Raw genomic sequence first — 72089 nt, forward strand, 5'->3', positions numbered from 1 at the left:
GAACTTTAACTTTCCAGATAGAAACAGTTGATGAAAAAAATCTAGTTATGCTAACATGACTTTATTGATTTAAAACATTTGTTGCCAATATTTTGGGCCAAAAATTGTATATCACAGTTTTAAATGGCATTTACTTGATTACAAATAAAGCTGAGCAACTTACGTATTTATTTTCCAACATTACTTCTTTTTCAAATTGCATTATTTTATTCATATTCTAAAATTAATTTGTAAACTCTCTCTACAGCAAAGAAATCTGTATTCTGAGATGTGCCACATATCTTTTCCCATAATCTGTTATTTGTCTTTTAACTTTGCTTATGATGTATTTTGTCAATGAATAATTTAAAATTTATGAGATTTATAATATCAATTGTTTATTTTTTGGATTCCAATTTTACTATTTTAAGAATAAATGACAATGTAATGCAAATGTTCTTTTATTTATTATTAAATTGAAATATTTACTCATATGATAGTGATATAGTATTTTACCTAATCTCTAGCTAATTTTAAGTTTTTAAATAAACTATCCTGTTCCAATAAAATAAAAATTTATTTTAAAATTATGACCTTAGTTTCCTTATATCAAAGGATATATTCCCATATACTTCCCACTATTTCTGGTTGCTAGTCTGTTCTAGCTACTTCCCTATTCTAGTAGTCATAAGCAGTGTGAGTGCACACACGCATGGATTCATGTAGTATAGTGAAGAAAGAGATCTTATAATAATATTCATTTCATTAGAGGAATTTGCAGCTATAAATCCCTCAAAAACATTGCTTTATCTGTTTTGGTATTTTGTATTTTCATTATAATTTGGTTTCAGATATTAAAAAATTTCCTTTGTGGTTTCTAATTTGACCCAGGGATTCTTTATAAGTGTGTTTTAATTTCTTTATAAATCATTTTAATTTGGTCTGTTTGGTGGGAGAAATCGAATTCTGGGTGATTTTTAATTCTTTTAAATATATTGGAGCTTGGATTATGGCTTAGCATAACTCTGTCTAGATGAATTTTATGCATACTTAAAAGTATGCATATTCTGCAGATGCTATCTATAATCTATCAATATTAATTAGTCCAAGCTGATGGATAGTGTCCATTTTATCTATATTGATTTTCTATATTTTTCTAGTCATTCTATCAGTTGCTGTGAGAAGCATGCTAAAATCCACTATTTTGCAGATTTATCTATTTCATTCATTTAGTCTGCAAACTTTTGTTTTTAGGAGTTTTGAAGATTTGTTATTAGATACATAAACATATATGATTTTCATGTCCTTGAATTAAACTTTTACCACAAAATATTTAATTTTGGTATGTTCTTTGTCTTGAAACCTATTTTATCTGGTATTAATATAACCACTCCAGTGCTCTTATGCATTCTTTTTACATGTATAGTTTTTTTCTATCAATTTCCTTCTACCTTTGTCCTTATATTTAATTTCTTACAGACAACACAAAGTTGAACCCTGCTATTTTTTTATTTCTGATAATCACTGCTTTTCAAGTTGGAATAATTAGATAATATAAAATTTAACTGTTGTTATGTTCTGACTTCAGTCTACCATTTTATTGTTTATTGTTTGTCCCTCTATTTTTTGTTTCTCTGATCCTATTTCTGCCTTCTTTTGAGCTAGACAAATATTTTGAGACTTTTCTTTAATCTATTGAATTTTCAGATAAATCTCTTTGAATTATATTCTTAGTGTTTGATATACATCCTTAATTTTTCTCCAACCTACTTGGAATTATTGTAATATTGTATCACTTCTCATAAAGTATATACTTGCAACCATATTTCCCCATCCCCTTTTTCTATTATTTTTAACATGTATATTGCATCTACAGACATTATAAGCCCCACGCTATGATGCCATAATTTTGGCTTTCAAAACTTGTATACATATTAAAGATATTGAGTAAATTTTTAAATATTTGTTTTCAAACTTACAATATCTGGTTATATTTATTTCTTCCCTCAAATGCATATTCCCATCTGATATAAATTCACTTCACACTGAAAATTCATTTTGCATTTCTTGTGAAGCTTACTTGCTGGTGACAAATATCTTCATTTTTTTCTTATCTTTTTTTCATATTTTACTTTTATTTCACCATCATTTTTGGACAGTTCTTCCATTATTTTTAATGTGTCATCAACTATCTGTCATCTTCCTCTTTAGATAATGTGCTGTTTTTCTCTAGCTGATTTCAAGATTTCTCTTTTTATATTTGGTTTTCAGCAATTTGACTATAATATGTCTAGGTGTCCTTTACTTTGTCTTTGCATTTTATCATAATTGAAGTTTACTGAACTTGTTGAGTTGTATTTTTATGTCTCTCACAAAATTCAGGTTTTATTAGACATTGTTTCTTCAAAAGAAAAAAAATTTCTACTCCTTTCTCTCTTCTCTTTCTGGAATTCCAGTTACATTGGTGTTAAACCTGTTGATAGAGTCCTACTGCCCCTTCAGTTCAGTTCGGTTCAGTTCAGTCGCTCAGTCGTGTCTGACTCTTTGCGACCCCATGAATGGCAGCACGCCAGGCCTCCCTGTCCATCACTAACTCCCAGTGTTTACCCAGACTCATGCCTATCCAGTCGGTGATGCCATTCAGCCATCTCATCCTCTGTCATCCCCTTCTCCTCCTGCCCCCAACCCCTCCCAACATCAGGGTCTTTTCCAATGAGTCAACTCTTCGCATGAGGTGGTCAAAGTATTGGAGTTTCAGTTTCAGCATCAGTCCTTCCAATGAACACCCAGGACTTATCTCCTTCAGGATGGACTGGTTGGATCTCCCTGCAGTCCAAGGGACTCTCAAGAGTTGTCTCCAACACCACAGTTCAAAAGCATCAATTTTTCAGCACTCAGCTTTGTTCACAGTCCAACTGTTACATCCATACACGACCAGTGGAAAAACCATAGCCTTGACCAGACAGACCTTTGTTGGCAAAGTAATGTCTCTGCTTTTTAATATGCTGTCTAGGCTGGTCATAACTTTACCTTTTTATTTTAGAACAATGTATTTTCCCTACCTCACAGTTTCTATTGATTAATGTGCCAGTTTGCATACCTTAAAAAAAAAAAAAAATCTCCACTCTGTTATTGTGATCATTCTCTGAATTTTGCAAATTGACATTATGTATTTGTTTCATAATTTCATGTGGCTCATTTTCATAATTTCTGTTTCTCAGCTGAGATTTCCTGTGTGTTCATTATGATCATATATCGCTCTAGTTTTTGAACACAGTTATGGTATGTGCCTATTTTAACATCTTGGTCTTCTCAGAGTCAGCCCTTTTTCTATCTGAGCCTAGAGACCTGATCTGTCTCCTGAACATTTTGATATATTGGGAAAATCAGGATTCTGTTTCTGAAGAGTAGTGGTATTTGCTTTATTAAACAATGATTGTAGTTGAACTTGTGCTTTTCCTGCATTTGGTGGCAGAAGAAACCTCTGTTTAGTTCATTTAATTTTAGCTGGACTGCCTGGTTTCTGCCTCATACATGTGAAATCAGGGGCTACTCAAGAAATTTGGGTAGAGTTACACATACAATTATGGACTTCCACTTGGAGTGTCGTTTCTAAGACGTCCTTCCTGTATTTCTGTTGCTGTATTCCTTGAACTCTATCCATTGTTCTAAATCATCTAGCTTGACATGGACATGGATTTAATCCTAGTTGAAATGCTTTAACAACTTTACTCCTCCAGTGTCTTGTAATAACTTTTAATAGATGGTAGGTGTAGTAACTAGAGTATTTCCAAAAATTTTGACAATTTTCCACATTTTTATTTTGTAACATTTTCAATCATTGTAATCCGATTTTAACATATTAGAGTCAGATAAAAATTGTCTTAAATGAGTATTATTTGAAAAAAAAGTGATATTTATGTGTTTCATATTAGAACATGTTATCTCTTTTCATTTATTTAGTTTTTATGGGTTCAGTATATTTATGTTAATTTCTTTTTCTTTTTTCTTTATATAAGTTTTATAGCTTGTGTTAAATTTATTTTTAGATATTTTTATATTTCTAGGTTTTATTGCAAATGGATTATTTTTCCAATACCATTTACAACTGGCTTATGCTGAAAAACAGCTTAAATTTGCATATTTAGTTTGTATACAAACACGTTACCAAGTTAATTATTAATTCAGATGTTTTTAATAGAATCTCTTGGGGTTACTAGATATACAAAATGATACAATATAGTTAAATATTGAAGAGTAGTTTTAAATATTTTGCCATTGTTTACAAATTTTTGCTGTCAATTTTCCTATCTTGTTATATTAGCTAAAGTCTACCTAATATGTTAAATAATAATTGAATAACAATTATATATTATTATCAGTAATATATGAATGTGTACAAGCTTTTGGAAAATATTTGAAAATATTTAACAACAATTTTTGGAACATGTATATCTTTGGCCCAGTCATTTCACCCTTTGAAAATCTTTCTTAGAGATTTAAATAAGTATATTAGCATGTAGGGACATATATTTGGAAGTGTTTGTTTCTATATTACTTTTAACATGAAAAGACCCACTGTGAATAACTTCAATGTCATAAATATGGAAGCAGTTGAATAAGTTATGATATAGCCATAATAAGAAATACCATATAGCCATTAAAAGCTGATTAGATCTGTTCTTGTTCACTTAATAGATGTGCATTTTACATGATGAAGCAGTAAGTGTGGCAGAACTTTGTGTATATTTTTACCAGTGTTTGTAAGCTACTAAAAGTATAAACATATATTTTCAAATGTTTGTCTGTATGTAAAGAAATATATGGAATGATATATGATAAATTTAGTGATAAGAGTTACATTTGAGAGAATAAAAAATTGAAGCAGAGAAGAGAATTGTTTCTTTATATGCCACTACATTATTTTACCTAAATGCATTATTTTGGTAGTTCCAGTGTCAATAAAGCAAATGTAAGCTTAACCTCATTATAAACATAAAAATTCAATAAGTAAAAGCAACCTTATAATTAGATTGTGAAAGTGAAGTTGCTTAGTCATGTCCAACTCGTTGCAACCCCATGGACTAATGTAGCCCACCAGGCTCCTCTGTCCATGGGATTCTCCAGGCAAGAATACTGGAGTGGGTTGTCATTTTCTTCTCCAGGGGATCTTCCCGACCCAGGGATCGAACCCAGGATCTCCCACATTGCAGGTAGACCCTTTAACCTCTGAGCCACCAGGGAAGCATTTCACAGTTCCCTTTCTTTTATATTATAAATATGAGTTTCTAAGTTAGTTCCTTGTAAACCCCAAATTGGCCAATTTATATAATGATTTATATGAGTAGTATGAATTGTTAAGAATATCTGAATCTACAGAACCATGTTACTGAAAATAGAATGTGCTGGGATTATTGAAAATTCAAATAGCCATGCTTAAAAGTAAACAACATTTTTTTAAAACTTTCATTTCTTTTTTTAAATTTATTTTTTATTGAAGGATAATTGCTTTACAGAATTTTGCTGTTTTCTGTCAAACCTCAGGATGAATCAGCCATAGGTATACATATATCCCCTCCCTTCTGAACCTCCCTCCCATCTCCCGCCCCATCCCACCCCTCTAGGTTGACACAGAGCCCCTGTTTGAGTTTCCTGAACCATACAGCAAATTCCCGTTGGCTATCTATATTACATTTATTTTTTAAACTTTTAAATAGCTTCTAGTAACTTCCTAGATATCATTTTAGTATTTGGTCAAAGCATTTATATGAAATATTTACAATATTTTGATTCAATGCAAGATTGGTTTTGAAACATTTCTTTCAAATGCACAAATGTTCATTATACTTGACAGTTAATATTGAATATTGCACAGAGAACACTGGCCTTCTGGTTGCTTTTGCAATTAACCTCTAGCCTATTGACAATAACACTTTTAATTATTATGCCCCATATTTATGAAATAGACTGTGTCCTCTGAAATAATAGGTTATTGATTTGAATAGTCATTTTGAATGCAATTGAAAATCCAATCATTTTTTTAAAGCTAGTGAATATTCACTTATTATTCTTTATGTTCCATCAATACAGCCTTTGCTTCACTCTAGAAGAATTTGACAGCATTTTATTCAGTATCCATTAGACAGCAAACACTTGGGCCCATTATTTTGTTATTTCAACAGAAGTTGAGTATATTTCATGGAATATTTTATGCAAATAGTTTATGTTCTTCTTTGTATAATTCATCAAATTATATTTGAGAGTGACATTTAGAGGCAGAAAATATGTCTGCTTAATAGCCTGAACTCTCCATACTCAGTTTGATTAAATAGTTAGAGGACTAGACATTGGGTTATTAGAATTATTTCATGTTTTGTGCTAAAGGTATTATATTTGGGTAATTTATGGAGTGTTTATTAGAAGATAAATGCTTTCTTTTGTATTTCCTCTATTTGTTCTAGATGATCACATATTACTTAAAAAGAAACATGTTTGAGTTCAGTTACTACTTTATAAAAGTAAAGTTTCCATTGTATACTTTTAGATAACTGATATCACTCAATTACAGTTTTTTGAGAACTTAACATATATTCTTATGAGCTAGAATGTGTTAAATGTACAGATTGCTTCATTTAATCATAATTTGAATATGTTAATTATAGCAATTCAAACTAAAATACCTAGTTTTTTTTTTCACCTCAGTAAATTTAAGGAATATATAGTAAAATTAAAATAAAACTCTCATTGCTAAAGGCTAAGTATTACTTTAAGGAGTAGGAAGCAAAATGCATTTATAGTTACTTATGACAGGGGAGCTGACATAGATTCAATTTCTTCCTGCCTGTATATTGAAGTCTAGAACAAATGACACCTTTCATTCATGCATACATCCATTTATTTATTTATTCAGTAAATATTTATTGTATGCCTATTATGGCATTCATGGGCACTGCTTAAATGAAGAATTTCAGTCCAAGATCTGAAGGAACTTATATCCAGTAATGTAAACAAAAATATCGCTATAATTAATTTTGAGAAATGACATGACCATAATATGTACAATGGTCACAAACAAAGAAATAACAATATAGAATGACTGTGTGCATTATGGCTACTTTAAGGAACGAATTCCAAGGTAAAGACAAGGACAAACAGAATTTAGATGTATGCAGTGATGTGTGTGGGACACTGAAATATGAGAAAACATGGGGAAATTCGAGCAATCAAATGTGACAGAAGAATCAGGTTCAAGAGCCAGAGTGGCATGCAAGGGATTTTGCTAAATGTTTAGGAAGAGTGAGGTCCAGAAATGCTGTTTGTCAAACTTAGGAATTTACATTTATCTTATAAGTGTTAAGGGATTTGTTTCATAGTAGGTAAATGGATGGAATTTGAGTTTGAGATAACTCTGAATCTTTAATATGTTTTAAAGAGGACAGAGAAGAGAAGCAAATGAAAAAAAAAAATAGGACAAATTTTAGCCACCCAAGTGAGATATAATGAAGACTTCTATGAAAGCAGTTTTAATTCACAGAAAGAGATGGGATAAGGAGATTTTAGGAGGCAGTAACTATTAGCAGAGTTTGGTCATGAATTGAATAGAAAAAAATGGAATACAAGCATGAACTAGAGAGCAAAGTCTAAGTAAAATGATGCTACATTTCTAGACAGGATATAATTGAGCCATACTAGAATGGCAAGTGTTAGTATCTCATAAATGATGTAGGAAATTCAGGAGACAGTGACGGGGATGAAAAGAGTTCAGACTTGGATATACTTAATTTGACAGGTTGATGTGAAATAAAATGGATGTGTAGTACGACAGGAAATTAATCTTGTAACTGAAGGTATATGTGAATGTGAGTATATAGATTTGGAGATCACTGAAATATAGATGATTATTGGTAGATGTATGTGTGATCAATTTGTTAAGATATAAATCAGATAAATAAAAAAATTTAATTGTAGCTTTTAATTGACAGGCATACAAAGTGGTACCAGTGGTTAGGAATTTGCTTCATAAAGGAATGATGATATCCATGAGCAAAGCTTGCCAAGAGAGTAAGTGGGAAAAGAAACAAACACATGAAAAGATGCTCAACATCACTCATTATCAGAGAAATTCAAATCAAAACCACAATGAGGTACCATTACACACCAGTCAGGATGGCTGCTATCCAGAAGTCTACAAACAATAAATGCTGGAGAGGGTGTGGAGAAAAGGGAACCCTCTTACACTGTTGGTGGGAATGCAAACTAGTACAGCCACTATGGAGAACAGTGTGGAGATTCCTTTAAAAACTGGAAATAGAACTGCCATATGACCCAGCAATCCCACTTCTGGGCATACACACCAAGGAAACCAGATCTGAAAGAGACGTGCACCCCAATGTTCATCGCAGCACTGTTTATAATAGCCAGGACATGGAAGCAGCCTAGATGCCCATCCGCAGATGAATGGATAAGGAAGGTGTGGTACATATACACCATGGAATATTACTCAGCTGTTAAAAGGAATTCATTTGAATCAGTTCTAATGAGATGGATGAAACTGGAGCCCATTATACAGAGTGAAGTAAGCCAGAAAGATAAAGAACATTACAGCATACTAACACATATATATGGAATTTAGAAAGATGGTAACGATGGCCCTATATGCAAAACAGAAAAAGAGACACAGAAGTACAGAACAGACTTTTGAACTCAGTGGGAGAAGGTGAGGGTGGGATGTTTCAAAAGAACAGCATGTATATTATCTAGGGTGAAACAGATCACCAGCCCAGGTGGGATGCATGAGACGAGTGCTCCGGCCTGGTGCACTGGGAGGACCCAGAGGAGTCGGGTGGAGAGGGAGGTGGGAGCGGGGATCGGGATGGGGAATACGTGTAACTCTATGGCTGATTCGTGTCAATGTATGACAAAACCCACTGAAATGTTGTGAAGTAATTAGCCTCCAACTAATAAAAAAAAATTAATTAAAAAAAAAAGAAAAGAAAGTTTAAAATGAGAGGCAGGGGAGTGGAACTGATGACAACATGAACTCTAGAGACAAACTGCTTGGATTCAAGACTTGGTTCTAATTCCAGTCCACTAATAGTGTGAGCTTGTGCACAGTGTCATAGAAAGTGATTTTATCTGAATCTTATTTCCCTCAACTATGAAACTAGAATACTAAGAGATTGGTACCTCTATAGTTTCTTTAAGAATTGGTAAACCACAATCCCTGATACATGAGAAGCAGTCAATAAATGTTTTCAATATTATTATAGAAATAGCTACCTGATCAATTATTCCAGTATTTGATGCAAGCAAAAGAGGCATTCATCTGATTTTGTGTGAAAGTGGAGATAGGTGGTTATTTATTATACTTTTATCTCACTGATATAACTCAAATTTAAGAATTGCAATATAGAAATCTAATATTTTACTTATGTATTTGTTTACTTATTTGTTTTGGAGGCATAGAGGCTAATTCAGCTCATCCTAGCTAGTCAAGAAGAAACAAAAAACCTCTTGTAGGCACTGAGGGAGAAAACACTAGTGTCAGAATACAGAAAATTGTCTCTGAATAAGTATCTCAAACCTTGTAAGGACCAGGATAAATATGTTGGTCTAGTTTCATGTGATATCAGTTGGCAGTGCGTTTCATGATGCTCTGAAGAGAATATAAGGCAATGTCTAGATAAGTCTTATATTTCTACTGTAGTTGTTTAGTTGCTAAGTCATGTCCGACTCTTTGTGACCCTATGGACTGCAGCACACCAGGCTTCCCTGTGCTGCACTATCTCCAGAGTCTGTTTAAGATAATGCCCATTGAATCAGTGATGCTATCCAACCATCTCATCCTCTGTCACCTCCTTCTCTTTTCACCTTCAATCTTTTCCAGAATCAGGGTCTTCTCCAATGAGTCAGCTCTTTGCATCAGGTGGCTAAAGTATTGGAGCTTTAGTTTCAGCAGCAATCCTTCCAACATTCAGGTTTGACTTCCTTAAAGATTGACTGGTTTGATTTCCTTGCAGTCCCTTGGACTGCAAGACTCTCAAGAGTCTTCTCCAGCACCACAACTCAAAACTCAATTCTTTGGCCTTCAGCCTTCTTTGTGATCCAACTCTCACATCCAGACATGACTACTGGAAAACCATAGCTTAACTATATGGACATTTGTTGGCAAAGTGATGTCTCTACTTTTAAATATACTGTCTAGGTTTGTCATAGCTTTTTTTCCAAGGAGCAAGAATCTTTGAATTGTGTGGCTGCAGTATTCTTGCCTGGAGAATTCCATGGACAGAGGAGCCTGGAGGGATAGAGTCCATGGTATCTCAAAGAGTGAGACATGACTGAGCAAATAAGCACAGCATAGTCATTGTCCACAGTGATTTTGGAGCCTAAAGAAATAAAATCTGTCATTGCTTCCACTTTTCCCCTATGCTATTTGCCATGAAGTGATGGGACCAGATGCCACAATCTTAGTTTTGAATTTTGAGTTTAAAGTCAGCTTTTTCTCTTCTTTTTCACTCTCATCAAGAGATTCTTTAGTTTCTCTTCACTTTCTGCCATAAGGGTGATATCATCCTCATATCTGAGGTTGTTATTTTGCCCAGCTATCTTGATTCTAGTTTGTGATTCTTCCAGGCTGGCATTTCACATGATGTTCTCCGTATAGAAGTTAGATAAGCAGGGTGACAATATACAGCCTTGATATGCTCTTTTCCCAGTTTTGAACCAATCCATTGTTCCATCTCCAGTTCTAAGTGTTGCTTCTTGACTTGCATGTGGGTGTCTTAGGAGGCAACTAATATGGTCTGATATTCCCATCTCTTTAAAAATTTTCCAGTTTGTTGTGATTCACATAGTCAAAGGCTTTAGCATAGTCAATGAATCAGAAGTAATTTTTCTGGAATTCCCTTGCTTTCTCTTCAACCCAACAAATGTTAGCAATTTGATCTCTAATTTGGCTGTAGTTTCCTGTTACTTCTTTGGCTACTTTCCTCTGAAATTTAAATTGTACAAGGCTCTGAGAAAAAAGCTTGTTTTATTGCTTGACTGCCTTGTAAAGGTGATTCCTACTACAAGCACTGTCCACAGCTTATTTTCTTTTGTCAAAATTTAAGGAAAGGGAAAGTAGAGGGGGCAGTTATACTATTAAGTCCCAGATGAAAGATGGAGAAGTGGCCTTAGTATGGCTAGACAGCATTTAATATCTTTGAGGAAGATTCTTCCAATCAGTTCAGTTCAGTTGCTCAGTTGTGTCAGACTCTTTGCAACCCCATGAACCACAGCACACCAGGCTTCCCTGTCCATCACCAACTGCCAAAGTCCTCACAAACTCATGTCCATTGAGTCGGTGATGCCATCCAGCCATCTCATCCTCTGTTGTCCTCTTCTCCTCCTGCCCTCAATCTCTCCCAGCATCAGGGTATTTTCAAATGAGCCAGCTCTTTGCATCAGGTGGCCAAAGTATTGGACTTTTAGCTTCAACACCAGTCCTTCCAATGAATACTCAGGGCTCATCTCCTTTAGGATGGACTGGTTGGTTCTCCTTGCAGTTCAAGGGACTCTCAAGAGTCTTCTCCAACACCACAGTTCAAAAGCATCAACTCTTCTGCATTCAGCTTTCTTTATAGTCCAACTCTCACATCCATACATGACCACTGGAAAAAACATAGTCTTGACTAGACGGAACTTTGTTGACAAAGTAATGTCTATGCTGTCTTGGTTGGTCATAATTTTCTTTCCAAGGAATAAACATCTTTTAATTTCATGGCTGCAATCACCATCTGCAGTGATTTTGGAGCCCCCCAAAATAAAGTCAGCCACTGTTTCCACTGTTTCCCCATCTATTTGCTGTGAAGTGATGGTACTGGATGCCATGATCTTAGTTTTCTGAATGTTGAGCTTTAAGCCAACTTTTCCACTCTCCTCTTTCACTTTCAAATGCACATAGATTATCCTGAAGAAGTTAAAATTTAATAAAATTTTAAAAATATAAAATATATTCTCTAATGGTAATGAATTATAAGCATCTTTTACAAAAAAGGGAAGTCCCAAATTTGATAATGCATCATTCAAAATCACTAACACTTATCTGTCCACTCTATGTATCAGAATTTTGTAGGTTAGAACAAATTGGTATTCTTCAGGTCAGATAGCTACATAAAATTATACCTTTAATTTAAAACATTTTGAATTAACCAAAGGATTAATGAAATGACTAAATCAACTGAATGGAATGAGAGTAGTGCACCATCCCATGTAATATAATTATCTGTCTGAAAAATTGTAAGTATTATATATGACATTTTTCTGTTTGTTTTTAATGTCTTCATATTTTATATAAGCTGAAATACCTAATAGCTGGTATGGGTGAAACTGGGGTCTTTGTTCTCATCTTGTCAATATCCATTTTCCTCATCTTGGAGGTTTTGGGTGATGCATTTTTTGTAGCCCATGGTACTCTCTAGTAAAACTCTTGTCTTTTTTGCTTAGTGATTTAAGAGCACTGGTTTTGGTGTCCATTTTTCTAGTACTGACTCTGTCACTTACTGGTTTGGTGATCTTGGACAAATCACCACCTATTGTAAGCCTTGGTTTTTGCAAGAGTGGACAATAGATTTAGCTTGAATGTTCAAGAACTGAATAAAGTAAAATTTATGAATTGTCTACCCCATGCCTAATATATTTAAAGGTTTTATCATTAGGAGTATCATTACCAACTCCATCATATCTCAACTCCACAACACTTAGTCTTTGTGCAAACATAAGCTCAGAGTTTAGATTTTTATATAACAAAATCTTAGTTCTGTTTATGTTTAGGGTTACTTCTAATAATGCTTTCTCTAAATGCCTAATACAACTTACCTCTTATTTATCTATGAATTCTTTCCAAATCAAGGCCCAGGCCTTTAGCTATTTGTGTCTTTTTTTTCTGATCCTTTTTTGAGTATTTCCTCTTTGCTAATTTCATCAGTGCTATGTTCCCTCTGCAGTGGTTCCCTGTAGGCTTTTCTTTGGGGCAGAAGGAGTAACTTAGCCAGTTCCTGTTCCTAAAATCAGTTTTCTCATGTTGAAGAACCCTGGTTGTCTTTGTATTCCCTATATTTCAACAACACAACATTTCACTGTTTAATCATTTAATATTTATAATGAAATATCTGCATATGCAGATCATGTAAAAATACTTTTTCAATGATGTTTTCTTCATTTAAAGATTTTAATGTTTCTTATTTTTCAGAAACAAAGCAGGAGAAGAAAGAGGCATAGACCAAGAGAGGAGCTCACAGTGAGTAGAAAGCATTATTTTCTCTCTTTGTCCTCTATAAGCAGCAATATTACTCTAGTGAAAGAGTGGATTTTTTTTTTTTTATTCTTAATTTTCTGGCAATGATACTGCTTTAGATTCCCAGGGAATAGAGGGCCATTTTATAAGGATGATGCTTTAGCTATAGCAAAGGAATAACTAGAGACTCACTTGAGACATAATTAATGATGGTCTTTCAGGAGGGAGCTCAAATTATCATGAGAAAGACAAAAAGTGTATTTTTTCTATTGCTTTTGTAGCTGGATCAGAAAATTACTTGAGAGGATGCATCATTATAAATTATTGATTCTCATGCAAAAAAAAAAAAAAATTAAGAATTCTGGTAGCTGCACATAAAGTAAGTAAATGGACCGTTGAAAATTTATGAAGTTAAACAGAATTTCTTTTTTTTAATTGGGAAATTGAGGTTAAGTTGAAGGTTGAGTGATCAGCTTGTTCAATGTTAACAAACTGATTGTATTTCCCTAGTGGATATAGGTTGGGTTTTAACTGATACTAGTCGGCACTTAGATCACTGTTTTAATAACATCATGGCATTTCTTTTATTGTCCTTGGACAGTACTTAATATAATCACTGAAAAAAATTGTAATCAAATACATTTTTATAGATTCTTTTAAAAATACACTTTCCTCCAAAGTTTTCTCAGTGGTTCTTAATTATGAAAATGGATTAGTGCAGTTAGAAGTAATATACCTCAATAATTTATAGAAACAATATGCTTCATTTATGAACTTATATATTTAATGATTTTTTTTCTATTGACACTGTAGTACTATGTATCAGCAATCCAAGGCCTGCTAGTAATAAATTCATTTACATGTTTATGAAACAGTAATCACTTGGACTTGTCTTCTATTAATTGTTAATTAATATAAGTACACTTTCATTCTTTGCCCTTTTCATAGTCAATGAGTAACATTTTTGCAGAGGAGATAATGTTTTGAGCAAATTACATTGTCTCAACAGAAGTTACTTAGAAAAAATTGTAATATTAACCAATAAAAGTAATGCTATATGTAAAATCTTTATATACACTCAGGCCTTCCTTAATTTTATGTATAGTTTTTTAGCTGTAAGAATTTGCTTACACACATTGCCTTAAAACTATAATTGAAATATCTATAGTGCATATATTTGTTAATGAACATTTTCAAGATTCCTACTATTTTATAGATACTATCCTTTATACATCTTTAAAAATATTTGTTAAAATACAAATATTAACTCTTTTAATCAAAATAGTAGCCATAAGAGGCAGTGAGTCTTAATTTGCAGTTGAGGAAACTGAAGCACGCAGAAGGCAAATAATTACCTAAGGTAAGTAGTAGATCCAGAAATCAAAGCACGTTGGTTTGGCTACAGACTCTTTGTTCTTAACCTCTATGCCGCATTAATACCATATTAAAATAGGCTGACACAAAGTTTTGGAAAACAGACTTAAAACTGGTACATCAGAGTTGCATTCAGGTGCTTCTTTGTTGAGATACTTGCTGTCAGTTCTCTGAATTGATGGTAAAAGCAGGGTTTAATTCTCTCAAGCATCAAGCATTGGAGGTTTATGTCCCACAGAAAAAGAAAGACTGAATTTGTGATTTGTGTATTCCTGTATTAACCAGAAGGTCACTTTCATCAACTTCAGTCATGCATGATTCTGAATTTCTGAAGTGAAATGATTTTTCCTGCGTTGTGTTGGACCATTCTGAACTCATATTAGGGCCTTGGAAAGGAAAGAATTCCAGATCTGAAGCTGTGTTTTACACACTGTTTCACACATTGATTCACTGTACACTTGATCATTCCTAACTAAGGGTATGTAACTTTTTGTTGTTGTGTTCAGTGATATCCACTGATGGTCCTCTTAGCTTCAGAAACTACACAGCACCCCTCCAACCTCTTCAGTGACCTCCTTCTCAGAATTTGTGCGACACAGATCAAATCGAATCTTTCCAATGACCTTGTATCCAGATTTTTGCAAGATGATTGAAAATGCCTTTAAATACAAATTATTAATTGAGGGTAATGGCTCTTTTTAAAAAATATTTATATGTGATAATTTCTTACATGAAAAGAGCAAATGATGCCGCAGTGTTAGGGAGCAAGATAGCTGCAAAAATGTAGAATAGTGACTATCAACATTTTCAGTGAATCAGAATCACTAGGACGGTTTGTGAAAATACAGATTGTTTGTTCCCTACATGAATTTTTATCAATTTGCCAGGTCATGCTTATACTAATGATTTGGGGAAGTGCACACAGAGAGTTCTTGATCTAGAGCTTTATACATCATCAGGTCTCAAAATAGCGCCTTCTCCTCCCTCTTACTCTTTTCTTGTAATTCACGAGGGTTAAACATTGTGTAACATCTCATTTGTATTTTGTGTAGCAAAAACAAAATTCAAACTTTTCTTACTGAGTTCTTATCTACTTATCTATCATTTTCAGCCACAGAGGTTTACTGGGAAGAAAAGAAATTGAGCTTTAAGGTGTGGGCAGACGTGAGTCAGAGGTGAAATGGTGGATAATGATATGTCTTAGGGTTCTTTAGAAGTTCACTGAATTAAAATGTATTCAATAAGTGGGAAGTTTGCAAGAAGCAGAAAAGATAACTTCTTGAGATTATTTTATCAGTGTAATTTTCTATAAGATATGGTATAGTAAAAGCTGGGAAATGTGTATTGGAACCAAAATGAAATTTTGAGAAAAATAAAATAGGGATGAACATAATATTTGGATTAAAAAAATTGGAATGCTTTTTCTGCTCATAAAAGGATTTTGCCGTATTTTCTATATTGAACAGCAGCACAGAGAGTGAAGCATCCGTTTATGACCGTTACTGGTTTCAAGAGTCTACTGTTGTCAAATTTTTCAAATTTTAATTTGAATTCATATCATTCAGTTAATACCTTTGACCCACCACTCTGTCAGGAATTATGATACTATCTGAGCCAATGTTCTCAAAATATCTGAAATCAAACTTGTAATATCCAGCACTTGGAAGCGTGTCTGGGTCATGGTAACTGCTTAGTAAATATTTTTGAATGAAGTAAAGAATAAAGAGTGGAGCCAAGCATTTAAAGGAATACCCAGTCAATTCTTTAAAGGCAGCATATTAAAAAGAAATATTCCTAAAACTGTTGTTTCGTCTTGAGTACAGACATACTGGAGCAGGATTCTGCTATACCATCTGGCAGGATAAATAGCCCTCATCACCAGCACATTTTACAGTTAGGCCATTCCCAAGAGATGTCACGCAGATAACTCACTTCCAGTTTCTACATGAATCCGCAAAATTCTGATGACAGATTCCTAAGCAGGAACTACATTTCTGCTTCTGTGTCAAGGCAGTTGCTTATGTACCATTTCAAAATTGGAAGCTAACCTTTTCAAAATGTCAGTGCACTTATTTCACCATCTTTATAATTACCAGCAATTTACATTTATTCAGTAGCTTCACAGTTTGAGTACTCTGCAAAATTCTGTTATTCTTTGAGAACCTATGTTCCAAGGAAGATTCATCTATCCTGTGTTGAAGGTAGTTACAGACAACTGGCAAATATACCTGGACAAACATTATAGTCTGTTTTTCAACATGCTTCTCACCTGGGGGTAGAAAAATTCTGTTATTTTTGTTGATAAGTGAGTCTTTCAAAATGACTGTCTACCCATGAGTTAATTGCAAACATATGGAGAGTTGACTTTGATTGAAGCTGGTGTGTATGTCTTCCTAAGTCTGTACTCTTACGATGGAAGCCCCCCCCCCAAGATTATTGGAAGATATTTAGAGGAAAATATCTATAAAACTTTATAACACATGGTCAGGTAATTCAATGTCTCCTGAATTATGCTAGCTTGGACATTTGACTCATAGTTGTATAAATGTTGGAAAGTTAAATTACCTCAGGTTGTTCAGGCAAACAGTCATTAAATAGGATGTTAGCAGCTTAAAAAAGAAATCTCTGCTTCCCAAAGTGTTCAGTTTTATAGAAACTAAGTACCATAAGTCTTTATATCACTAAAAGTCCTAAAATAAATAATATAAAGGTCATCCTTAACATATGTTCAAAAATTTTAGCATATTTTCTAAGAAAGGAATTTCAGTTATATTCTTTTTTTATGTCCATTGAGAACAAGCCTAGAATTTTTTGTTATCTTGACTTGAGGATCAAGTTCCTTGGGCAGTGTGGGAAGGGCCACGTACTTCTGCCTCGACTTAAAACTCTGTTAGATCAGATCCAGAATAAACAGATCTCATAGCCAAATTGGTTTACTTTTATGCTCTACATTTGCTCACCCCCAAAATACTTTTTTTTTGGTCCTAAGGGAAGTGCAAATTGGAGCTAAAAAGCAAAGCAATATGTCTGCCAGTGTTGTGTCCTCTTATTTCCAAAATCAGTGATAGCACAACCCCTGGCTTTATCAGACTGGTTACTCTAGCTTCAACAGAGGAAAAACAGTCATGGTAGCAAAGTAATTATGCCATGAGAGAGTCTTTTCTATAACCTGCCATATACACTTTAAAGATAGTGAAGGCATCAGTTTTACTGAACTTTTATAAAACTGACATAGTTATTTAGTAGAGAGAGCTTATTTCTTATCTCTTTCCCCCCTGGATTTCGATGTGCCAATTAAAACAGGAAAAAGTAACTACTTAGGTCGATCATACATTTTATAAGGAAGTCTAAAAAATGTATAATCATTTTCACTTTTTCAGGAAGAATAACATACAGAAGATGCCCTTTAACCATTTTGAAAACTAATTAAGAAAAGAAGAATAATTCAGTTATTTGCACATTTTGCATAATCTAAAAAAAGAAAATTGATATCATTATACTCTGCCTAGGAGGATATCAGTCTGGTTCCTAACAGCAGATTTTGCTATAAGTTTAATCATGCCACACACATGGGATCACAAAGAGTTGGATGCAACTGAGTGACTGAACTGAAGCTACCTTTAAAACATGGTTTTCTTATATATTTAAAAACTGACATAAGATTGGAACCTACTTTTAGTTTTAGATCTATTCACTTTATAAATTGATAAAGTGGCATACAAGGAAAAAACTATTTCAGCTCATAGAGAAAATTGCAACATATATCAATTTTTGTCTGATTGTCAGAAGGTAACTGCATTCCTGTCCCCTCTGTTAAATGTAGAAAAATTTGGCATGTTGGCTGATGACTCTTTTCCAATCACAACTCCTTAAAAAGGTACAGAGCAAGACTTGGATTTTACTCAATTCGTTTTTGCTGTTTCAAAAGTAAATACGTGAATAGTAATACTTCTCTGTAAAAGTAATATAAGGTTGCTTAAAAGCCAGTGCGTTTGAGTTAGAGAGCCCCGTGGGCGATTTCCTACAATATATACATCTGTATATCTCTCTGTGAAATAAATGGCATTTTCTAGCAACTACCAACTTCAGTTTAGGCTCACCACAAAAATCTGAAACTTGAAGAAAAACACAAGGTCACTTTTCAGTTGATCTTCACTAAGATATTCTGTTTTCATTTTAATCTATATCAAGAAATATCATATAAATGATTTTTAACATAAAAATTCCTCCTTCCGAAGAGACATAAAGAAATGAGTTGGGAAGTTTGCCATTCTTGTTGTCACCTGATCACCAGATGTCCCACCGAGGTGGTGTTTGAGGACATGATGTGTTCCTCTCGTGTGCACTAAAAATGCTCTGTCAGCTTGACTTTCACCTGAGTGGGGACAATGGGGGCCATGCCCTTTAACAGTTAGTGTATCATTAATGTTCAATGATAACAGCATGCCCAGAGCTGAAAAATCACTGGAAAAATACAAATATCAAAAATTGTTTTACCTATAATAGGACATTGTTTCAAAAGAAATCCATACCAGTAAACATTTATATCATTCTCTCATTAGGCTTCAAGTCTATGTTATGACTAGATTCATTGTCTCATAAATGACATTATTGGCTAATAGTCAAATAAAATGCTTGAAAACTTTTAAGAAATTCAGAAAAGAAACTCCAATAATTATATGGTAATAAATTTATTATAAGAAGAGTGTCAAGAAGGAGCAGAGCCTAATTTTCAATTGGAAAATTATTCTTACTTACAGTTTGAACTTTGGGCTCAAATTTTAAAATGACTCTTATTTCAGGTTACCTCATACATGCCCAGCTGAGTAAAGAATGTAGATACCCAAAACACAGCACCCTACAACACTGAGGGTCTCTCAGGCAGAGGGGAATGAATGATTGCGGGTACATTGTGCCACAAAACTCTATTGACTGTATTTCCTCACACAGGGAATTAAATTTGAAAGAGGTGAAGAGTAATGGTGAAAGCTGTAGAAAGCTGTGAGAAATTGTTCTGTGTTTTCAATTTCATCTCGTTCTCCATTCTTGGACTTTAAAGTGATTTATCCACGTGTTAAAAAAAAAAAAATCTTCAGATTCACATTTCCTGATGCCCAGCTGAATTTTAGGGACTGCTTTTCCAAATTCCAACCATCAAAGACAGATCAGACCATTAGACTTTACCAAAATCAAATAAATATTTGTTATTAAAAGTGCATAAGATAAAAATTACATATTTTGGTAATCTTAGAATCTCTAGATTATAAAATATAGTATTTTATTATTTTTAAAACTTCATATTATTTTTACCTGTTTTTTAAGCAGCTTTCAAATAAGCAACACGGTATTGTTAATTATAGTCAGCACTCTAGTTAAATACCTAAATAGTGCGGAAACTTAAAAGATATTGTGATAGGGACACATCTTTTATATGATCATGATATGTTCCTCTTGCTTTGCTTCTGCCATAGTTATGCAACAGGAAATCAAACAGGAGGCTTCATACTGTCTTCACAATTTGCTTTAATTGTGATGACATTGCTTGACATTGGTGTTTAAGTCATTGTTTATCAGTGAAGACACAAGGTGTAGTCTGGTATGGTAAACACTGATTGCTCTCAGGGGAAAAAAATAACTGTCAGTGAAGTTGAATGGAGCAGTGGGAACTCAGAAAGGACAAAGATTCTCTGGCAATAATGCAGAATAAAATAGAGAATAACCAAAGCAAAGCCAAAATGAGCAGCTGTTACATCTATGTGAATATAGAAACATTTATAATTGTACATACTACCCCATTAGGGGAATAGTTTTATTTACGTCTGTGAAATCTAGCTATAAAATGACACTCTTATGAAAAGACATTTCATAAGAGAATGCAAAAGTTTTTTTTTTTTTCTGATAATCTTATCAGTTGCATTCTTTTTGAACAACATTCCATATACCAAATACCACTGTGTTGTTTCAGTGACGGCATACAATTATATTTAAGCCTCAAGGCACAATGAAAGTGCTGGATGGTTTTAATCAAGTAGACAGTATTAGAGCATATTTCTAAGCAACGTGTCCCTTTAAAATTTCTTGTTCTTGCACAGATCCCTACTGTGGTGTTGATCTGATTCTTATCTATCTCTGAAAAACCCAGTGATTTTCCCAGAATGATCTTATTTAGACTGACACTCTTTGGAGGCTGATTCTGTTCTCAGCATGATGTTGTCAGGAATGTCTACACAAGCGAGTCTACTATGACCTTCTCTGTCAGGTTTTTTTTTTTTTTTTTTTTAACATTAACTTTACCTGTTTGATCAAAATAAAAATTAATTTATGCTTTCAATGCCTAAGCTTCTGTTAATTAGTAGCCTACTTAGCTCGAGAAATGACGGCCATACACTCTTATTTCAAAGTCTCACATAAGCCTAAGGAACTGCAAAAGAAGAAACCATTACTATTTGATGATAATCATTTTTAACCTGAGTGGTATATTTGTGATATTCTTCCCATTAAAGGAAAATTGTTTTTGAAGGTTTAAATACTTTTAGGATTGATATAGTAAATCAGAGTATATTGGTATACTTCTAAAATATGTAAAGATTTTATGAAAAACATATATTGGAACTAATTTTATGGAACTGAATTGGAACTAAAACACGTCGATGGTCATATACCGGCTAAGTCTAGTTTGAGCATTACTCAGCATTTGATTGAAATGAGATTTGATGAGATGAGGGGATTTGATGGGGAATACATGTAACTCCATGGCTGATTCATGTCAATGTATGACAAAACCCACTGCAATGTTGTGAAGTAATTAGCCTCCAACTAATAAAAATACAATTAAAAAAAAAAGAAGTACAGTATTTTCTATTTACTAAACTTTCAGTGATATTTGCAAGATTTTATAATGTATACATCATAATAGAATTAATGAGGAGGATGAAAAATAGAAGAGTTTTTTAAAAAGGCAATATTTGAAATTATATGGTTATTCTAACACTTTATTCCATGCAGTATTTTATGGGTATCAGCATGAAGCTTGTAATTACATATCCTTAAAATCAAGTGTGACAAGAAATGATTGCCACACAAGGTGATTTCTTGTCATAAAGAAAGCTGAAAAAAGAACATATTACCCATGAAGTCTACAGAGAGTAGTCCCAAAACAGGATCCAAATAGGTATAGACAGTACAATGAATTCATTAGTTGTCAAAAAGTGGTGTGAGTTTTATTCAAATTCATTTTTCTTTGTTTCATAATGAAGTATTATCAAGCAATTAATCAAAAAACAAGCTGCTTTTAGTAATTGCTATTAGGGCTTCCCTGGTAACTCAGACAGTAAAGCGTCTGCCTACAATGCGGGAGACCTGGATTCGATCTCTAGGTCGGGAAGATCCCCTGGAGAAGGAAATGGCAACCCACTCCAGTATTCTTGCCTGGAAAATTCCATGGACTGAGGATCCTGGCGGGCTACAGTCCATGGGGTCGCAAAGAGTTGGACACGACTGAGCACTTCACTCACTCACTCACCATGTTAATTTCAGTTTATGCTGGAGTGTCAGTTAATTTTGGGTCTTAGTAGTTTTAGCAATGGATGATGGTACTTTACAGTTACTTCATTTACTCAAGACTGTAAATGGTTGATTTAGTATAATAAAATGACTGTGCACTAAGAATCAAGGTAAAGGCATTGGCTTGTACTGTTGTTACCTGGAATATTCACTAATACCCAGCATAGTAAAAATATCCATATCTTCTTGTCTTAAAAACATTTGACTTTTGCAGAAAAGTGATATTAGAAGACAAAGACAATTTCTAGAACTCAATTTCAACCTTTTTTTGGCCAGAATTGCATTTTATTTTAAAAGCAAAAGGAAAAAAAGTATTATAGGAAGGTGTGAGAATGCAATGGATTAACATGAGAATAGCTTTTCAAATTTCTGTTTCACTTTGACTGGGAGATCAGTGCTGTTCTGGCTTGACTACAGGTTCCAGTTTTCCCTCTGAGTTGTATTAGGTGACTCGTTCATTAGGTGGCTTGTATTTGTTGAATAATAATATAAAAATAAAGAATATTTTAAAAGCAGAATAACTTGTTAAAGAATCTGCATCCTTAATATGTTATCTCTGTGCTAATTCCTTGGCGAATCTTAAAATTTCCAAACACCGTATTATGATACAATTCTTTTTATCTAAAGACCTCACAATATAAAATACGAGATTTTTTATCTTTACAAATAAATGAATTAATACAGCTACTGCCTTCACTATACTACCCCAATCTAACCATTTTCTCCTGGCTAGACAGCCACAAGTTTTGTCCTAACCCTTGTTACCACCAATATATCAATGACATTACAGATTTTTGGTTTTGGTCACCCTGTTATAAATATATATAAGTTGGCTATAATAGCTTTCTCTGTAGCTTTGTTCCCTCTCTTCAAAAGTGTGAGCTAATTCCTAAAATGGTTGCAACTAATTAAAACTTTGATTACTTTCAAGTTTGCCTTTAGTCTCAAGGTTTATATTTGTGTTGTTCCTGCAGACAACTAATTGCATTAGAATCAGATTACATACGAATACCTTACTAGGCCCAAGTGATCTTTCAAGTCATTAGGAACAGAACTGTTTGCAAAATAGAACTCTTTCCTGGTCAAAAGCATTATTTATCCATTAGGTCCTTTCTACCACCTGTAGGTTATTATTCATTATTTTTCTAAATACAAATCCATTGCAATCTGCCCAAACTTCATCTACAACCTTATATTTTCTCTCATATAAATTTTTACTTATAGTCCTTTGTTCTCTAAGTAGTACCCAAACACTTTCGCCTTTGAAGCATAGTGAAATCAGCCATCCTCTGTAAATGACAAGTTCTTTTTCAACCTAGTTCTAATACTACTTAAGTTATGTTTCCTAGTTTTCACTCACATGTATCTGCATATTAAATGATATTTTAATGTCCCTGAAAGCAGAAGGAGGGAAATGAGCCAATGAAAAGTGACTTACACGTTTATAGTATTGTAAAGATATTGTGATTCATAATATTGTATCATTTGATCTTAGTTCCAGTTTCTGGTATAGCGCTCCTAAAGTCATTGAAATATCCAGTGAGGAGAGTAATGAATATACCTTTTCTATGTTAATTAGGGGATTTTGGAACCAGTCTAAGCATGGGGGCTGCTTGCCAGCAGAAGGAACCCCATGATCAGAGAGTATGAGCTTTCAGTCTTGCCCCTAGCCCTCCAGGGAGGGGAGAGGGGCTGGTTGAGTTCAGTTACCAATGGACATGACTTAGTCAATCATTCCTATATAATGAAGCCCCTATAGCAAGTCGAGGAAGGCAGGGTTTGGGGAGCTTCTGGATTGTTGCACATGTGGAGATTCTGGGAGTGTAGCCTGTTCTTGAAGAAAGCATGGAAGCTCCACTTTCCTTCCCCATATTGCCCTCTGAATCTCTTCCATCTGGGTAATACTAATTAGAGCCTTTTATAATAAACCAGTACTCTGGTAAGTAAACCATTTCTGAGTTCTCTGAGTCACTCTAGGAAAGTAATCAAATCTAATTTGGAAACTCCAATCTATAGGTAATTGTTCAGAGGAGGGGAGACAACCTGGACTTATCTGAAGTGAGACAGTTTTATGGCACTGAGCTATTTTCAAGTAGATAGTGTCAGAATTAGTGTGAGAAGCCGCCTTCCCCCACACCTACTCACATACACCCTGGAGTTGGTTGTAAGAATCATTAATTGTAATTAGTTAATTGGAATTGAAATTGATTCTCAGAACCGTTAGTTGGTGGTCAGAAGTGGAATCAGGGTCAGAATCAGTAATATTTATGTCCTAACTCCCTAGATCTTGAAGCCAAGTATCTACTTTCATTCTTTGGGTTTAACAGTAAGCCAGGGTGTCTTAAACATTTATTCTACACAAAAATCCAGTCCTCCAAATAAGAGGCCTTGTTTAAAATGTAGACTCTGTTCCATCTTCAGAGATTACTGTCTGGGAATCTGTATATTTAATGTCACTTCAGGTACTCTAGCTTGAGAGGTACACTCAAGGTTGCTTGATATCTATTGGAAGAATTGCGACTCAAAAACAAAAGAGGCAACTTAAAGTTTAATGTACACGAAATGTTCAAAGGAACATGAATATATTATTTGTATATGTGTGCATGTATACATTTTGCTTGCTCATTTTGGTGCATGCTGAAAATGGTAAACTCATTTTGCCTTATAAATTATATTTTCCTTAGAGGATATTACCTAAACTCTAAAAAAGTATCTCATAATGTCATGAAATGTGTTATGTACACAGTGGGCTTTGAGTCCTGTGATTATACTAATGACTTTTGTGTTTTACTGAGCAATTCTTATGTATCAGACTTATTCAATGTACCTAAATATTTTCTCTAATTGACACAAAAGCTATGTGAGATAAGTAATATAAATTCACTCCATTTTATAAAGATATTGGAGTCCTTAGAAGTTCATGAACGTATCTCAAGTAAGCATATTTAGTAAGTGACTGAGCCATAATTCAAATCTGACTCCTAATTTTCTCCATACAATCATTAGTTGCTTTTGTTCATTACTTCCCCTTTAGTGTGAGTGGCACGTGTAACTGTAACCAGTGGCGTGCACCGATTATGGATAGATGATTACATAAGATTGTGGTACCTGTATTACTGGAGTTTTTCTCTGTTGTTGGTTTTGTAAAAGCTACTTTCTGCACAACTGCACAGAAATGAGTTCTGCCAAGAATCTGCAGAAATTTTAAAGTAGATTTCTCCCCAGTCCAGCCTCTGATGACAACCAGCCCTGGAAATCTCCTTAACTGTATGTAGCCTTGTAAACCTTAAACAGAGACCCATTTAAGCCATGCCTGATCTCTTGACCCACAGATACTGAGAGATATGAATGTGTGTTTGTTTAAATCCATTAAGTTTGCAGTAGTTTGTAGCAGCTGTGGAAAATGAATACAGTATTTTTTTTTTAATTGTTTGAATCTGATGATGGATTATCTAACAAGATATGCAGGTTTTCTGTTGTATATATACTGAGAAAGAAGTTTTTTCCTAAGCCCTAGAATAATTATCTGAATTAATATTTCTGTGTTTTATTTGGCTACCACTGAGTATTGTAAGGAATTAATTTTTTTTTGGTAATTTTGCTCCTTTGACTCCCTATAAATCCCTTATTAATTAAATGGACTAAGCATAGCTCTATGCCTCAGTGAGCCTATTTTACATTAGAATGTTATTATATGTTTCTCTGAAGTGATTTTTTAAAATGATTTTTTTAATATCTAGTAAAGGTGTTCATATTACATTTTTTTCTATTACCTAAGCTGAAAAACATTTCCTCATGTTCATTTAACTAGAGCTCAGGAGAGCTCTTGTTTATATGGCACTCAGTTTAATGATTTTACTTTTCAAATGACTGAGAGGGAAAAGGCTGCCACTAGTGATGCTCCTGAGCTTTTTCAACCTTTCTCATGACCTCAAACATCTCTCCCAATGCATTCTCCCAAACAGTCTCCCAGTAGAATATGGTATTTAATAACCCAATAAATTGTAGGTAGAACATGCATGCATTTGCTATACGTAAGCACTACGAGCTCTCACATACTCAATTTTGAGGAAAATCTGGCTGGCTGGTTTAGTTCCTCAGTCACGTCCGACTCTTTGCAACCCCATGGATTGTAGCCATTCTGGCTCCTCTGTCCATGGGGATTCTCCAGGCAAGAATACTGGAGTGGGTTGCCATGCCCTTCTCCAGGGGACATTCCCAACCTGGGGACAGAACCCAGGTCTCTCATGTTGCAGGTGGATTCTTTACCATCTGAGCCACCAGGGAAGCCCTTGAGGAAAAGCCTGCTGACTAAATTTAAGAAAAAATTAAACTGCCTAGCACAGTAAGATAAACATACTGATCCTTTAGTGTGGTTTTCTTTCCCCATCATCAATCATTTTTTGTTTCTGTTTTTGTTTTTATATGCCCTCTTATATAACCTCTAAGTCCTAGACTTCACAATTATAAAATGACTACGACATTTATCCCCTACCACCCTCATGGGCAAAATGGAATACTGATATACTAAGGATTTTAATAAAAAAACTGCAAGATATTACAGTCAAAGAAAACAAATGAGAGTGTTTTGTCACTTTAAGAGTGATAAGATCTTCTTAAGAATGTATGCTATGAAAACGTACAAGAGATTTACTTGTTTGACTACTTATTTAAAAAAGGCAGAGGATTGACAAAATCTGTAGATAAAGGGAAGCCATATGGCAAAAGATTAATGTCTTTTAAAACAAAGAAGTTCTATAAATTTGTTATTATCTATGAACATAGAAATGAAATGTAAATAGATAATTCACAGAAGAGAAAAAGCATGTTAGCAATAAATATATAAAAACATGATCAACCTCAGTGGTCGGGAAAATGCAAATAAAAGCAAAAATGGAATATCATTATTTTATCTGTAAGATTAGAAAACTTAAAATATTTGAAAATATAAATGCTGAGATACTCATTGGTCAGAATAAATTGCTCTAACCTTTTGGGAAGACAACCTGGTAATATTTATTACTATTTAAATTTCTTATTCTTTGGCCAACATTTGAGAAATTGCATCTTTTGATTTATTAGTATATAAAGTTGTATGTATATGGCTGTATTTACTATTGTCTTGATGCCTGCTGATTCTTTCCAGCTAAAAATAGGCATTCAACCTTTGGTTGTGATGATCTATTGGTAGTGTGAGAAAATGGTTGGATCTTGGGATGCAGATGGAGAGTCCAAGCAGGGATTTATTTGGCTCTAAAGTTTTATAGTTGTATAAGACATCTCTTTCAAGTCACACATGTAGCTATTTTGTTTGTTTATTTGTTTTGTCTTCAGGGAGTGGAGATATATTCTACTATGAGCTCTCTGTTTTACCTAGCATAGCCCTAAGTTTTTAGAGACATGTCCAGCTTGGGTAAAGAATCCCAGTAGTTGCCTTTGTAAATAGTAGAGTTATTTTCAAATGGCTGGTTCTTTCTTTCTGTCTGTCTGTCATCTACATTACATCTTTAGTCTTGCAGGAGAGATCTTATAGGCTGTAATCTCTGATTATAATTCCAATAAAACCATAAATTTATATTAAAACTATGAATAAAAATGTAGTTCTTTAAGAAAAATCTTATTAATGATGACCATTAACATTTCTTCCATCCAGTCCTGTCCTAGGGTTCCCATTCAGTAAAATGAGAAATGACAAAGAAATAAAGAAATTTATAATTTGAAGAAAATAATGCAAAACTGTCATTATCTGCATGTGACATAATTGTATATGGAAAAGTTTTTAAGACTCTACAGCAAAACTATAGAAATTATTAAGTCAATACATCAATGTTGCTGGATACAGAGATGTATAGAACTCAATTATATTCTTATAAAGACCTAATAAAATATAGAAAGTGAGAAAAATGTATGTCCTTGTCATAGCATCAGAATATTTAACATACCTAAAATAAAGCCTTAAATTGAAGAAAGTAGGGAAAATCAATAGACCATTCAGGTATGACCAAAATCAAATCCCTTATGACTATACAGTGGAAGTGAGAAATAGGTTTAAGGGACTAGATCTGACAGAGTGCCTGATGAACTATGGACGGAGGTTCATGACATTGTACAGGAGACAGGGAGCAAGACCATCCCCATGGAAAAGAAATGCAAAAAGGCAAAATGGTTGTCTGAGGAGGCCTTACAAATAGCTGTGAAAAGAAGAGAAGCAAAAAGCAAAGGAGAAAAGGAAAGATATAAGCGTCTGAATGCAGAGTTCCAAAGAATAGCAAGGAGAGATAAGAAAGCCTTCCAAAGCGATCAGTGCAAAGAAATAGAGGAAAACAACAGAATGGGAAAGACTAGATATTTCTTCAAGAAAATTAGAGATAGCAAGGAAATATTTCATGCAAAAATGGGCTCAATAAAGGACAGAAATGATATGGACCTAACTGAAGCAGAAGATATTATGAAGAGGTGGCAAGAATATACAGAAGAACTGTCCAAAAAATCTTCATGACCCAGATAATCACGATTGTGTGGTCACTCACCTAGAGCCAGACATCCTGAATGTGAAGTTAAGTGGGCCTTAGAAAACATCACTATGAACAAAGCTAGTGGAGGTGATGGAATTCCAGTTGAGCTATTTCAAACCCTGAAACATGATGCTGTGAAAGTGCTGCACTCAATATGCCAGCAAATTTGGAAAACTCAGCAGTGGCCACAGAACTGGAAAAGGTCAGTTTTCATTCCAATCCCAAAGTAAGACAACCCCAAAGAATGCTCAAACTACCACACAATTGCAGTCATCTCACATGCTAGTAAAGTAATGCTCAAAATTCTCCAAGCCAGGCTTCAGCAATACGTGAACTGTGAACTTCCAGATATTCAAGCTGGTTTTAGAAAAGGCAGCGGAACCAGAGATCAAATTTCCAACATGTGCTGGATCATCGAAAAAGCAAGAGAGTTCCAGAAAAACATTTATTTCTGCTTTACTAACTATGCCAAAGCCTTTGACTATGTGGATCACAATAAACTGTGGAAAGAGATGGAATACCAGACCACCTGACCCACCTCTTGAGAAACCTGTATGCAGGTCAGGAAGCAACAGTTAGAACTGGACATGGAAAAATAGACTGGTTCAAAATAGGAAAAGGATTACGTCAAGGCTGTATATTGTCAACCCGCTTATTTAATTTATATGCAGAGTACATCATGAGAAACTCTGAGTTGGAAGAAGCACAAGCTGGAATCAAGATTGCCGGGAGAAATATCAATAACCTCAGATATGCAGATGATACCAACCTTATGGCAGAAAGTGTAGAGGAACTAAAACGCTTCTTGATGAAAGTGAAAGAGGAGAGTGAAAAAGTTGGCTTAAAGATCAACATTCAGAAAACTAAGATCATGGCATCTGGCCCCATTACTTCATGGGAAATAGATGGGGAAACAGTGGAAGCAGTGTCAGACTTTATTTTTGGGGGCTCCAAAATTACTGCAGATGGTGATTGCAGCCATGAAATTAAAAGACGCTTACTCCTTGGAAGGAAAGTTATGACCAACCTAGACAGCATATTAAAAAGCAGAGACATTACTTTGCCAACAAAGGTCCATCTAGTCAAGGCTATGATTTTTCCATTAGTCATGTATGGATGTGAAAGTTGGACTGTGAAGAAAGCTGAGCATCAAAAAATTGATGCTTTTGAGCTATGGTGTTGGAAAAGACACTTGAGAGTCCCTTGGACTGCAAGGAGATCCAACCAGTCCATCCTAGAGGAGATCAGTCCTGGGTGTTCACTGGAAGGACTGATGCTGAAGCTAAAACTTCAATACTTTGGCCACCTCATGCGAAGAGTTGACTCATTGGAAAAGACCCTGATGCTGGGAGGGATTGGGGGCAGAAGGAGAGGGGGCCGACAGAGGATGAGATGGCTGGATGGCATCACCGACTCGATGGGCATGAGTTTGGGTGAACTCTGGGAGTTAGTGATGGACAGGGAGGCCTGGAGTGCTGCGATTCATGGGGTCGCAAAGAGTCAGACACAACTGAGCAACTGAACTGAACTGAAAAGAAAGCCACTTAAACATATATAAAACCCCTACACTGAAAATTAGAAAACATTTTTGAGAAGTAAACATAGGAAAATATCCTTATGAACTTGGGATAGAAAGAGATTTCTTAAATGAGACAGAAAATCAGTAACCGTGGAAGAAAAAAAATCATAAACTACCTGAAAATTCAAAACTTAAGCTTATTAGAAGATACTGTTTAAAGAGTGGAAAAGCAAGTCATGTAGTAAAAGAAGATATTTGCAATATATAGATTCAGTGAAGAAAGTTTTCGTATCCAATGAAGAGAAGACAAATTACTCATACATATCATTAAAGAAAAGGAAGATAACCTAATAGAAAAAAGATTTAAATAGTGTATAAGATGAAATAGGAAGTATGCATGAGGCATACACTTAAGTATGATGGTTATTTCAAGGAAATACCATGGTGTGATTCAGTTCTGAACTGAATTAGCCAATTTTTCTTTTTTTCCATGAAACATCAGTTTCATTTCAGAAATGGCTAACAGAGAAAGTACAGTTATTCTAATTTAGATATTTGGTATAAATTTTCTTAAATAAAATATTTGTTTTAATAAAAAATATAAATTTTCAAAGAAAAATAAGAATTTTGGAAAATTTGCATCTTCCACTGTAAGCTTGGAAAATTGCAATGCTGAGATTTTCTGATGTGATATTATTAAATATGTGTTTTTTAAAATATATAGTATTTGTGCCCAAATTTGAAATATCTGCCTAACTCAATGAATAGATATTTTACAAATGACCAACGCAAGAAGTAACAAAATCTTGCAAGGGCAAAGCTCATTAAATGAAAGATAAATTAAGAGATTTTAATGTGACTGCAAAAGGGGCAATGATATGTTTTCAGATTGCACATCACAACAAAGTTTGTGAAACCACTTACTGAGTTTGGACATATTATTATGAAAGATTATGCACTATTATATGAAAGGATTTTACATTTTCTAGCAATATGCATGTGTGTGAGGACATTATCTTCATGAACTTCAACCAAACAATCTGTTGCAGCTGACTGAATGCAGATGAAAGAATCTGCTCATCAAGCAAGACGTTAAGGAAACTTGTAAAACTATAAAAGCACTCCTGGGAATTCCCTGCCAGTTCAGTGATTAGAACCCCAGCTCTCACTGCTGAGGGTCTGGGTGTGCAGCCAAAAAAAAAAACAAAACACACACACACTAAAAATAAATAAATAAAATAAAACATCCTGTCTAGTTAGTTGCATTGGCATTATTATTGGTATTTTTAAATAGACTAATAAGCAAATACTTTAAAATTTCTGTTTTATTTTCAGATATAGCTAACCCATACAGACAAAAGTTCTTCAGAGTACTTACTGAATTTTAAAATCTTAAAATCCTGAGACCAAAAGTTTTGAGAACCATTGCTGCAGAGCTGTGAAATTAAGATAAAGATGCTGAGAGGTGTGCCATGAAATTCTGATAGAGTAGAAGGCAACAGAGAAAAACTCTAGTTCTAAAATTGTAAAGACCAGAGTTCTGGTGGGCCTCCAGACCTGGTTTGCTTTTTGAATGATGGCACAGACTTCCATGAATGACTCTTCAGTGCAGAGATGTTTTCCTGTGTTTCACAAAAAGTGAAAAAAATAATGATCACTTATTGAAAGCAATCATTAACTGCTATGAACATTAAATCATCTTATTTTCTTCCTTGACTCTCTTCAATGCCTCCCTGTTTGGTATTTAATCGTGACACAACAGCTCTGTGATCTCATCTCTCTATCTGTTCATTTGCATCTTCCTGCAATGCCCTTTTCCATATTGTTTTTCATCCATTTGTTTCTATTACTCAAATACTTTTTTTTTTTTACTTTAACATGTCTTTTTATACACCTTTCTTCTGCTTGAAATTCTGTTTACTGCATTAAAAAAAAAATTCATCACCCTTTCTTTACACTGAAGTATCTTTACCTAAAGTATCTCTTCTTTTTGAAGTCTCCTTATGTGAAGTTTGACTTTCCTTTCTCTGTTGTCTTTGCACATCACATATTCCTCCAAACAAGCAATAACCTCAATAAATCTAGTTTATCTTTATGCCTGGAATTTAAGAGCCTCATACACAGAGGTAGTTCTTTTGACGTTAGTATCCCTATTATCTAGTATATTCCCTGGGACATGTTAGGAATAAACATAAATGAATAAACCAATTGTGGTAGATAAAAGAAAGGACATGGTTATGTTAAACTTTGGGATTGACTATTGTGCAGGAGGATCTACAAAGGAAAGATGTAGGAATAGGAACAGAAAGTATAAATTGAATTTTGTCACCTTTCTACACTTACTCAACAACACGTAGTGAAATTGGGGATAATGAAATATCTGATTTAACAGAGAGATCCTGCTGTCAAGTTAAGATAACAGAGCAAATTGAATAAAGGAGGCAAAATTGGCATGCTATTGAGAGACGGTTCCTTCTGAATTACAAGGTCAGTTAAGTCTACAGAGAGCAATACTTAGGTCACCACATTTTCTTCACTAGAAATAAATTTATTTGGAATCTTTCCTAGAGAATTTTAGTTATAAGTACTTATGAAAATGAGTTGTATATCTGAAATGTTTAGATATAAGTTAATATTTATAATACTTCTGTGATTTGTGGGGTTTTTTTTGCCAGTTATTTTTTTTTTTTCCTCACTGAGTTTCCTCCATACCATTCTTGATCTTAAATATTTTCTGTTATAGGTCTCTTTTCTTTGTCATGTCTCCAGCTTGTTTCTATATAATAACCTTGGAAACTTCCAGATTGCATTGTTTGATAAGTAACTGATATAGAAATAGTAATTTTCATCTCTCACATAAGGTGTTGAAATAACCTTCTAGGTAATCTCCCTTTATTTTCCTCTCCCCCACTTTGGAAAATCGTATTATTATTAAAAATATTTGTGTGACTTGAAGTTTTTCTCCTCCCAGTGGAAGGATTATAGATTTCTTGTCTTCTGATGTCAGATTTGACCCCATGACTTGCAGTGGTCAATAAGATGGGATTGGAAGTAATCTAGAGAGTGCATTTTTGAGCAGGAGTTTTGAGAGATGGATCTTGGTCAGCCTGTCTGTCTCTCTTTTGCCTTTCCTATGTGACTGGCATTGTCCCAGATAGCAACTATTCTATCAGCCTGATCCCAGAGAGAAGGCAATGTTGGAGCAGAGCCATAGCTTAGCCCAATGGCTGTGTGATGTGAGTGGGAAAGAAACTTTTCATTTTTTGATGGTTTTGAAGGCTCTGAAAGTTTAGGGTTGCATGCTACCACAGTACTAAATTCAGTGTACACTGATCTGAGGTCCCTCTCTACACCCTGTCTTTTCTCAACAGATTAGGCAGAGTGATCTTTTCAAAACTGGAAATCAGCTCATGTGATTATCTCATTTCACGAATAAAATGTCAAAGTGTTCCAATGACTGAAGAGTGCTGCCTGATGTGACACCTCACTCCCACCCGAGCTCTGTGAACACAGGATCTCATACTCCCCTTTCTGTCACTGAGCTTCAAGCTGCCAGACATTTTTGCTCTTACTTGAGTGAGCTCCAGCTTCAGGAATTTTGCATCAGCTATCACTTCTTCCATTTGGTTCACTCCCTCACCTGCTTCCAGTCTTGCCCAGATATTACTTTCTCAATGAGTCTACCTTGACCATCCTATTTAACATTGCAAACTGCTAACCAGACGCTCACCAATGACTTGCACATTCTGTATCCCCTTTAGACCTGACTTATGTTTTCCTTTTTCTCTATTACATCTCACAACTTTGAACAGACTCTGAAATATGTTAAGTGTTTACATTTAGTATTTATTGTCTGTTAGCACTCAGCAGAATATATGTTTTGTGAAGTCAGGAATCTTGGTCTGTCTTGTTCAAACAATAGTAAAATAGAGTTGAAGCTGAGCCTGAAGCTTAGAAAAACTATTTGGTACAGAAGTAAAAGTTCTGGCTATTTGTGACTTTCCACTTTTATCTCAACTGACCTATGAAGTCCTCATCAATTCATCTTTATTAAGATCTGTTTGCTGGACAGGAGATTGCAAATAAGATCAGACTATATGGCACACATGTAGCATTCATTTGTTTGAAATCTGCTGTCATGATAAGAACCCTAGAAAAATTGTCAGATAAGTAAAACTGGCATTTGACTTTTCCCTTTCTTTTCTATACTCATTTTTATTTGAATAAGTGAGGGAAAACTTAAAATTTACTCAGGTGTTCAAATATAGGTAACCTATTTTATTTCTGTATTTCACACATAGCAAATTGCTGTTCTTTCCTGTCTCTAACCCAAAAGTCAGCAAAATGAGACAGGGAGAAGAGGGAGGAGAATAAAATGGGGAAACAGTGAAAATTCAATTGTGGCCTCTCTCAGATTAAAGATTTCTCAGCCTGAGACAGGCTCAAGCTGAGGGAGCAAGAGAGCTTAGAAGTGTAAATGAAATCCTAATGCCTTGATATTAGGGCAGAATGGATTTTTACTACCAGAAAAATAATTTGGCAGAGCTAGTTTTAAGTATGGTGATAAAAAATGATCAAGTTGTTTTTGAATATTACTGATTTCAACTTACTCAATAATATTATAGTTGCTCAATTGTGTCCAACTCTTCACGACCCCATGGACTGCAGCATGCCATGTTTCCCTGGCCTTCACCATCTCCTGGAGTTGACTTATGCTCATGCCCATCGAATTGATGATACCATACAACCATCTCATTCTCTGTCATCCTCTTCTCCTCTGGCCTTCAATCCTTCCCAGCATCAGGGTCAGGCACTGAACGTTCCTTTTGTAGTCTGTTTTAATACCAACTATATCCCATTTTAATGAATACCCTGTATAATTATAAGGCCATATTTTCTTAACTTTGTTTGCTGTTTGATAATCCTATGTGAACTATTAGAAAGTATGTTTAAAATCTTCCTTTTTAGTTATGTTTTACCCATTTTATTGTTAGTTTTGGAGAGTAATCTCTCAGTCAAGTTATTTAAAATCCTAGGACAAGTCAAATGTTAGGCTTTCCCTCTGTTGCTAGATTTCACAGTATCAATTGCACAGTCCTGGCCTATGACTTTAAGAGATCATTTTTTATGATTAAGGAAATGTCTCTGAAAAAATAAAGTTCAATTCAGAAAGACAAGTGTGCAATTTTAGTGATTTCTGCCTGGATGTGGAAGGAAAATGCTATTTAGTTAGTTCCACTTAGATCTTTCTGCAGTGGCACTTCCAGGCTGTGGGGAACTGGTCACGGGGAAATAAAAATGCATAAAGCTAATATTTTTGCTTAAGATAAGCTAAGGAGTCAGTTCTCCAAGATTTTTTTTTTTTTTTTTTTTGGCTTAGAATTAGGGTCTCATCACATTTAAACATTTTTTATTTTATTAAAAAATAGGAATGTTCTTAAGATGGTTAATGATAGCTTCTCATATTTGTCAAGTACTTTATGAGACAAAGAATGATTTTACATTCATTGCTGGGGTCTGTTTCACAATCATCAGTTAAAGAATGGTTGTTTTGAAATGTACCTACATTCTAACGGGAACTCAGATGCTCTGCTTTTTGCTATACTTACCTGCTTTCTTACTCTTGGAAAGGAAAGTGATTCCCAGAGTCCTGCATCTAGGGGAAAGGTTCACAAAACTTGGCTCTGTCAACCATGACATTTGACTGCATCTGAAAGATTAAAGTATACTCTATTTTGGCTTGTTCTGCCATTTATTCTCAGGCTGAAGGATAAAGCATGATTTGAATATTTCAAGTAACTTAGGCCCTTGCCTGATACAACATATTGAAGTGTATTTGCTTTCCAAAATATCAATGTAAAATCATCTATTTATGTCTCCCTTTTTATAAAGTTAATTTAGATGAATTTGCCTTTACTTACTCAATCTTCCTTGAGGTATTTTTAGATTTTAGTTAGTTTAATATACAATTTGAGATTACTGTTTAGCTCATTTTTTCTACATAAAAATTGCTCTCATGCACAATTTGACAAAAGTACTAAAGATAATATGTAAAATTTGAATGATACAGTATGTTAGCACTCTCAGTGTTATTTAAAGTTACTTTAAGACAAAAAAAGGTTAGCAAGCAATTTAAGAGGAATTTGAGGTGATTGTTGAGTTTTTCTAAATTTCTGCGTTCATATCACAAAATAAGTTACCTATTCTGCTCAATATTTCTGACCTGTGTTCAGCATGCAATCATTTTGTCCCAGAGATTTGTTGAGGAATCAGGAAGTTCTGAAGCAATAAAGGAAAAGAATGAAAAGATCAAAGATCTCAACAGAAGCACACAGGCACACATATTACAAAAGACCATGCGGCAAATTATATAGTTGACTCAAATAATTGGTTCTCTCTTGCCTGTAAGATTACACATCCTCCCCCATTAACTTTGCTCTGCTTTATAATGGTAAGATAAATGACATTTATTTATTATATGGAAGAAAAGAAAGCACTTCTTAGATGAAAGTGTATGAGTTCATTTCTTTAGGAAAAAAGTAGATACTCATGAGATATTTATACAGATAAATATTTCAAAACGCATACTCTTAACACTGGGCACCGATTACTTCAGAGATAGTGGAACTGGAAGTGGGAAGTTAACATTATTAACATTTTCTTTTTTATAAATTTGCACTATTTAATTTCTTGAAATAAAACTACCTTTCTTTCAGAATTAAAAGTTCAGTAAAATACAGGGACATACAAACAAAATGAGAATAAAATGAAATTTTTTGTATTGAAATGGCATTTGGTGACTGACATGAACAGGGTTGAGGGGGCAAATATACTCAAATGCTGGCTCTGACTAATCACTTCTTCCCAAGCAGTTCCCAAGCAGAGCATATGAAAAAGTGTTTGTTTTCTCTCCCTGTGAAAGAGAATTCTGATTTGACTTAGTATCTCCCACATAGTTCTCCAGGGAAATCCTTATTTACCAACAAATTTTATTTGCTACTTTGTCAATTAAGTAAGAAAAGAAACAGAGTATAGATTAAGAATTAAAGACAGTTAGATTAGGATTAAGTGTGTGGGTTCTCAAAGTCTATAATATTTGATGTGAGAAGTGTGAGGCCAACTGTATGATATGAGGAAAAAAGGAGGGAGGGTATTATTAAAAATCCTTCATTAACTTTAATATCAACTTCAAAATGTAGGAAATACACAAATAATTGAGTATTTAATTTAATCTTGAGTTAATTTAATCTTACTTTGGCTTTCAGACTTAAAAAAAGTGTTTTAATGTTATAATAGCACTCTGAAAAGAGACCATTTGAATTTTGGCTCTAAAGTTTTAAAATAACATTTTTCTTAGATTTGTCTCTGGCATAAATCATAATGTAGACAACTTCTATAATGTGTTGTTTTAGTCAGTTTGGGGTGATAGATCTGCCTGACAAACAGCTCAACAATCCCAGTAACTTACAGTGAGAGCCTTACAATGATCACAGGTCTGGGAGTTGACTGGGGTGGCTGTTTTTCAGTCTGCAAGTCCGTTTCATATCTATCCCACATGTCTTTCATTCTGAGACCTAGGCAAGATCTTCTGATGACAAACGACAGAAGTCCAAAACTACAAGCCAAACACACCAGCCAGTTTAAAGTGTCTGATTAGATGCGGCACATACAGTATTCACTGGTCAAAGCAAATGATGAAAAAAGTGAAGTGAAAATGAAAGTCGCTCAGTCGTGTCTGACTCTTTGCAATGCCATGGACTGTAGAGTCCATGGAATTCACCAGGCCAGAATACTGGGAGAAGGACAGCCTTTCCCTTCTCCCGGGTATCTACCCAACCTAGGGATCGAACACAGGCCTCCCACACTGCACGCAGATTCTTTACCAGCTGAGTCACAAGGAAAGCCCAAGAATACTGGAGTGGGTAATCTATCCAGGGGATCTTCCTGACCCAGGATTCGAATTGGGGTCGGTCTCCTGCATTCCAGGCAGATTCTTTACCATCTAAGCTATCAGGAAAGCCCATAGCCAAGCCCAAAGCTGGAGTGACAGGGGAATATGCTTTACCACAAAAGAAGAAAGGGAGAGAGTAGAGAGCTGGTAGCAGTAATGCATAAGGGGGCTAGCTCATTTGAAGCGTTCTGTTTTCTTAAACTAGTTAAGTCTAAATATCTTTAGTATGAATTCTAATAAAAACTGCACTCTTTTTCCCAGACTTTCCCTCCTCAACATCAAAACCTTTGCTTGACTCTTACTATTGTAAATTAAGGTAGCACAGGAAAAATGGACTAGAGAGAAATTGAGAGAAAGTCCGAGAAATCTAGGTCTTCCTCCATTTTGAAAGCAGATCTACCACTTAGCATTTCTGTCCCTTGGATAGAGAGATAGTTAGAAGAGAAATGTGTACATGCAAAATCTAGTACCACATTGTGATTCTACCTACTATTTGAATGTACTCCTTCCTGTCAGCTTAGTAGAAAATAATTCATAACAACTTCATATGAGGGATAAAGAGGAAGAATCAGAAAGGAAATGGTCCTCAAACTTCTCTCTTTGTTTAACAAGTGCACTGCAGTGGGCACCTGTCATTTTTAACATGCCCAGTACTGATGGCTCAGATTGTAAAAAATCTGTTGGCAGTGTGAAAGACATAGATTTGATCCCCGGGTTGGGAAGATCCTCTGTAGGAGGGCATGGCGACCCACTCCAGTATTCTGGCCTGGAGAATTCCCATGGACAGAGGAGCCTGGCAGGCTACAGTCCATGGGGTAGCAAAGAATCAGACACAACTAAACAACTAAGCACAATACTCATTTTCATGTCTTCTGACAAAACCAATCTTTCCTTATGCATATTCAAATGTGATTTGAGTGAGGTTGATTCAAACCCTATGGCCATATGGCGTAGGCTTGAGAAGCTAAAGCATCATATCCCAGGGATTAATTTAAAGGTGAGCAGGTGATGCAATCAGAGTCCTAGAGACTGTATTCTAGGACTTTTGCTGAAACTACTGGAAATAAAGTATTCCCCCACTGACGTTGTGGTTAGGATGACATATAAGCTGAAAAGTGTAGGCAGCCATCTTTCCATCATGTGGAGGAGATTTTACCATGGTACAGCAATACAGAGGACATAATGGCATAAGCCAGAGTCCTTGTGATTTTTTTTATTCTTTATATCCAGACATTCTTGAAAATACCCTCTGTCTTTCAAGTTACATGCCTCAAGAAATTCATAGTTTAGGTCAATTAGTTTTGGGTGATTTTTCTGTCATTTGCTACCAAGTGACTTCCTGATTGTTAGTATCTACATTTAATGTAGCTCATATTAATATCTAGAAAAACTTTGTAAAGCATACACCTATTCAAAGAAAGGAGAGGCGTTCCTGGTAGTTCAATTGGTAAAGAATACATCTGTAATACAGGAGGCGCCATTTTGATTCCTGGGTCGTGAAGATTCGCTGGAGAAGGGATAGGCCACCCACTCCAGTACTCTTGGACTTACCTTGTTTTCAGCTGGTAAGAAAATCTGTTCTGCCTGCAAAATGGGAGACCTGGGTTCAATCCCTGGGTTGGGAAGATCCCTTGAAGAAGGGAAAGGCTACCAACTCCTGTATTCTGGCATGGACTGTATAGCCCATGTAGTTTCAAAGAGTCAGACATGACTGAGAGACTTTTTCATGATTAAAAAAAAAGGTGCACACAACAGGAAAGAAAAAAAAAAAATCCCTACAAAGTTAATTATATCTTGCAATGCTTTTTGTGTAATTCCCACTCTGCTCCCACCCATCTGTGTAAATAAAGCTACATTTTTAATAAAAATGGAAAGTCCATGAGGGCCACTAATAAGGTGAGAAAAATTATTCAAATACAAATTACTATCTCAAGTTGTGAAATTATTTTCTTTATGGTAATAGGATGCTGTATATTTCAAATAATAAATTTTTTGAGAAAAAATGAATGTGATTATATAACAAATATTCTCTGTGACTAGAATTTATTGTAGAAGATGATAAAAGCATTTTTTTCTCAAAGCTTCAGTTCAGTTCAGTCGCTCAGTCATGTCTAGCTCTTTGCGACCTCATGGACTGAAGCACGCCAGGCCTCCCTGTCCATCACCAACTCCTGGAGTTTACTCAAACTATGTCCATTGAGTCGGTGATGCCTTCAACCATCTCATCTTCTGTCGTCCCCTTCTTCTCCTGTCTTCAATCTTTTCCAGCATAAGGTGTTTTCAAATGAGTCAGTTCTTTGTATCAGGCAGCCGAAGTATTGAAGTTTCAGCTTCAACAACAGTCCTTCCAATGAATATTCAGGACTGATTTCCTTTAGGAGGAACTGGTTGGATCTCCTTGCATTCCAAGGGACTCTCAAGAATTTTCTCCAATACCACTGTTCAAAAGCATCAATTCTTCTGTGCTCAGCTTTCTTTATAGTCCAACTGTCATATCCATACATGACTACTGGAAAAACCATAGCCTTGACTAGATGGACCTTTGTTAGCAAAGTAATGTCTCTGCTTTTTAATATGCTTTTTAGGTTGATCATAGCTTTTCTTCAAAGGAGTAAGTGTCTTTTAATTTTATGGCTGCAGTCACCATGTGCAGTGATTTTGGAGCACCCCCCCCACACACACACACAAAAGGTCTATCACTGTTTCCACTGTTTCCGCATCTATTTGCCATGAAGTGATGGGACCAGATGCCAAGATCTTAGTTTTCTGAATGTTGAGCTTTAAGCCAACTTTTTCAGTCTCCTCTTTCACTTTCATCAAGAGGCTCTTTAGTTCTTCTTCACTTTCTGCCATAAGGGTGGCATCATCTGCCTATCTGAGGTTATTGATATTTCTCCTGGTAATCTTGATTTCAGTTTGTGCTTCATCCAGCCCAACGTTTCTCATGATGTACTCTACATATAAGTTAAGTACACAAGGTGACAATAAACAGCCTTGATGTGCTCCTTTCCCTATTTGGAACCAATCTGTTGTTCCATGTCCAGTTCTAGCTATCGCTTCCTGAGCTCCATACAGATTTCTCAAGAGGCAGGTCAGGTAGTCTGGTATTCCCATCTCTTGAAGAATTTTCCAGTTTGTTGTGATCCACACAGTCAAAGGCTTTGGCATAGTCAATAAAGCAGAAATAGATTTTTTTTTTTTTCCTGGAACTTTCTTGCTTTTTCGATGATCCAGCAGATGTTGGCAATTTGATCTCTGGTTCCTCTAACTTTTCTGTAACCAGCTTGAACATCTGAAAGTTAACAGTTCACATACTGTTGAAGCCTGGCTTGGAGAATTTTGAGCATTAATTTACAGGCGTGTAAGATGACTGCAATTGTGTGGCAGTTTGAGCATTCTTTGGGATTGCCTTTCTTTGGGATTGGAATGAAAACTGACCTTTTCCAGTCCTGTGGCCACTGCTGAGTTTTTCAAATTTGCTGACATATTGAGTTCAGCACTTTCACAGCATCATCTTTAGGATTTGAAATAGCTCAACTGGAATTCCATCACCTCCACTAGCTTTGTTTGTAGTGATGCTTCCTAAGGCCCACTTGACTTCACATTCTAGGATGTCTGGCTATAGGTGAGTGTTCATACCATTGTGATTATCTGGGTCGTAAAGATCTGTTTTGTATAGTTCTTCTGTGTATTCTTGCCACCTCTTCTTAATGTCTTCTGCTTCTGTTAGTTCTATACCATTTCTGTCCTTTATTGAGCCCGTCTTTGCATGAAATGTCTCCTTGGTATCTTTAATTTTCTTGAAGAGATCTCTAGTCTCTCTCATTCTGTTGTTTTCTTCTATTTCTTTGCACTGATCACTGAGGAAGGCTTTCTTCTCTTGATAATTTACCTGCAGATTTGGGCCATCTAGGGCCTGAGTTCTAACATAATTCTAATGCTTTGTGACTGGGGAAATTACTCAGCTTCCTGGCTAACAGCATCACCTACAAAACAAAGGGGCCAAATTAGCTCACTTCTAAAGATGTTTCTCTCTTTAAAATATTATAAATTCTGCCATATTGCTTGCATTAGTTTCACTTTTTTTTTTTTAGTTTCACTTTTAATATCATGCTCTCCTACATGAATGGAACATTACCTTTATACTTTTATGAATGCTTATATTATCCACAGAGTAAAAATCTGTCCTTGATTTTACTTTTGAAGAAATAGCTACATTTTTAAGCATACAAAATAAAGTAAGAGAATCAAAAAATGATAAAGTATTTTAATTTACATAATCTCAACTTTGTCTCCTAAGAAGAACCAAGTGAAGATAATGCTGACTAACTCACTATGCATAATGCATTGTATAACTCTATAGCTCATGCTGACATATTCATAATATTTATCTGAAGGAGAGAGAAAAAAATTATTATGCAGTGTGTTGAAGCCCTGAAAAGTATATTCCCAAGCATTTCAAGTGCTTAATTATAAACTGAACATTGAAACCGTGGCACAGAGAGGTTACTTACTCTGGGACCTCTATAAGCTTATATTGTTATTGAACAAACTGGAGAGGTTTGAAAGTGGATTACCAAGAGATTTCTTAAGAACTAATTTTCTATACTGGATTAGTGAAGCTGCTTATGATTTGCTAATTTGTAATCCCTTTAGAAATCTATTTATTTATCTTATTTGTTATATTTGCTTGAAAAATCCTTATGAGTATATGAACTAAATGAAAAATAAAGGATTTTGAACGTTTTTTTCTTCTTTCCTAATTCAATAGAAATTGCAGATTAGGACAATGCTATTAAAAGAAATTTGAGTGTCGTTATTCTTGTACAAACTCAAAGAGTATTCAAATTCACATGTGCACAGACATATATATCATTAAAGGAGTTAGATAAAAATAGATAAAATAGTAACAGAATTTCCTTTAAAAGCATCAGGCCTGATAAAGTAAGCATTATTAATTTATATTTGTTTCACAAAGAAATTGAAGCTGCTTAAAATAGTGGGTACAATGAAAATAGTTAAAATAAAGAGCTGACAAATTAAGTAAATTTTAAAAAAGATACATAACAAAAACTGGAATTCATGTAACACTGTCTGAAATGCACAGCATAGGTCCCACGTAGCTATTAGAGATGGGCTATATATTTAGCTATATTCAGCTCTAATTACTTAAAGTCAGATAGAAGGGCAAATCATAATTCTATATAACTTCATTACATAGCAAGATAAATTCAAGCCTACTCTAAATGAGAAGATAGGCATTTCTGGTACCAAAACTTGAAATAAATTTCTTCTATGAAATCCTTTGGACAATGCATGATATAAAATGATACTGTGATATTATAATAGATAATATACTCAACTAGAGCCTTATAATAAGTCCAGCAATGCATGTGATATGACTTTCAGTTCAGTTGCTCAATCATATCCAACTCTTTGTGATCCCATGGACTGAAGCATGCCAGGCTTCCCCATCCATCACCAACTCCCAGAGCTTTCTCAAACTCTTATCCATTGAGTTGGTGATGTCATCCAACCATCTCATCCTCTGTCACCCCTTTCTACTGCTTTCAATCTTTCCCAGCATCAGGGTCTTTTCCAATGAGTCAGTTCTTCACATCAGGTGGCCAAAGTATTGGAGCTTCAGCTTCAGTATCAGTCGTTCCAATGAATAGTCATTGGAAAGGACTGATTTCCTTTAGGATTGCCTGGTTTGATCTCCTTGCAGTCCAAGGGACTCTCAAGAGTCTTCTCCAACACCATAGTTCAAAAGCATCCATTCTTCAGCCCTCAGCTTTCTTTAAGGTCCAACTCTCACATCCATACATGATTACTGGAAAAACCATAGCTTTGACTAGACCAACCTGGTCAGCAAAGTAATGTCTCTGCTTTTTAATATTACTTTAAAAAATAATATTTCTTTGGATTGACTGATGAAAGACACTGTGGTAGAGTCCGGTAAGAATGATTCTATGTTAAGACAAAAGAGTACAGCTTATTTGTATTGATATACTATTAAGCTTTTAAATGCTTTACCTTAAGTGATCATCATGATATTTTGTGGAGAACGAGTTGTATTTTATATTATAGATAATAAGCCAAAGAACATTTTACTTCCTTACCTACATAGTACATATAATTTAATTTGTACCCCTTGTGTGATCTTTTTACAGAAGTCATGTATGGATGTGAGAGTTGTATTATAAAGAAAGCTGAGCACTGAAGAATTGATGCTTTTGAATGTGGTGTTGAAGAAGACTCTTGAGAGTCCCTTGGACTGCAAGGAGATCCAACCAGTCCATCCTAAAGGAAATCAGTCCTGAATATCCATTGGAAGGACTGATGCTGAAGCTCAAACTCCAGTACTTTGGCCACCTGATGCAAAGAACTGACTCATTAGAAAAGATCCTGATGCTGGGAAAGATTGAAGGCAGGAGAAGAAGGGGACGACAGAGGATGAGATGGTTGGATGGCATCACTGACTGAATGGACATGAGTTTGAGTAGGCTCCAGGGGTTGGTGATGGGCCAGGAAGCCTAGCATGGTGCCGTCTATGGGGTGGCAAAGAGTCAGACACGACTGAGTGACTGAACTGAACTGTGTGTGATCTGGACACTATCTTGTGTACAATTTCATAAAACATAAACCTGGCCAAACTTGTTAGATGGTTGGTTGAAAGATGGAAACACCTAGATGCTTTCCTCAGCAGCTCAAACACATGCAGAAAGCACTCAAAAGGAGGACTGGATTGCTGACATGGGCTGATTGGCTTTTCTGTGTCCCTGATCCATTGGTAGCTCTCTTGTAGATCAGATGAATGAGGTGGTACAGAAAGCAATCCAGTGTAAACTTCACTCCTTAGCTTCTCTTCCTAAGAGGTGCATTAGAAGCTTTATTGACTATAAATTGAATTATACACACACAGACATGCACACACAAAATCTAATAATTATCAATCTTCTTGAGAGACTTAGATAAAAACAGAGACATGAATACAGCATGAAAATATAATTAGCCATACTGTATATGTATATGAAAGTTGAGGGAGTAAATTACAAGAGCCCTCATCAGATTTTTTTCTGTTTCTTTAATTTTGTATCTATCTTTAAATTTTGTAGCTACATAACATTACATGATATGCACTAAATTTATTGTGATAGTCATCTCAGTATGATGTTTGATGTATGTAAGGTGAATCAAAATGTTGTATACCTTAAACTTATACAATGCTATATGTCAATTATATCTCAATAGAACTGGACGAATTATAAGAAGGAAAGAAAAATAAAGTTAAAAAAAATGGAGACATAAAATTCCTTCTGTAAATGCAAATTAATCCAACTATTCCATGAGAGAAATGCAGTGATTCTTATAAACTTCACATAGGTAAAAAGCAGAAATGTCAGAAGTGAAAATATATAGTTGGTCCAGGAATTTGTCTCATTGGAAATATAAATGCTTAGAATTTTAAAAAAGGCTGACACTATTTGCAGTAGCTATCTTTACTGGGTTTTGGTATTTGGAATATTTTTTGCAGTTTATTTACATTTATGCTTTTCTCTATATGTTCTATATATTTCTGAGCTTTCACAATAACTGCGTATTAATTCTATACTAAAAAGATTAATGATTACTGCTACTTCAAATTTATTATCCTAAAAAATGTTAATAGCATAATCAGGTTTATTAAGATCACTAATAAGCATATTGTCTTTGAATCTCTTAGCTTGAATGATACAAAACTAGAATTCCTTTTCACCTCAAATAAAACCTATGACTTTTTAAACTGAAAGTAAAGGAATGAAAAAAAAATATCGTTTCTTATTTAGTGAGAGATAAATAAGTAGAGTGCAAGCTTTAATACTTGCTAATGAGTCTCATTCTAATTTTCTTATAATGTGTCAGGGAGGAAGAATCCACAATATTTGGTGAGAAGTATTAAATTCATGCGAATAATTTTTTTTAAGCCCAGGAGAATGGGTTAGAATGGAAAATCTTCCCCAAGACTTGCCTTAGCTTTGGGAGCAGAAGCCCAATTCTTCCCTCAGTGTCAAATCCCTGTATCTGTTTTCCCACCTTCTAGATTTTACCTAAAATAACCTAATTATGTAAAGACAATATTATTGGCTCTATTAGTTTTGACAGTGGCATTGCAAGATGGTACCCAAACTGTTTTTATTGTGACATTGTTCTGTTCAGTTCAGTCGCTCAGTCATGTCTGACACTTTGCGACCCCATGGGCTGCAGCACACCAGGCTTCCCTGTCCATCACCAACTCCCAGAGCTTGCTCAAACTCATGTCTATCGAGTCAGTGATGCCATCCAACCATCTCATCCTCTGTCATCCCTTTCTTCTCCTGCCTTCAATCTTTCCTAGCATCAGGGTCTTTTCAAAATGAGTCAGTTCTTTGTATCAGGTGGCCAGAGTATTAGAATTTCAGCCTCAGCATCAGTCCTTCCAATGAACATTCAAGACTGATTTCCTTTAGGATGTAACATTGTAATAAGGATGAAATAATGTAAATACATATCATAAACTAAATATGATGGCCAAGTAATCAATGAAATGCCAAAAAAAATCACAAGCAACTCTGGATGGGTTCACAGAAGGACAGATTTGACCAGTTTTGGGCCATCAGTTGGAAACGTATGGAATATCCTGCAGAAGAAAATGGATTTCGTTATATCCCTTTTAGAATGTATCAGGAATCCACTTTGGGGTTGAACTTGGATGGTGTGGATGGATGGGGACAAGTGAGATTGACTCAGGTGGCTTGACTCTGTCTTCCTAGGAATGTTCTTTTTCAAATTACCAATTGATCAGTTTTTAGTAAGCTAATTATGAGCACCCCATTCTCACCAGAGACACTCAGGGGGCTCAGACAAACCTTGTGTGCACAAGGACCCAGAGACCCCTCAGAGACTGAGACAGAATTGTGTCTGAGTGTCTCCTGTGAGGGTACAGGTCAGCAGTGGGCTGTTGCAGGGGCAGAGGCTCTGGGTGCAGCAGACTTGGGTATGCCATAAGCCCTCTGGGAGGAGGTCACCATTAACCCCTCATAGAGCTGCCAGAACTTACACAGGACTGGGGAAACAGACTCTTGGAGGGCACAAACAGAACCTTGTGCACACCAGGACCCAGGAGAAAGGAGCAGTGACCCCACAAGAAACTGACCCAGACCTGCCCGTGAGTGTCCAGGAGTCTCCAGTGGAGGCGTGGGTTGGCAGTGGCCTGCTTCAGGGTTGGGGGCACTGAGTGTAGCAGTAGATGCTTGGGACCTTTGGAAGGAGGTCATCATTATCTTCATTACCTACACTGTAGCTTGGCCCCAGGTACATAACAGGGGGGAAACACAACTCCACCCATCAATGGAAGATTGGATTAAAGATTTACTGAGCATGGCCCCGTCCATCAAAACAAGACCCAGTTTCCCCCTCAGTCAGTCTCTCCCATAAGGGAGAAGGATAAACCTCTTATCCTTCTCCATCAGAGGGTAGACATATTGAAAATCACAATCACAGAAACTGAAGAAACTGAAGTTGAATGATTCTGTGAAGACCTACAAGACCTTCTAGAACTAACACCCAAAAAAGATGTCCTTTTCCTCATAGGGGACTGGAATGCAACAGTGGGAAGTCAAGAAACACCTGGAATAATGGGCAAATTTGGCCTTGGAGTACAGAATGAAGCAGCGCAAAGGCTAATAGAGTTTTGCCAAGAGAACGCATGGATCATAGCAAACACCCTCTTCCAAGAACACAAGAGAAGACTCAACACATGGACATAACCAGATGGTCAATACTGAAATCAGACTGATTATATTCTTTGCAGCCAAAGATGGAGAAACTCTACACAGTCAGCAAAAACAAGCCCTGGAGTTGACTGTGGCTCAGATCATGCACTACTTATTGCCAAATTCAGACTTAAATTGAAGAAAATGGGGAAAACCACTAGACCATTCAGATATGACCTAAATCAAATCCCTAAATTATACAGTGGAAGTGACAAATAGATTCAAGGGATTAGATCTGATAGAGTGCCTGATGAACTATGGACTGAGTTTTGTGACACTGTACAGGAGACAGGGATCAAGACCATCCCTAAGAAAAAGAAATGCAGAAAGACAAAATGGCTATCTGAGGAGGCCTTACAAATAGCTATTAAAAAAAAAAAAAAAAAAAAAAAGAAGTGAAAAGCAAAGGAGAAAAGGAAAGATATACCCATTTGAATGCAGAGTACCAAAGAATAGCAAGGAGAGATAAGAAAGCCTTCCTCAGTGGTCAGTGCAAAGAAATAGAGGAAAACAATAGAATGGAAAAGACTAGAGACCTCTTCAAGAAAATTAAAGATACCAAGGGAACATTTCATGAAAAGATGGGCTCAATAAAGGGCAGAAATGGTATGGACCTGACGGGAGCAGAAGATATTAAGAACAGGTGGCAAGAATACACAGAAGAACTATACAAAAAAGACCTTCATGACCCAGTTAATCGCAATGGCATGAACACTCACCTACAGCCAGACATTCTGGAATGTGAAATTAAGTGGGCCTTAGGAAGCATCACTATGAACAAAGCTGGTGAAAGTGATGGCATTCCGGTTGAGCTATTTCAGATCCTAAAAGATGACACTGTGAAACTGCTGCACTCAGTATGCCAGCAAATTTGGAAAACTCAGCTATGGCCACAGGACAGAAAAAGGTCAGTTTTCATTTCAATCACAAAGAAAGGCAATGTCAAAAAATGCTCAAACTACCACACAATTGCACTCATCTACACGCTAGTAAAGTAATGCTCAGAATTCTCCAATCCAGGCTTCAACAGTATGTGAGCCATCGAATTCCAGATGTTCAAGTTGGTTAGAGAAAAGGCACAGGAACCAGAGATCAAATTGCCAACATCCTTTGGATCATCGAAAAAAACCAAGAGAGTTCCAGAAAAACATCTATTTCTGCTTTATTGACTATGCCAAAGCCTTTGACTGTGTGGATCACAACAAACTGTGGAAAATTCTTCAAGAGATGGAAATAACAGACCACCTGACTTGCCTCTTGAGAAATCTATATGCAGGTCAGGACCGGTTAGAACTGGTCATGGATCAACAGACTGGTTCCAAATAGGAAAAGGAGTACCTCAAGGCTGTATATTGTCACCTTGTGTACTTAACTTATATACAGAGAACATTATGAGAAACATTGGGTTGCATGAAGCACAAGCTGGAATCAAGATTTCCAGGAGAAATATCAATAACCTCAGATATACAGATGACACCACCCTTATGGCAGAAAGTGAAGACGAACTAAAGAATCTCTTGATGACAGTGAAAAGGAGAGTGAAAAAGTTGGCTTAAAACTCAACATTCAGAAAACAAAGATCATGGCATCTGGTCCCATCACTTCATGGCAGATAAATGGGGAAACAGTGGAAACAGTGGCTGACTTTATTTTTCTGGGCTCCAAAGTCACTGCAGATGTTGACTTCAGCCATGAAAAAAGACACTCCTATGACCAACCTAGACAGCATATTAAAAAGCAGAGACTTTACTTTGCCAACGTAGGTCCTTCTAGTCAAAGCTATGGTTTTTCCAGTGGTTATGTATGGATGTGAGAGTTGGACTATACAGAAAGCTGGGTGCTGAAGAATTGATGATTTTGAGCTGTGGTGTTGGAAAAGGCTCTTGAGAGTCCCTTGAACTGCCAGGAGATCCAACCAGTTCATCCTAAAGGAGATCAGGCCTGGGTGTTCATTGGAAGGATGAATGCTGAAGCTGATGCTCCAATACTTTGACCACTTGATGTGAAGAGCTGACTTATTTGAAAAGACCCTGATGCTGGGAAACATTGAGGGCAGAAGAAGGGGATGAAAGAGGATGAGATGTTGGATGGCATCACCAACTCAATGGATATGACTTTGGTAGTTGGTGATGGACAAGGATGCCAGGCATGCTGCTGTCCATGGGGTTGCAGAGTCAGACACGACTGAGCGACTGAACTGAAATATGATGGTTCCGTATAATACTTCAGGATGATCACACTGACTCGTAAATATGAAATTTAATTTTTTTGGTGATTAAGTATTTCACTAAGTTAAAATTCACCTGATGGTAACTTTAAAAAAAAATATTTTTCTGAGTCCTTGAAATGTATTTTTTTAAAGCATGAAGCAGCAAGAGGGTTTTTCTAGAAAGTTCATTGTCAGTCTGGCTTCTCTGTTTGCTTGTGATTGGTTACTATTTTGAGGGGAGAGATCAGTGTCCCAAAAATGTACTGCAAAACCCTATAATGATTTAGTTAGATATTTGATTTGCCTGCTAGTCATTAGGAGGATTTTTAGGATTTCATTATTTAGTTGAAGTGCTCTAGCAGAATATATATCAGGAGGCTTCTTACTATTCCAAATCTCTCTTAGTCCAAGATTCTGGTCATTTGGCAACACTTATTGTAACCTTAGTGCCTTTAACTTACAAAGAACATGGGAGGTTTTTTTTTTTTTTTTTTTTTTTTTTTTAAAATAAAGATCATGAAAAGAAAGAAAAAACCAAGGAACTCCATGTTTGTGGTTAAAATTTTCAAGCTGTAAATAGGGCACATTCCTCTGTTATGCTGCCACAGTTCATTACTACCCGCTGGCCAAGTTGGATAGAAGTTACTAATTCCCAGTTCTCAGATTTTCTGCCTATGACAGAAAAAAAAAAAAAATTTTTTTTTTGGCCAATTTCTATGTAATGTGGCATAGCTAACGGAAAGAAAAAAACTTTGGCCAATTTCTATGTAATGTGGCATAGCTAACGGAAAGATAATACTGTCAGAGGTATTTTCAAAGCTTTGCCTCTGTACTTGACCTCATTTCTGGTTGTGTTTAATTCATTGGTAAACTGTACTTGAGGAAATTTACATATAACTTAGGCATGACGTTGCATATAAACGGGTATGGGATGATGATACAAATACATCCTGTCTAGATATTGTGGGGTAAGCTAACCTTTCTAGATATTTAGCTTACATAGAAATAATGAACATGGAAAATAAGATACCTCTAATATTTGTCAGGATTCACATTATGGAGACCATTTTTTGACTTGTGTGAAATTACCTTATCTTTTTCTATCACCATACTTAATGATTTACGGGAAAGTTTTGGTGGTGGTGGTTTAGTCGCTAAGTCGTGTCTGACTCTTGTGACCCTGTGGACTGTAGCCTGCCAGGCTCCTCTGTCCATGGGATTCTCCAGGCAACAATACTGGAGCGGGTTGTCATTCCCTTCTCCAGGGGATCTTCCCAACTTAGTAATTGCTTTTAATACCTAAGAATTGCTTTTGTGAAATTGTTTTATACTGAATTGCTTGCAGTCAACTCTGAACGGTCCCACTACCATCACTCTTGTCTTTATATACTCTATTTCTTAAAAAAGCATTTTGTTTTCTGCAGAAGCAAAGATATTTGGTAAATTGATATGCATTTGAAGTTTTAGTGTTCAAGTTACTGCTGAATGGGGAATTGTAATAAAACTAGGAGGAGACTTGGTTCTCTCTTTAAAAACTCATTATCTGGTGGGGATGACAAAATAAAAGCAAGTGGGAAACATAAACCATTCATGAGGATAATGGACAGAACCTCATATGAGACTCAGGAGGCTGGATTCTCAAATATCCCACTAGCTTGAGATGTAACATGAACCAAGTCAATAAACTTTCTGATTCTTACTTTTGTCATAAGGAAGATAAAGAAAAGTAACTTCCACAGTTTCTTTTGTCTCAGCAAATTTGATATTTTTAATGTAATTGTCATCAGTTCACCATTTTTGACAAACTATAATTGTGAATACTGGTGGCTTCAGTGTAAGATTCTTAAAAGTATAAGAAGAAAAAACATTTAAAATTTTAAATAGTTTAAATTATTAATACTTTTCTAAATAAAATTATTTTAAAAATATGCACGCTACATGTTCATATAGAAAAATTTGGCAACACATTAATATATAAAGACAGAATTTTTAAATGTCTTTTTCACTTGAAGGAAAATTGCTTTACAATGTTGTGTTGGTTTCTGCTGTACAGCAACACAAATCAGTTATAATTATAAATTTATCCTCTCCCTCAGGAGTTTCCCTTCCTTCCCCCAGTCCCACCCTTCTAGGTCATTACAGAGCACCACGTTGGGCTCCCTGTGTTATATAACAACTTCCCACTAGCCTTCTATATTTCACATGGTAGTGTATATATGTCAGTGTCAGTTTCTCAATTTGTCCCCCCTCTCCTTCCTCTGCTGTGTCCACAAGTCTATTCTCTAAATCTGCATCTCTATTCCACCTCTGCAAATGGGTTCATCAGTACAATTTTTCAAGATTACATATATATGCATTAATATATGATAGTTGTTTTTCTCTTTTTGACTTACTTCACTTGGTACACCAGGCTCTGGCTTCATCTACCTCACTACAACTGACTCAAATCCATTCCTTTTTATGGCTGAGTGATATTCCATTGTATATATGTGCCACATCTTTATCTATTTATTTTCTTAGTGAACATCTAAGTTGCTTTCATGTCCTGGCTATTGTAAATAGTACTGCAGTAAACCCTGAGGTACATGTATCTTTTAGAATTGTGGTTTTCTCAAAGTACATGCCAGGTAGTGGGATTGCCAGGTCATATGGTAGACTGATAGACACATTCCTAGTTTTTTAATGAATCTCCATACTATCCTCCCTAATGGCTGTATCAGTTTACATTCCCACCGACAGTGCCACAGGGTTGCTTTTACTCCACATCCTCTTCAGCATTTATTGTTTGTAAATTTCTTGATGATGACCATTCTGACTGGTGTGAGGTGATATATCATTGCAGTTTTGATTTGCATTTCTCCCTTAATGAACGGTACTGAGCATCGTTTCATATGTTTATTGGTCATCTGTTTGTCTTCTTTAGGGAAATGCATGTTTAGGACTTTGGCCCATTTTTTTTTTTTATTGGGTTGTTTGTTTTCTCTGGTATTGAGCTGTATGAGATGCTTGTATATTTTGGAGACTAATCCTTTATTAGTTCCTTCATTTGCAGTTATTTTCTCACATTCTGAGGGTTGTAAAGACAAAGTTTACATTCACCCATAAGGCATCCAACCAGAGAAGCATCATTAAGCAAGAGAGTTCCAGAAAAAACATCTATTTCTGCTTTATTGACTATGCCAGAGCCTTTGACTGTGTGAATCACAATAAACTGTGGGAAATTCTTCAAGAGTTGGGAATGCCAGATCACCTGACCAGCCTCCTGAGAAACCTGTCTGTATGCAGGTCAGAAAGCAACAGCTAGAACTGGACATGGAACAACAGACTGGTTCCAAATAGGAAAAGGAGGATGTCAAGGCTGTAGATTGCCACCCTGCTTATTTAACTTCTGTGCAGAGTACATCATGAGAAACACTGGGCTGCATGAAGCACAAGCTGGAATCAAGATTGCTGGGAGAAATATCAATAACCTCAGATATGCAGATGACACCACCCTTATGGCAGAAAGTGAAGAAGAACTAAAGAACCTCTTGATGAAAGTGAAAAAGGAGAGTGAAAAAAGTTGGCTTAAAGCTCAATATTCAGAAAACTAATATCATGACATCCAGTCCCATCACTTCATGACGAATAGATGGGGAAACAGTGGAAACAGTGGCTGACTTTATTTTCTTGGGCTCCAAAATCACTACGGATGGTAATTGTAGCCATGAATTTAAAAGATGTTTACTCCTTGGAAAGAAAGTTATGACCAACCTAGATAGCATATTAAAAAGCAGACATTACTTTGCCAACAAAGGTCCCTCTAGTCAAGGCTATGGTTTTTCCAGTGGTCATGTATGGATGTGAGAATTGGACTATAAACAAAGCTGAGCACTGAATAATTGATGCTTTTGAATTGTGATGTTGGAGAAGACTCTTGAGAGTCCCTTGGACTGCAAGGAGATGCAACCAGTCCATCCTAAAGGAGATCAGTCCTTTGTGTTCATTGGAAGGACTGATGTTGATGTGGAAACTCCAATACTCTGGCCACCTGGTGTGAAGAACTGACTCATTGTAAAAGACCCTGATGTTGGGGATGATTGAAGGCAGGAGGAGAAGGGGATGACAGAGGATGAGATGGTTAGATAGCATCACCGACTCAATGGACATGGGTTTGGGTGGACTCCGGGAGTTGGTGATGGACAGGGACACCTGGCGTGCTGCGGTCCATGGGGTCGCAAAGAGTCGGACAGGACTGAGTGATTGAACTGAACTGAAGTGAATATGTAATATATATAACAAATCTTGTTTTTAGGCCCTTTTTTTTTTTTTTTTTTTGCTTTTTAGAATTTATTTAAAATATTCTGATCAAAATTTATCCTGATATTGAACTGAAACCTTCAGATAACTTCTGTGAACCTTAAATTTTAGTGACTACATTCTTTTGTGCAATCCCAAAGACATTATAAACAGCTATAAGAAGATACTTCAGATACTTACATCAGGAATAATATTGTAGGGTGTTATTGACTATTTATATTCATTTACAAACAAAATACAAAGAAAGTAATGGGGAGAAGAGGTGCAAAAGAAATGTTCTTAAATTAAAATTAACAATAATGTTGTTAAACTAGGGTGAACTTAACCCTGAGCCAGGACCTATTTTCCTGCATATTTTTTTAATAAAATGCATAGTTATAGCACAGATTACGCTATACAATTATCAAAAGATGTCCTTGAAGAAACTCAGACTGAAAGAATGATAGACTCCAGGAGAATTTTAAGGTTGCTAATAAGCAAAGTTAGCAGGATTTCTTGATCAATTTCCAAATGCATTAGTTTCAGACCACATTTACTAAAGATATCCATCTTGCCCAGACGGAAAATACTTCTAAGTAGCTATTATTATTAATCATAAGCAAACACCAAGGAAATAAGAAAATGCAAGTGACAACATAACCTTTGCTCAGGTTATGCTTCTGAGCTTCTTGCTACTGGTTCCAGATTTAGTTGTCTTGAGAACTCTGTTAAGGGGTAACGTTGATTTTATTGCATTGTGAAGAAAACTTTCAAAGGAGACCAATGTAAGACAAGGGCAAAGTTCCATGGAGATTGTTGTCAGTAATTCTGGATGTTCTCAGAATTGTATATTACCCCTGGATGTGGAAAGGGAATGGAGGAGCATCTATTTTCCTTTGCTTTATCCAACAATCCTTAATGAAAGAGAATTATACCTGGAGTGAAGAAGTTAAATGCTCGTTTCCCTAAGTGAGTGAGAGCATTTATAGAAAGGACGAAGGAGGCTGAGAGATATCAGATTTGGGGTCATATCAGAGATTTCTAGAGTTAAAAGCAGTATTTTAAAAAACTCCTATGTATTATTTTTAACCAAATCTAATTTCACATGTTTTTACTCATGTTTATAATTGTGCATTCTCTCATTTGTTCTTCTTTGTTAAGAAAATTCAACCAAGTAAATTTGAAGATCTAATTGGCTTTATTAGGTGGTTTATAAATTAGGCAACTAGCAACTATTGAAAGGCACTCTGAAGCGTTGTACAAAATGGAAGATTTTTCTAGCAAGGAAGGTGACATAAGAAGATATTAACAAAATATTTGTGTAAAGTGTTAATTGGTCACTAGACATTTTCTTTTGGAGTAAAGAGAACTGGCACATGTTTTATCATGCAGATTATTTTGCTAGTTAGTCAGTTCAGTTCAGTTGCTCAGTCATTTCCAACTCCTTGCAACCCCATGGACTGCAGTAACCCAGGCTTCACTGTTCATCACCAACTCCCGGAGCTTGCTCAAATTCATGTCCATCGAGTCGGTGATGCCATCCAACCATCTCATCCTTGTCCCTTTCTCCTCTTGTCCTCAATCTTTTCCAGAATCAGGTCTTTTCCAAGGAGTCAGTTCTTCACATCAGGTGTCCAAAGTATTGGAGTTTCAGCTTCAGCATCAGTCCTTCCAATGAGTATTCAGCACTGATTTCCTTTAGGAAGGACTGGTTGGATCTCCTTGAAGTCTAAGGGACTCTCAAGAGTCTTCTTCAACACCACAATTCAAAAGCATCGATTCTTTGGCAGTCAGCTTTCTTTACAGTCAAACTCTCACATCCATACATGACTACTGGAAAAGCCATAGCCTTGACTAGATGGACCTTTGTTGGCAAAGTAATGTCTCTGCTTTTTAATATGCTCTCTAGGTTGGTCATAGCTTTTCTTCCAAGAAGCAAGCATCTTTTAATTTCATGGCTGCAATCACCATCTGCAGTGATTTTGGAGCCTAAAGTGGTTTTTCATTCCCTTCTCCAGTGGACCACATTTTGCCAGAACTCTCCACCATGACCCATCCATCATGGTTGGCCTTACACGTCATAGTTTCATTGAGTTAGACAAGGCTGTGGTCCATATGATCAGTTTGATTAGTTTTCTGTGATGGTAGTTTTCCCCCACAATCAGTGTTTCCTATTAGGAAGCTTCCATAAGCCTCTTCTTCTTATCTGTCAGAGGGCAGAGAGAATGAAAACTTCACCAGTGCAACTCAGTAAATTTCAGATTGAGTGAATAAAGGTCACATTCCTGGGAAGGGCAGAAAATTACAATTACATTTTGATTTGCTGCCCTGGGGAACATTTTGGCTTGTTATTTCTTTTTTCTTTTTTTTAAACACCTTGGAAGTACCTGCCAAGGTTTTAGCTGTTATACATGTATTCTATGTCCCCTCCTAAAAAGGTAGCTTTTATTTAATTTATTTCTTCTCTTCTACTCCATTGACTCATTTATGTTACTATGCATTTTCTTCTGTTTCTTTTGGGTTTTTATTTATTTATTTATTTATATTTATTTAAAAACATAATTTATTTCCTTTTTCATAAATATATTCAAACCACAAGATTGTATTTTGAAATTTTAGGTAGATTTTCATAGATAGTTATTCAGTTCTAAAATCTGTAATTCCCTTTTTGTGTCTTCATTATTACCAAAGTTATTAAGTAGTATATAATTGATATCTAGGTATAAAGTTCTGAAATCATTGGTACTTTATTTTGGTTTTTCATTTTCTAATTTTATTGCATTCCAGTCAGTGAATGAGGTCAATATTATACAAACAGCTTAGAATTTATTATGATATCTTCTGTAGTCTAATAAATGGTCAATATTGTTAGTACATCATGCATTTTATTAAGAAAAATAGAAAAAATGAGCACATGATTTTGTTTCCAAATACATGATTGTTCAGTTCAGTCACTCAGTCGTTTCTGACTCTTTGCAATCCCATGAATCGCAGCACGCCAGGCCTCCCTGTCCATCACCAACTCCCGGAGTCCACCCAAACCCACATCCATCGAGTCGATGATGCCATCCAACCATTTCATCTTCTGTCATCCCCTTCTCTTCCTGCCCTCAATCACTCCCAGCATCAGGGCCTTTTCCAATGAGTCAGTTCTTCGCATCAGGTGGCCAAAGTATTAGAGTTTCAGCATCAACATCAGTCCTTCCAATGAACACCCAGGACTGATCTGCTTTAGGACGGACTGGTTGCATCTCCGTGCAGTTGAAGGGACTCTCAAGACTCTTCTCCAACACCACAGTTCAAAAGCATCAATTCTTTGGGGCTCAGCTTTCTTCACTGTCCAACTCTCACATCCATACATGATCACTGGAAAAACCATGGCCTTGACTAGAGGGGCCTTTGTTGACAAAGTAATGTCTCTGCTTTTTAATATGCTGTCTAGGTTGGTCATAACTTTCCTTCCAAGGAGTAAGCAAATTTTACTTTCACAGCTGCAATCACCATCTGCAGTGATTTTGGAGTCCAGAAAAATAAAGTCAGTCACTGTTTCCACTGTTTCCCCATCTATCTGCCATGAAGTGATGGGACCAGATGCAATAATATTAGTTTTCTGAATGTTGAGCTTTAAGCCAACTTTTTCACTCTCCTCTTTCACTTTCATCAAGAGGCTCTTTAGTTCTTCTTCACTTTCTGCATATCTGAGGTTATTGATATTTTTCCTGGTAATCTTGATTCCAGCTTGTGCTTCATGCAGCCCAGTGTTTCCCATGATGTACTCTGCATAGAAGTTAAATAAGCAGGGTGACAGTATACAGCCTTGACATACTCTTTTTCCTATTTGGAACCAGTTTGTTTTTCCATGTCCAGTTCCAGCTATTGCTTTCTGCATCCTACCTGCATACAGGTTTCTCAAGAGGCAGGTCAGGTGGTCTGGTATGCCCATCTCTTGAAGAATTTTCCATAGTTTGTTGTGATTCACACAGTCAAAGGCTTTGGCATAGTCAATAAAGCAGAAATAGATGTTTTTCTGGGACTCTATTGCTTTTTTGATGATCCAAAGGATGTTGGCAATTTGATCTCTGGTTCCTCTGTCTTTTCTAAAACCAGTTAGAACATCTGGAAGTTCATGGTTCACTATTGCTGAAGCCTGGCTTGGAGAATTTTGAGCATTACTTTACTAGTGTGTGATTGTACTGCTCACCAAATGACGGGCCAGTCAATAAACAAACGAGGTGTTAGGGCAAGGAATAGTGATCTTATTTGGAAAGTCAGCAGATTAAAGAAGACAGTGGACTAGTGTCCCAAAGAAGCTTCTTGCCTGGATTTGGGTACTAGCTTATTTTACAGAACAAAGAAAGTGAAGCAAGGAGGTAAAGTAAAAAAGACAGTAAGTTGCTGCAAATATTTCCTGGTTCTGGTCAGTCTCCTAAGGGAATGTGTTAACTGCTTCTTCCCTGAGTCATTCACAAGATTCCCATGTGGCCCTAGTGTTAAAAGAACCCAGCTGCCAATGCAGGAGACACTGGTTCAATCCTTGGTTTGGGAAGATCCCCTGGAGAAGGAAATGGCAACCCACTCCAGTGCTACTGCCTGCAGAATCTTATTGACAGAAGAGCCTGGTGGGCTACAGTTCATGGGATTGCAAAGAGTCGGACAGGACTGAAGTGATTTACATGAACCATTCACAGGTAAACCTGATCAGGATGTTTCCTGTGAATTAAACAAAGCATTTTAACTTACTGGGAAGGAACAGGAGGCAAGGTTCACTGAGGTGGGCCATTCTGTATACTTTAAGCTATAGGCAACATTCCTTGAATGATTAACTTGTAACAAAACAATAGAATACAACAGTTAAAGTAAAAGAAACTCCGTTTATTATGGAGTCAGATTTGTTCTTCCCTATTGCAATTTTATTAATACAGATCAAGCTTTTAATTATGATATTCAAGATATATTATCTTTTCTACTGACACACTGGATTTTATGTTATTCTTTTAATCAGTTTGTTACCAAATATTTATTAAGTATCTATTATATTCTGGTCATTTTTCTACTTAGCTTTCCTCCTTCCTTGCTTGTTTGTTTACTTTTTTTGCTGTCTTCTTGCTTTCTGCTTTCTTTTATCACGCTTGGCTCTTTGGTTTCATAATACCTTCCTGGACCTTATGACCCTTTATCTGTACTCTGCCAAAGCAGTTGGTTCATTACCATCTTGATTTGCTGAGGGATAGCTTTGTGCCTAAGCTTGAAAGAGCCACCTTGAGCATACTGAAACTGGCCCTGTGTGGCCCTATCAGGACAGCTTATTCTATGTCTGGTGGGCTATAGTCTATGGGGTCACAAAGAGTCAAACTTGATGGAAGTGACTTACCACGAGCCAGTCACAGGTAAGCTTGTTTCCTGTGAGCTAAACAAAGATATTTTAGCTTACTACTAAGGCACAGAAGGTAAAATTCACTAGGTCGGTCATTTTGTATAGTGTAAGCTATAGGCAACATTCCTTGAGTGATTAACTTATAGCACAACAATAGAATACAAAGGTTAAAGTAAAAAGAAACAGATTCATATTTTAACATAACTTCCTGGGCCTTATGACCCTTTATCTGTATTCTGCTAAAGCAGTTGGATCATCATTATCTTGATTTGCTGAGGGATATCTTTGTGTCTAAGTTTGAAAGAGCCATCTTGAACATATTAAATCTGGCCCCATGTGGCCTATCAGGGCATAATATTCTGAGTCACAGGAGAGAGCCTGCCTGTCAGCAAACTGCAACTCAACTAAAACTCAAAGAGTCAGACACAACTTAGTGACTAAACAACAGCAACATACTTTGTATGAAATTCTGTGTGTTTTTAGCAAACTTGCCCTATTATTGCATAAAGTAAGGGTTCTTTAAATATTACCACTAAGTTTATCTGACTCTTAACACCATGCCAAGAATTTGTACTTGGCGAAATTGGGTCTGTTATTCTCTTCTTCAAGGCTCCTGAAGCAACTATACCAAACCATCCAATTCTAAAATCTTTATAGTCACCTTTGTTTTCATATTTTTTTAAGTTAGTGCTTCTCTGTCCACCCATATGCACCTCACCCAATCCACCATTAGTGAAAGCATCCATAATTGCAACATACTGCATGTGAGAGTCTATTATCACCCAATTTTGACAATAACTGTCTTAGTTTGGATTCCCTTAAGAGCAAGCCCTAGATAAGGAGTTAGTATTGATAAGTTTATTTTGGGAGGTGATCCCAGGAAGCCCAAGGAGGGCATGAACTAAGTCACACAGAGAAAGAGAAAAGTCCAATAAAGGGTGTATTAAGTAGGTTACCACTGTGTGCAACTGGAGCCCAGTTCTGCTGGGAATCCTGTGAGGAGCCTCACAATCATCCCACACAGGAATATTAAGTTGGGGGTATTTATGCACCCAATCCAGTCTTCAGTTTTTGAAGTCTGCTCAGGGGAACATAAATGCTCAGCCCTTTAGGGCTTCCCTGAACAGTCTGAGCAAGCTTCAGTGGTACTGGAGAAAACCTTAGGGACAGAAAAGAAAGATCCAGTTGTTTTATATGGGAACTGTCCACTTTAGCTTAGGAGTATTTAGAGGTGGATCAAAATGAGAGGAAGTGGGAATTAAATAGTAAAATAGTATCTTCTATAATGAATACAACATTCATTTTAAAAATATGCTTCTAATATACAGCATATAGCTAGATTTTATTTTATTTTCACTGTTTAAATCAGTGAATTATGCCTATACATATTTACTGTTGTCCTTTCCTGCCCTTGATCAGATTGATATTTCTTTCTCTCCCTGGGTTGGAAGTTATGCATTCTACCTTTCTCTCCAGACGTTCTGAAGTTACATACTTTGTATTTATTTATTTTTATTGTTTGCACTCAAGTGGCTAACATACTTAACTAACATTTTTTCTTCAACATTTAGGATTAACAAGTATTCCTATTCATCCTCTTCTGCAAATATGAGATAATAGCTTTGTTTGTTTTGATCCCATGCTTATTATCACCTGAAATTTTGTTTGCAGGTGGCTACTAATAAGTTAGAACATTTTGCTTATATTTGCTTATATTAATTTATTTAACTGTGCATTTTACACCTTCTCTTGACTGATTTTTTATTTAATAGGAAATTTCTTATAGTATACTTTTCAGAAGAAAGCTATGAAAAATAAATGTTTGAATAACATGTTTTAATTTTCTGTGTCCTTTGCATGCCATTTTGATTAAGTACAAAATTCTGGACTGAAAGATTTTTTTTTAGTGATGGTCGTGCATAGGCATATGTGTGCATGTGTTCATGTCTATGTGTTGGGCTCTTGGAATAAACGCTCAGTCCAAGCACTTATGTTTTCCTTCAGTTTTAGGGAAATTTTAATTATTTTTAATTGTTATCTTTATTCTTTCTATTTTCTCATTTGGACTTTATCTTAGATATCTTTAGGAAGTTTCAGCTATTTCTTTCAAATTCTTAAATATTCTTTCATACCTTCTATCTTTTTTGCTCTTTTTTTTCTTTGTTCTCAGAGAATTGTCTGGAGTACGACACAAGTTGGTGGTACAGATACTACTTTCTATATGAGTCCCTGCTCCCTGCTTCCTATGAAATTTTATAAAAAGTTTCCTTCATTTATTCAAACTTCTTTCCTTTTTTTTCATTGAAGAATTCCTTATTTTGATTGTCAGATTTAGCAAATATACTCTAAAGACAAACAATACATTAAATTACCAAGCGTGTTAAATATTAAATATGAAAAAGTAGTTCCTTAGTATAAGAAAGTCCTACATATTCCATGGAGCCTGTTTATACTAAACAGACATTTGCTGTTTATCTGGAATTCAAATTTAATTGAACATCCTGTATTTTGTCTAGCAATTCTACTCATATATATTTTTTTGCTTACCTAAGTATCTTTCTTCTCATTTCCAGAATATTTATTCATATATTTTGCTTTATTTTTTCTTCTGTCATTTCTAGTCATTTGAAGTATACTTGTGGCAGGGAGGGTGTGTGTGTGTGTGTGTGTGTGTGTGTGTGTGCACATGACTGCTCAAAAACTTTCAGTTGTTATTCATTTTTAATGCTTAGCTATTTATATAAAATTCATTTGTGTATATGATATGAAATAGGGATTTTCTTTAATATTGCTTAGAAGAGATAGCCAAGTAGTCTCACAACATTGGTAGAATAGTCTCTCATGTCCTCTGATTTGTATCCATTCAGTTCAAAATACAGACATTATCCCTGAGATTCTTCTTTTCTTCACCGCTTCATACAATCAATTAAAAGTCTTGTAGAATTGAACCACTGATTTTAAAAAGTAATAAATATCTTCTCTTCTTCACACCCCACACAGAGCTTTCTTATACTTCCATGAATGAGTTATGCTCAAGGGCAAGTATAGGAAGACTGAGCTTGATTTTTTCAGAAATGGAAGTTTTAAAAGGGAAAAAGTTTAATGTGCATTTATGCATGATGTCTCATCTCTGTCTTCCATCTAGGCAGTAAGAGTCATAAATTGATTCTGTATCTCCTTTTTTGGGGGCCAAGGTGGATTCTTCATGCCCTGTGTGACATGGGCTAGGCATTAGGAAGGATGGAATCTCTTGTTCATCATTCTGTCTTTTGGAACCCTAGATATTGCTTTCAAGTTGTACACTTATATATTCTCACTTTCAGGGCTGAAATTAGCATTTAGGAGGGAATTTTGGTAGCACTCCAACTGTCCTTTTGTGTAGACATTGTGATGAAATACCCATATCTTCCTTTAGAAATCAGGTAGTTGTTACTCCATCTCCTGGAGCTGTTGCTGGCAGACAGCCTTAAGCTATTAGTCCCCTCAGGTAATTGCCTCAGTTGAAGACTGCTGCTCAATATCACGCTCACTTCCTGTGATGTCCCATATCCAGTAAATAGTCAGTGTGAGGACAGCTTTGAGAGTTTACTCCATCTTGAAAATCTCCACCTGGTTGGTTATCTTACCCTGAGAATGAAGCAAAATCAACTTCTTTTTCTGCCCTACTATACTTCTTTCCTTCCCTTTCCTTCCCTTCCCTTTTTGTCATGTCCCCTGTTTTAATCCTGAGAAGATTGAATTCTGAGACAGAAATAAGTTCTGTCTCAGAGTCTGCTTGTTAGGAATCCCAACCTGCAACAGCATACTATAGTTTTGCTTTGGGGGCATTAAGTCAGAGCCGCAGATCATAGTAAAATGATACACCACTGTGTTGATTATTTCCCTGGGCACTTATCTCCTTTTGGCACCTCTATGGAAGTATCAGTACAGAGTATAATCATTGTAATAATTGGCCCTGAGCCCATATGCTGTCTTTGAAAATTGGAGCCCTGCTTATTATCATTTTTATTTTTAACATTTTTAAGATTATAAAATAAATTTTGGTATATTAAAGAAACATAAAATACAGATAAAATAAAAAACAAAAAGTATTGCATCATAACCCATAGATGGCCTCTGTTAAACTTTGAAGTTATGTTCTAGAATTTTATCTGTGGAATTAGACAAATACATACATACATATACATATATATATGTGTATTTGTCTAATATATATATATATATATATATATTTCTGACAAAGCCTTCCCTTTTCAGATAATGGTCCTCACTGTTAATATGTCAGTAAATTTTCCTAGACTACCCAGTCTATATTTCCTCATTTGCTAACATGTTGGCAAATTTACTGTTGGATTGATTAAATGAGAGGCTGTTTATATATGGTTAATTTGTCTCTAGATATTTAAAAATTGGATTTAATAAGACTCCCTCTGCCACTTCCAATTATAGTTCTAATTTATCCATCTTAAAATACTGTAACACTTTGTGTGTGTCTGCTGTCGCTTCAGTCATGTATGACTCTTTGGGACCTTATGGACTATAGCCTGCCAGTCCCCTCTGTCCATGGGCTTCTCCAGGCAAGAATACTGGTGTGGATTGCAATTTTCTCCTCCAGAGGATCTTCCTGATCCAGGGATCGAACCCCCATCTCCTGTGTCTCCTGCATTGGCAAGCAGGTTCTTTACCACCAGCACCAGCTGGGAAGCCTGTGTAACATATGCTGTTCTATTATTAACTACTAGTACTTTTACCATAATTATTCCATTAGCTCCATCAACCCCCAGTATTATATTCTAAGTAGCTCTGTAATCCTTCCATTGTCTGTTATCACTATTGATGCCAATGCCTGCTCTTCTAATGGATGCCTGCAGTAGTTTCAAAAGTGGAACCCTGATATCCACTTCTTTCTTCTTCCAAATAGTTCACTACTCTGAAGCCAGAATGACCTTATTAGCAGAGTTCTGATGACATTTGCCTGACTTAAATTGCTTCAGTGGATTAAGATTTTTAAAGTCCAAATTCTCTACAGTACCATATTTTACAGAACCATTTTGATCTAGTTCTTCCAAAATTCTAGCATCTCTTCTTCCCTTCTCAGAACTTTTCTTTTAAAGTTCCTTAAGTATCTCCATACTCTCTCTCTTGTCTCTGGGCCTTTATAGATGTCTGGTCCATGCCTGATTAACAACCTTAATCTCAACTAGGATGTTAGTTCCACTGTAAAACCTTGTCCTACTCCCCAGACTAATTTGGATGTGTCTACTATGCTCTACACTGAGTCTTCTTTTGGTGTCACTTTCCTCTTTATGGCACAATTGGCTATAATTCCTTATTAGCATCTTGTTTCTAACTACTTTCATAAGAGTAGAGAAAATTCATCTTTTTTAACTTTTTGTTTTTCCCCCATACCTCTGATAGTATCAAGACACAATATATGCTTACTAAATTCTTGTTGCATACATAAGTAAATAAATAAAGAAAAGGATGGAGGCTGATTGAGGAAATATTGTTCCAACTTTAATAATCTAAATTAACAATTAAGAAAATAACTTCAAAATAGATATTTTTGTTATGGTCTTATGGATTGCATGAATGTGATTGCTAAAAAATTTATTAAGAAAGTCTAGCATAGTCTTGGAGAAGGCAATGGCACCCCACTCCAGTACTCCTGCCTAGAAATTCCCATGGGTGGAGGAGCCTGCCTGGTAGGCTGCAGTCCATGGGGTCACTAGAGTCGGACACAACTGAGTAGTTTCACTTTCACTTTTCACTTTCATGCATTGGAGAAGGAAATGGTAGCCCACTCCAGTGTTCTTGCCTGGAGAATCCCAGGGACGGGGGAGCCTGGTGGGCTGCCGTCTATGGGGTCGCACAGAGTCAGACACGACTGAAGTGACTTAGAAGAAGAAGAAGCATACTCTATTGAACTAGAAATGTAGATCACAAATGACTGTACATGTGGAAATAGTTTTTTCCTAAGATTAGGGAAAAAAATGAAAGTAAATGAGTGGGCCTTACTTTATGTGATGTTTTTCTCACAATAACAAAAACTAAAACCTGGGCTCTTTTGAGGCCACTTATTTTCATTAGGAATGTGATGAATAGCTAAGACGAAAAACATAAGTTTTGAGACAAGATCAGTTTTCATCTTAGAGCAATGTTAATTGAGTTTCAGCTGTTAAATATCTCTGAGCAAGCGCAGCACATGATTTCAGAGCTTTAACAAGTAATTGGTCTGTCGGAAGAAGAGAAAGTGGGGTTTGCTGATTTATCTTATCTATTGGGTTAAGTGGCAAGCACTTTCCAGTTCCTTAATGCAGGGTGTGTGTGTTAAGTTGCTCCAGTTGTGTCTGACTGTTTGTGACCCTATGGACTGTAGCCCACCAGTCCTGTCTGTCCATAGGATTCAGGCAACAACACTGGAGTGGCTTTCTGTGCTCCCCTCTAGTGGATCTTCCTGACCCAGGGAATGAACCCAAGTCTCTTACATCTCCTGCATTACCAGGTGTGTTCCTTACCAGTAGAACCATCTGGGAAGACCCAGTGGTATAGTAGCGGACACTTGTTTATGGCCTCCCAGTTTTCTTCGCTTTCATTGGAAATGAAAATAATTTTTTTCTCCCCCCCCCCCCCAAAAAAAATGCTCACAGTAGAAAAAAGAAGTACAGATAAACTACAGAGGAAAGTTTTTTTGACATCCATAATGACATTATTTATGTATAGTAATGTGGCACATTAGAGATAGCTGCAAATTATTTGGCACTCTCTATATGAAATGGCAACCCACTTCAATATTCTTGCATGGGAAAATTCCATGGACAGAGAAGCCTGTTGGTCTATATTCCATGGGGTCTCAAAATGTCAGACATGACTTAGCAACTGAATAAAAAATAATAAAAATAGAAGCTCCATGTGAAAGATGATCGTGTATCTCTCTCCTTGCATCTGGGCAGGCTAATGAGTTCTTTGGCTAGAATAAAGTAGACATGGTGGTATGCAGTTTCTGGCCCCGAATCTTTAAGAGATGGCACCTGATGTGTTCAAACTCTGTGCTACTAAGAAAGAAATTTTCCTAGTCTGAGGCAACAAAGTTGGGAAGGGAATATATATCCACTCTGGTTGGCAGTACAAAGAAAGATGAGCCTTCCAACTCTTCTTGCCAAGGTGCTAGATATGTAAGAGCACCTTCTTAGATTCTCCAGATCAACCTATCTGTCTGAACTATGCTGAGGGACACACTTAGTGCCATGAAGAGTGAAGTAATTTCTCTGTCCAAATTCCTGAACTACATATTCATGATGTATAATTAAGTGTTTTAGTCTATTAAATGTTTTGGTATGCTGTGTGCAGCATAGAGTGGAAAGCGAGAATGGAATTTAGTACCTAGAGCTGGGGTGCCGCCTAAAACTTGTGGCTTTGTCTTTGTGACTGAGTGGTGAATAGAAGCTGGAACGACCTCAGGGATACTTAGTAAAACATAAAAAGAGTCAGGAAACACTAGTGGAGGCTAGGAAATGGGTATCTGATTTATGTACTGGCAGAAAGTTCAGAACTGTTTCTATCAGTAAAATGGGAAGTAAAATGGTCCCTTGATCTGGGTAAGGCAGGAATCTGATTTCTTTTTGCCTATGATAAAAGATATCAAGAATGGAATTAACCACAGAAGAAGCTGTTCAGTTTTCAAGAAGAATTTAGGGAAAACATATATAACAGGGCTTGCACTGTTTGAAAATGAAACTCAAGCTCGGTTCCTCCCGGCAAGCACTCCCAGTTATGTGATAAATGGCCTCTGGGCAAAGATGGCATGGAGAACGGTTGTCAGTAAACAGGGCCCAAGACGAGAGAGCTCAGAGCTGTGACTGAGGGAACTTTTGCTTAAACCTCATAAAAATTTAAAGGCTTGCATAGTGAGATTTCTAAAAATCCTATCACCTTTCCCTTAGACATTCTGCTAGATGACAGGTTCTCTAAGAATTTTAGAACATGAGTTTAGAGCGTTTCAACCAGCCAATGACTTCCAAGGATCTAAGTGGCATTTTCCCATAGCATTCAGACTGTTAACTCATGTTGAAACAGGGCTATCCTTGAAAGAAAATGGATGTTACTTTTGCTTAATAGATTGAACTGCAATTGATACACAAATAAAACCCCATAGCTTAAAAAAAAAATTATATTAGCTTAGACTGAAAGAGGCAAAAAAAGTACAGAATGAAAAGAGATCTTTGAATTTCCAAAATTATCCAATGAGAAAACAGGCTGAGAAGCCTACAGATTTTTACAAATTTAGCATTTCTAATGGAAAAATATGTAAGAGAAGACCAAGAGCTCAGAAGTGTTGCCAAGAATCATTCCACAGGTTACTGCTGGGTCTTAACCCAACGGTCATATGGAATGGGAGACATGTGCCTGACTAGATTGCAGAAATGGCAAGGACTAATACTGGTGTCTCACATTTCTAAGTTTTTTTCTTTTTAATGAAACTTTTCCATATTGGTTATCTTACCTGTGTCTCGCCATTCCATGTTACATGTGTGGAGGATAGATAATTTACTTCTTTAGTATACATATCTTCAAAATGAGAGATACTTTATCTGAGGAACCAAACCCGAGGACGCTCATCTCATCCTGGGAGTGATTTAGGTAACAAGAACCAGGAGTTTGAATATATGCTGTCATGGGAAGAGACTCTGGGGACCATGGGAGGAAAAGAAGATTTGGCAGGGAGAAAAAATTACAATAATTGGTGGACAGTGGGCAGACTGTGGCTGATTGATTAAAGATGTGTCAATATTTTAAAAATATTTTTATATGGTCATTCAGTTGAATGGTGGGGTCCACATTTCTTCTCCTTCAGTCTCGCTGACCTCAGTAATTGTTTTGACAAAGCGTGTGTAAGGTGAAGATGGTGATGCTGTGAACTTTATACGAGTGACAACCTCTACTTCCGTCTCTTGAGACATTTCCCTACTTTAGGATCTATAAACTACTATGTCAGAAGCCCAGCTACTTTGAGACTGCCAGGTTAGAGAGGCCTTGGCTAGTTACTCAGGTCAACAATCATAGCAGAGCCCACCTTCTCAGCTACCCTGTCAAAATACCAACGTTTGTGTTAAGCCATTTTGGCTATGCCAAACCAGACCATATGCAGCCAAACAAAACCAAGTGACTTAAGTTAATGCTACAAAGGATAAAATAATTGCCCAGTCAAACAATGCCTTCTTGGCCCACAAAATTATCAAATATAATAAATGAAAATCATTTTAAACTTAGGTTTGGGAATAATTTGTTTCACCATAATAAATACTTAAAATGATTTTTTAAAAAATGACATAAAATATTACTTAGAGCTATTTTTTGCATTATAGTATATTATGAATACCTGTTCATATAAATAGAAATTCATTTGAGTGTAACCTATAAAATAGCTAAATAAATATGACAGGGTATTTATCCAAACTCTTCATTCAAATTTAGGTGTTTTGAATTATCTCTTTGCTAATAATCTGAGTCAGATAATTATCATTCAATTCAGATGGGATGTTGCAAAAGTGCCTAAGATTTCTCTCTACATTTATTTCTCTCTTCATTCATTCATTTTTCCATTCTGAAACCAAACTGCTTTTTCCTCTGACTACTGGATTGTAAATTTCCTAAGTGCAGAGACCATGATATTTCACTTACAGTACCTGACATAAAGTAAATCCCCAATAAAACATTCTTGCAAGAATAAACTAGTCTGCCATACTACTTGAAGAACTTCTTTGGTTCTTCATTACATTTAAAGTACAAACTATTTATCTTACCCAATCCAGACCATAAGCACACTAAGTTTCTCTCTATTGAGAGGGGCTTTTGCAATTGTTTTTTTCTTTCCTGGATCCTTGTATATTTAAGTTTTATTGATGAGCTTATTCCTTTTACTCTTCATCCTTCCTCTGCTTACCAGGTTAATTCCCATTTATCTTTTAGGACTTATTTTCTGTGCTCGCTTCCCAGGGATTTCTCCTAATTTTCTTTCCTTGGTTAGATACCTGGGACCTAAAGTCTCTTTGCATGTATGTGAACTCTGTAATAATTACTCTGAGTTAAATTATAAGGTTGATGGTAACACATATTCTCAGAATAATAGAGTTCACTCACCTGGCTTAGATCATATGACTGGATCATATTGCTAATTTAAGAAATAAGCTTTAACTATATTTTGATGCATCTAGATACATCTTATTTCTCAGTTCTTTACATATTTTTTGAGTATCATGAAGCATGATCCTTTTAATGTGCTCTTGAATTCAGTTTGGTTGTATTTTATTGCGATTTTTTATATGTATATTCATCAGATATATTGTCCTATAGTTATTTTTCTCTTGTAGTGTCCTTATCTGGCTTTGGGATCAGGGTAATGCTGACTTTGTGAAATGAGCTTGAAAGTATTTTTTCCTCTTCTACTTTTGGAATTGTTTGAGAAAACATGGTACTAATCCCTTAAATCTTCGATAGCATTTACCTGTAAAGCCATCTGGTCCTGAGTTTTTATAAGTGGGTATACTTTTGATTATTGATTTAATCTTCTTACTCATTACTGGTTTGTTCAGATTTTTATTTCCTCATGATTCTCAAGGTTAAATACTCTTAGAATTTATCTTTTGTTCTAGGTTGTCCACTTTGTTGGCATGCAATTGGCGATAGTAATTTCTATGTTCCTTTATATCTGGTGGTATCAGTTGTAATGTCTATTCTCTAGTTTACAATTTTATTTATTTGAGTCATAAATAAATAAGACTATCTTTTTTCTTAGTCTGACTAAAGGTTTGTCAGTTTTTTTCATCTTCAAGAAACAAGCACATTTGTTGATCATTTCTGTTCTTTCAAGTTTCTATTTCAATGCTCTAATCCTTATTATTTTCTTCCTTTTGATAACTTTGGCTGGTTTATTATTTTTTCCTAGTTTCTTCAGATGTAAGGAGGGGTTGTTTACTTGGAATCTTTCTTGGTTTCTTAATGTAAGTATTTATCACTGTAAATTTAAATGGGAGAAAATATTGCTAACTGTAAAATAAATGAGGGGTTAATATTCAAATACATAAGAAAAGTCATACAACTGAATTGCAAAAACATATAATATGATTACAAAGTGGGAAAAAAACATGAATAGACATTTTTCCAGGGAAGATATACACATGTTCAATAGGTACATGAAAAAAGTATTCAACATGATTGTCAGTTCAGTTTAGTTCAGTCACTCAGTCATGTCCGACTCTTTGCGACCCCATGAATCACAGCACGCCAGGCCTCCCTGTCCATCACAAACTCCCGGAATTTACTCAAACTCATGTCCATCGAGTTGGTGATGCCATCCAGCCATCTCATCCTCTGTCCTCCCCTTCTCCTCCTGCCCCCAATCCCTCCCAGCAGCGCGGTCTTTTCCAATGAGTCAACTCTTCGCATGAGGTGGCCAAAGTATTGGAGTTTAGCTTCAGCATCAGTCCTTCCAATGACACCCAGGGCTGACCTCCTTCAGGATGGACTGGTTGGATCTCATTGCACTCCAAAGGACTCTCAAGAGTCTTCTCCAACACCACAGCTCAATAGCATCAATTTTTCAGCACTCAGCTTTCTTTACAGTCCAACTCTCACATCCATTCATGACCACTGGAAAAACCATAGCCTTGACTAGAGCGGCCTTTGTTGGCAAAATAATGTCTCTGCTTTTTAATATGCTATCTATATTGGTCATAACTTTCCTTCCAAGAAGTAAGCATCTTTTAATTTCATTGCTGCAATCACCATCTGCAGTGATTTTGGAGCCCCAAAAAATAAAATCTGACATTGCTTCCACTGTTTCCCCATCTATTTCCCATGAAGTGATGGGACCAGATGCCATGATCTTAGTTTTCTGAATGTTGAGCTTTAAGCCCACTTTTTCACCCTCCTCTTCACTTTTGCCATAAGGGTGGTGTCATCTGCATATCTGAGGTTATTGATATTTCTCCCGGCAATCTTGATTCCAGCTTGTGCTTCTTCCATCCCAGCCTTTCTCATGATGTATTCTGCATATAAGTTAAATAAGCAGGGTGACAATACCTGGAAACTTGACGTACTCCTTTTCCTTTTTGGAACCAGCCTGTTGTCCCATGTCCAGTTCTAACTGTTGCTTCCTGACCTGCATACAGGTTTCTCAAGAGGTGGGACAGGTGGTTTGGTATGCCCATCTCTTTCAGAATTTTCCATAGTTTATTGTGATTCACACAGTCAAAGTC

Source organism: Muntiacus reevesi, chromosome 3 (assembly GCF_963930625.1).
Source record: "Muntiacus reevesi chromosome 3, mMunRee1.1, whole genome shotgun sequence".
NCBI lineage: Eukaryota > Metazoa > Chordata > Mammalia > Artiodactyla > Cervidae > Muntiacus > Muntiacus reevesi.